The sequence below is a fragment of the Carettochelys insculpta genome, chromosome 1, assembly GCF_033958435.1.
Source record: "Carettochelys insculpta isolate YL-2023 chromosome 1, ASM3395843v1, whole genome shotgun sequence".
Classification (NCBI taxonomy): Eukaryota; Metazoa; Chordata; order Testudines; family Carettochelyidae; genus Carettochelys; species Carettochelys insculpta.
This window is the reverse complement of record NC_134137.1, coordinates 174,031,092-174,086,121: the sequence shown is the minus strand read 5'-3', so window position 1 is coordinate 174,086,121 and position 55,030 is coordinate 174,031,092. Positions and strand designations below refer to the sequence as shown.

Here is a 55,030-nt window from a genome sequence, read left to right as displayed (position 1 = left end):
CCACTGAGATTTGCATTTGGACTACTGCTCTTAAACTTCTCATAGGCTGTGTCTACATGAGCTCCCATATGCAGCACTTCATTATGCAAATCCCCCCTCCCCCCCGCAGCAACTTTGAAGTGCTCGCATGTTGGAATAAAGGGACTTTGAAGTTGCCCAGGCACTTCGAAGAACCGGTGGGTGAGCTGCAGCTACACGTGAGCTGGTACTTTGAAGTTTAACACTTCTAAGTTGTTGCAGGGGAGAATTAGCTTAATAAAGGCCTGCATATGCAGTGCAGCACCCCATTAATAATCTCCCGACACCCTACTTACCATCCTCCCTTCGAAGCGGGGAGCTAGTGTAGACACAGCCATAATGTTCTTGAAATGGGTAAATAGTGAGGTGGCAAAATCTGCAGACGCTACTAAGTTACTCAAAATTGTTAAGTCTAAAGCTGACTGCAAAGAGTTACACAGGGGGGTCTCATGAAACTGAGTGACTGAGCAACACAAGAGCAGATAACAGCAACGAAGGGTCCTGTGGCACCTTATAGACTAACAGAAAAGTTTTGAGCATGAGCTTTCGTGAGCACAGACTCACTTCATCAGATGCCGGTCTTGGAAATCTGCAGGGCCAGGTATAAATAAGCCAGAGCCAGGGTGGGGATAACAAGGTTAGCTCAATCAGCAAGGGTGAGGCTACTACCAGCAGTTGATCTGGATGTGTGAACACCAAGGGAGGGGAAGCTGTTTTTGCATTTAGCCAGCCATTCGCAGTCTTTGTTTAAACCTGAGCTGAGGGCATCGAATTTGCAGCTGAAATGTAGCTCAGAAATTTCTCTTTGGAGTCTGGTCCCGAAATTTCTTTGCTGTAGGATAGCTACTTTTAAGTCTGCTACTGTGTGGCCTGGGAGATTGAAGTGCTCTCCTACGGGTTTTTGTATATTGCCATTTCTGATATCTGATTTGTGTGCCTTTATTCTTTTATGTAGACACTGTCCAGTTTGTCCGATATATATAGCAGAGGGGCATTGTAACCTTGTTATCCCCACCCTTTCTCTGGTTTATTTATACTTGGCCCTGCAGATTTCCAAGACCAGCATCTGATGAAGTCAGTCTGTGCTCACGAAAGCTCATGCTCAAAACTTTTCTGTTAGTCTATAAGGTGCCACAGGACCCTTCGTTGCTGTTACAGATCCAGACTAACACGGCTACCCCTCCGATACAAGAGCAGATGGAAGTCAGTGTTGATAAATGCAAAGTAATACACACGGAAAAATATAATCCAGATTATACATACAAAAATGATGGGTTCTAAAGTAGCTATTACAACTCAAGAGAGATATCTTGGAATCATTGTTGACAGTTTCCTGAAAAAATCTGCTCTAGGTGCAGTGGCAGTCTAAAACTAAAAAGCTAACACATTAGGGGTCATTAGGAAAGGAATTGATAATAAGAAACTATCCTATTGCTTCTCCATAAAGTCCTGCTATGTCCACATCTTGAATATTGCGTGCACGTTTGGTCACCTTTCCTTTAAAAAGATATTGGATTTAGAAAATGTACTCGAAGGGAAACAGAAATGATAGGGGACAAGGAACAGCTTCCAGATGAGAAGAGATGAATAATAGGATTGGAACTTTTCATCTTGGAAAATACATGATTTAAGGGTGGGGCGGGGGATATGTATAGAAGTCTAGAAAATCATGAATGGTGTGGAAAAACAGAATAAATCAATGTTATTCCTTCACTGACATACCACAAGAAGCTCACCCTATGAACTTTATAGGCAGTAGAGTCAAAATAAACAAAACAAGTTATTTCTCTACTGTCAACCTGTGGAACTCTGCTTGGGGATGGTGGAAAGGCCCAAACTATCGCAGGGTTCTGGGGAGAACAAAGTAAGTTCAAGACAAATAGGATCATCCATAGCTACTAGCCAGAACAGGCAGGGAAGGGGTCCCTATTATCTGTTTGCCAGAAGCTGGGAATGGGTGACAGAGGATGGATTACTTGATGATTGCCTCTTCTGTTGACTCCTGCTGAAGCACCTCACATTGCCCACTGTTGCAAGGTAGAATACTGGACTAGACAGATGATTGGTCTGACTCGGTATGGCCATGCTGATGTTCTTATATAGAGCCAAAATGTATCTGTCCCTGCCTGTAACTCACTAGACCCATCTTCCCTTTTAGAGCTGAGTTAGAGCCAGTGGGGCTGTCAGCCACCCTGGGCCCCAGGGCAAAGTGGGAGGGGGCCCTGGCTCTGTGCCCTGGTGTTGGAGTTGAAAGTTTTATTTTCTTTTAAACTTTGAATTTTAAGATTAACAAGGTAGCAGCATAAGGTGGCATATTAACACATGTAACACATTGATTTTGTTGATTAAGTTCTTTAATTGAATATATGTCTCCTGTTTTAGAGTTTAGTGAATTTAGTAAGTAAGAGACAGTTTTGGTATTATGTCTATGTTAATAAGATTACAGGGTGATGTTGAAGGCTGAAGCCTTAACTGTTTGATTTACAACACCTTTGCTCTGCTTTTCTCTGAGAGTCTTTGTAAGAACTGTTTGTGTGTGAAAGTGGTATGTCTGTGTTGAGATAAAGGTGTGAAGGTTATACCCAGAGCCAGATGGCCACAGAAGGAGGGGTGAAGCGTGGGTGAAGACAGACTTCATGGTGTCAGAGAAGGACCATCAGTGCATACCCCAGTCAAGAAGGGATTGGACTGCCAGATTGATGACTCCAAAGCATGGAGCAGGAGCCCCAAAGGACAATTGATTACAGGATGAGCCTTTTGCAGATGTTTTGTTGATTACAGGATGCCCCTTTGCAGATGTTACGAGAACAATTGGTATCAAAAGATAACACCAGTCACAGACTGACACAGCAAACCTCAACGGAGGAAAGGATTATAAAGCAGGGTGCTTTGCCATGGGACTTTGGGTTCGTCTTGCCACCAACTCCAGGATTGAATCACGACCGACAAGGCCCTGCTCCCACTCTGTGATCAGTGTAGCTGGCCACTAGATTGATTCAGGCTCTGGATTAGTAACTATAACATTGTTTGGCGGGACACTCTCTCTCTCTCTCTCTCTCTCTGTGTGTGTGTGCGCATGCACGAAAAGCATATGCTAAAGCATATGCTACTGTTATATTCTCAGTGCAGCATACTGCCTTTTCCCCTATAAAAGATCTCGTGTGCTTTGTTGGAAGCGTAACGCTGGAAGGGGCTAGGCTAAGATAATCAGTCCTTAGTGCTGCAGGGATCATGGCCCTGTCCCCGCTCCCCCCACCATCTCCCCAGAGTCTTGCAGTGCAGTGGAGTAGCACTGCCATGACATTTCAAAGGGGCCCAGAGGTCTGGCCACCACCTCTGCCAACAGCAGCAGCCGCCAGAGCTCCAGAGCCCTTTGAAATGCTGGGCCCTGGGGCAACTGCCCTATTTGTTCTCCCCACTGTCGGTGGACCTGGATAGAGCCCAGGAGTCCTGACCTCTTTTTCTCTCTCTCTCTCTCTCTCTGCAGAATAGGTAAAAAAGTAAGATTATACAGTGAAGCATTTCGAGTTGCACTTAACTCACATTAATGCAAGTTAAGTGCAACTCAAAATCCTGCTCCGTGCGGCCCAGGTTCAACACTCCCTGGCCCCACTCTGGCTCACCCCCAACCCACCCCCGGCCCTGGATCAAGCCCCCCCACCAGCTCACCACCCAAGCACGGCTCCAGCTAAACTCCCCCATGTGTGGCTCTGACTCTCCACCCCTCATGCACGGCCCTAGTTCAAACCCCCCATGTGCAGCTCTGGCTCAACCCCCCTTTACCCAGTGCAAACCTTCCACACGCAGCCCCAGTTCAGATCCCCTGTGGCCCAGCTCACCAGTTGAGCACGGCTTTGGCTCACCACCCCCACGCGTGGCTTTAGCTCCACCCCCTGCCCCCTGAAGCCCTAACCCACCCCAGGCTTAACCCCCCTGCTCCCTTCTCACAGTCCCAGCCCACTGCCAGGCTTAACCCTCCCCAGTTGGCCACCCCCCAGCCCCAGGACTTAACTTTCCAGGAGCTCCTGCTGCTTCCCTGGCTGCAGAACCTGCGTTCCGCTGGGGAAAAAGCTGCCCCCCAGCTTACGTGAAATTTGAGATACGCACGGGTGCATGGAAACAACCCTTGCATAAATCGAGGCACTACAGTATATCAAAATGTTAAAGATAACCAGTGTCCCTTGAGGCAGGAGTGTACAAAGGGGAGATGGGCCTCCTGGGGCGGGGCATGACATTTGTAAAAGGGAGCACAGCACAGATTGGCTGCTGGGTCTCAGACTCATCCATCCCATTAAAAATGTTGAAATCTGTTACTGGTTTCTATGTATGTGTAGTCACATTTATATACCAATTAATCAAGTTTTTACATTCTACAGACTTGTTTTCTTACACATGTAAAAAGGTTTTTTTTTTTCTTCCATATGAATATAACCAAAATTACCATCGGTTTAGATTACATTAGATCAGTGGTTCCCAAACTTTTTGGCATCATGCCTCTCTTTTGATTTTTGAGAAACCCTCTCACCCCCCCACCTCTTCTTTACCACCATCCAACCCCCTTTTAACAAAAAAAATCAATTCGTAATTTAAAATAAACACAAACACTTGATATAAAATGTTATTTGAAATTAAAAATAAGCACAAGTAGTTTTTCCTGGCCCTTGCAGGTGCCTGGTGCAGCCCCAGCTGGTCAGCTGCCTGAGCCCTGGGCCAGCCGCCAGAGCTGCCTGCACCAGCTGCCTGCCCGCCTGAGCCCTGTGCTGCCAGAGCTGCTCATTCAAGCTGGCCGAGCTCTGCACTGCTGGGGACAGCCACCCACCTGCCAGCCCGAGCCTCTGAAGCCCTGCAATGCCGGGGCCAGCCACCCAGGCTCCATGAGCCATCCTGCCCAAACCCTCCCCGTGCCAAAGCCAGGCACCCCCTGTTCCTCACTCACTCCATCCCCCTCCTGCAAGCCAGGTACCCCTAACCCCCATCTAACCCCAGCCTTCTCCTTCCCTTCCCCTCCCCAGCCCACACTCACTCCCCTTTGCAGGATGCAGCTAGCTCCATGTGGATCTTTACCGGCTGCCTGCTTTTTATAGTGGCTGCACTGGGTTGCCCATGTAAAATGGCAGGGGCTGAGAGCCAGAAGCAAAGGCCATCTTTTTCTTTGGGGGGTGGAATTATGGGGGGGCTGGGTCACTTCACCCCACCCCCTGGAATTTCTTCACAGCTCCCCAGGGGGGCATGCCCCCCAGTTTGGGAAACCATGCATTAGATGGATCAGGGGATGAAAAGTGGGGCGCAACATAAAACCCCTACCTTAAGGGACTTGCTACAAGCTGGCAGAATAGGTTAGTATGGTAGAACCCCAAGATATGCACATTCATCATGACCCTGAGGAACAGAAAACACAGATAGAGGGCTAGCAGGCTAACCGTTAACGAAGGGCGTCAGAGAACTGCCCTTGGCTGGCATTAATGGAGTGATGTGCCCACACAGCCATCCCAGAAGAGAAATCTCCGCCCGTGCAAAAGAATGTCCTGTACTCCCAAATTCTTTATCTCCTGTCTTACAAGTGCAAATTTAAGTAAGAATTGCCCTTGTAAAAACTGGCGTCACAAAAGACAGACCAGTACGATCTGGCACCATAGATAAGAAAGAGAATACATGACCCAGGGGGTATAAAGATGGGCCCAGCAGCACTCTGACTCTGAGTGCATTCCAACCAACTACGTGCTGGTCGGGTCAGGTGATTGCCTCCCGAGGTCCGCAACTGGGGACGCCCAACCTCGTATTCGTCTTTCTGCGGAATTGAGTGACCGATCCTGGCTTGGCTACGCTGGTATTGAGAGACGCAAGGAGGGTAAGATATACCCATATTAAGGAGGGTAAGATGTACTCGTATTAAGGTCTCCTTTTGGTGTGCACAGTTAAAGAATTAGAGCTCTATAGATAGATGCTGTTGCATTAAGACGGTGTGGTATTGAATTGTAATGTAACCTGTTAACACCTGTACTCTGCTAGCATATAAGAAGTAGACAATAGCCTTTTGTAACCGCACACTTATAACTGTAGCTTAATAAACTTGTAACTAGTTAAGCTCTAAGCCTGACTGCTGTTACTTCTGTCACTGCAACACAGCCAGCACAACAAAAAGAACTTTAACCGTTTGGTTACCACAGCCTGGCCACAGGTGAGAGTGCTAGGAGCTCCCTGCTCTAGCAGAAAAAGACTCGGGTGTTTAGGACCCTTGGGCATCCGTCAGCCTGGCCCAAGCTGCCCGCTGCCAAGGAGCCCTGCGCTGTAGCAGTTAAAGCCTTGGATGGTAACAAGGGCATAGTTGGTGCCTCACCGCGCATTACCCGGCCACCGGCTAACACCACCTCGAGTTTGCCCGTGCCTCACTAGCCCCTGGAAAGAAGTGGGAGTTGGGGGGAGGGGACAAATGGGGGCCTTTGTCCCAATTTGCTCTTTGCCTTGCACTGAGCACGCTGGGGAGCGCTGCTGAAGCCTGGCCTGTCTGCCCCCGATTTGCTCACTCATTTTCTCCCCCGCCCCCAATCTCACCCTGTATAGGGCAGCTCTTATCCTCCCCACCCCTTTGCGCTTACACCCCCTGCAGCAGGCGGAAGACTGGCGCCTGCAGATTCCGCTTGGCATCGCCTCCGCCCCTCGAAAGCGAAACCGAAAGCGCTGCAAGCGGGGCTGGCACGGAGGCTTCCCCCTTCCTCGCTCCTCAACCCCACCCCCCCCAGGCAGGGCGGCCCCTGGACTACCGCGCGGCGGAGTCCTTGCTGCGCGGGCGCGGGCGCGGGTGTGACTCACCCGCGCCCTTGGGACGCGCCTGCCCGGCCGGGCGCACAGGTGCGGCGAACGCGGGGCGCGGACGGGCTCGCGGCGGACTAGCTCAGGGGCCGGCGGGAGTCCCGGGAAGATGCGGCCGGGCTGCAGCAGTGAGTAGCGCGCCGGCGGGAGCGGGGCAGCAGCAACCCCCCCCCCCCCCCCCCAAACACCTCTTGGCGCCCTGCGGGGCTGGCGGCCGGAGCTCGGCGCTGTGTCCCTGCCCGGGGGACATCAGCTGGGTCGGGGTTTCTCGTTCCCTCCCAGCCCTGCAGCTCCTTGGCACGGGCGAGGCCACCTCTGGGCAGTCCCGGGGCTGGAGCGGGGGTGCCTGGGGCAGAGGGGGATTGTCTTCTCCCTGCCTTGGGCTGGCAGTGGTGGGGGGGGGGAGCACTAGGGTGACTCTGTTTGACCTTTCCAAAAAGAGGACACCCCGGGGAGGGAGTAATCTACCAGCTCAGGTAGCGCTAGTGTACTATACACACGGGAACAGGGTGAGTTGGTAGCCACTGACACAGAGACACTCCCTCTCAGGGGATCCTCTTTTTCACGTCTTACGTATCTGTTAGTCTAGGAGGTGCCACAGGATTCTTGTTGCTTTTTTACGTGGTAAAACCCTGCCCCGTGCCCTCCTCAGCAGTCACCCCGGCCCCTCAGCTTCTATCCTTCTCCCCGCTTTCTGCCTGGGCTGGCCCTATCTCTGCTTCCAGGGTTGCTTAACTAGTCCAGCTGTCCTTTAGCCCCAGCAGTGTTGTGTCAACACTGTGCATACTCACTAAAAAGTCATGTGATGGTATAAAACAGGGAGTGCCATCTGCTCTCTTTAGCATGCCCTGCACCATCCTCTGGCTTACTGCTTTGGGGATCATTGCATAGTGTTTTGTAGGATACCAGTAATTTGCCCAGGGATTTCAGGGAGCTAAGGATCATGTTCCCACCATGCAACTTTCCAGCCCTATAATACTTTCCACATCTCATAATTTTTGCAATTGTTTAAAAAAAAAAAAAAGTCCCCCTGGCCTGTACCTTGTGTCACGGCTGTCTTACTGGCAGACAGGGATCTTGCAGAGCTCAGCACTGTGCTCAGGAGTGTTGCTGATAAGGAACAGATGCTGCTTCTGTCTTTTCACTGCTCTGAGAAATGGCAGAGAGGAAGCAAAGTTCCCTACCAATAATTGTATGTGGAAGAACGTAGGCCCCCTCCGCTCTGCCTTCCAAGAAAAAGCCGGGTTGCAGCTGGCATTTGCAAAGCTGCTCCACAACAATTATAATGTGGAGGCCTCTGAAATGAGCGCTGAGTGGTGGGAATTCATCATAATGCAGACTTGGTTGCGGAACTTCCGTGTGCAAAAGGCCGAATGTCTGGATCTGTGTGCTAAACTCACCTCAGACACACAGCCCAGGGACAGCACAATGAGAGCTCCATTGATAGTGGAGAATAGAGGTGTTAATGGTTAACTGATGGGCTGGAGCAGCTTCCTGCCCAATATAGGCAGGGGGTTGCTCCAGTGCCCCATGCCTACTTAGAGTGGGAGGTCTCCAGCCTCGCAGGAGCAGTCCCCATCTGTAGCAGCGGGGAGAGGGGCTGGGGCTGCTGGACAGGCCATGTACAGTAGCATGCCTGGGACCAGAGCTGTTCTGTGCAGCTGGAGCATCCCTGCCTGTGGCATGCCGGGACCAGGGCTGCTTCAGCCACGCTACCACAGGCAGAGAAAATCCAGCCTGTCTGGAGCAGCCATGGTCCCTGGCATGCCCCAAGTTAATTGGCTAACCATGTAAACCTATCATTTAACCTGTTAACCAAGTAAATGGGATTTTACATCCCTAGCTGAGAAGCAAGTGGGGATCGTGCTTTGGATGCTTGCAACACTAGGTTGCTTTCCATCACTAGGATCCATTTGGACCTGGAAAATTTGCACTGGGGGCAATTAACAACCCTGCACAGCTGGACAACAAATACATGTCACTGCACAGGGCAGTGACTCCTGGTAAAGTACCAAGTAGTGAATGGATTCATGTAAGTGGGGTTACAAAACTTAGGTGGGCATTAGCACACAGACATCCCTCTTCTCCATGAAGCAACTTCACCTCTGAGTGCATCAGCAGAAAAGGATATCTTTTCATGGTTACACAGCCACTAATTTGCTTCACCGATCAGTGTGGGCTAGTCAAGGAACATGCATGACATGTACATATTTAAGAACATGTGATTTTTTCCCCCCATAAAGCTGCAAGAAGGGATGCTTTCCCTAACAGGCAGATCACCACAGGTGATATTGAAATGTCAATATTAATTTTTGCGGGGGAGAGGGACACAGCATACACCTTGCTTCTCTGGCTCATAAAGCAGTACACTGGTCACCCTGGAGATCAAGGGAAAACTACCGTCTTAACAAGTGGAGAATGACTGCGGAGTATGCTTTTAGTAGATTAAAGATGTCCTACCGCAGCTTTCTTCAACAGATTGTATCTGAGGGTATGTCTACACTTAATGGGAGATCAACCTGTTGAGGGTCAATCTTTCAGAGTTCAATTTCGTGCGTCTGGTAAAGACTCACGAAATTGATCTCTCTGGGATCTGCAGTCGACCCCCTGTACTGCTTTTGTGAGGAGTAAGGGAGGTTGATGGGAGAAATGCTCTTGTCAACCTCCCTCAGTGAGGACAGACCTTACACTTGATTGCAGATATGTCAATTCTAACTGTGCAGTTTCCCTTAGCTAGATTTCCTTATCTGCAGTCAGGTGTAAGGTCTAGTGTAGACTAAAAAATATGCTTGTGGTGATATCTGCATATTGTGTAATACATAATGTCTGTGAGGCAAAAGGGTGAAATCTGCCATTACGATGCAGGGGTGAGACAGGCTGACTGCTGAATTTGAACAGCAAGACACAAGAGCCATGCATCTGATGAAGCGGGTCTTTGCCCATGAAAGCTTATGCTCCAAAATATCTGTTAGTCTATCAGGTACTACAGGACTTCTTGTTCTTGAAGATACAGACTAACACGGCTACCTCTCTGAAAAGAGCTATTGGAATAGCCAGCTGCAGAGCATGCAGCTGAAGAAGGCCACAGTCAGTCACAGTGGTCTTGTCTGTTACTCCAAATAAGGCAACCCCCATATCCTTGAAATAGATGATGACTTTATTGTTTATTTGTGGCAATTGGCAGCTATGGGCAGTCTCAACAAGTGGAGTGGGGAAAGGGATTCCTTGTAAGTCTGAACCATTTTGTGTTTGTTAGATTATACGCACAGCAACAGGTGCATGGCTGTGACTGAGCGGCTGGCAGCCTACCTGAAGTAGAGTGACCACATCTCCCTATCCCAAATACAGGACAGGGAGATAAGGGGTGGAGGGGCGGCTCCTCCTGGTTCCACCAAGACATGGAGAGCTGGGAAGCAATGGGAGCTGCCGTTGCTCCTCTCCTCCCAGCTTTCCCAGGAGGCGCAGGGGAACCAGGCCACGCTGATGCATGGTGGGAACTGGGCGGCAGCTGCTCCCCCCATAGATATGGGGCAATTAGCCCCATTGGAAAATAAATTGTGACACCTTCCTGGCACCCAAAATATGGGGCTGCCCCACCAGAAACAGGACAACTGGTCACCTTAGTCTGGAGGGCTAGATGGGCTGTTTAAGCAGGAACCGCCATGGTTGTCAGTGTTGAAAGCTTTTTTCATTGGAGCTGGCTGGTCTGCTTGCCTCAGCCTTCTTTTGTCTTCGTACTTTCGTTCGCATTCTTTGTTTGTGATTCAGCATAAGATACAGTACAGCTTAGCCCAGCACACCTTTCAGTGGTATTTCATGTAGTCTTAACTCAGGCTCACTAGGAAATAGGGCAGAGGTGAAGAGTGCAAGCCTTGTGGTGGGGCATGCCCTTTTACAAATCACAAACAGCAACTTTAGACCAATTATTGTAAAGAAGGATGGTAAAAAATTGAAGGATACAAATAAAAGTTGGAGGGAGGCATAAGTTGTTTGAGCAAGACATAACTCACATATTAGCATTCATGTTAAATGAAGGGCTATTCAGGGACAACTTCCTGTATCATTATCTAATGTGATAATTACACAACATCTCTTCTTTGTTCTTACTATGGGTGGGGCTTTGCTTCTTGCTGTTGACTGTAATGCCAGGTGTATTCTCCAGGTGTATTTGGAAGTATTCTCTCCAAAAAAACAGAACTTCATTATGTACAAAGAAACAGGAAGCAAGTAAACAAATACAAACTTGAAAAATCTTTTTACGAATACTGTGACTTCGAAATCTCAAGTGAAAAGAAGAAGTAGGGCCAACAACACTTAGGCTCGTGTGTCTGAAACCTGCCGCAATCTCAGTGCGTAGACACAGCCTTGTGGCTATCAAATGTACTGTATATGTGTACCTGTTGTTCTCCTTGCTATTCAGAATGGAATGATTGGCATAGTGCCAGGTGGCATGGTGATGAGGTGTGGTGAGCAGTAACTAGTTTTAGATAAAGAGGGGTGTAGGAAGCAGAGCAATGAACATATGCTGGAAAAGTTAACAAGCTTGCCATTATGTAAGTAAAAAGACTGCAATCTATCACTGAGTCCATTGCCTATGAACTAGTTAAGGCTTCTGCTCTGTTATCTCTTTCTTAAGCACAGTTCACTTTGATTTCTTTGCTCTGTCAGCACCCAATCTATTTCAGAATTTGACCAAACCAATAATTTAAAAAATAATAATAAAACTTCCAACAGAGCAATAAGAAACATTTGATTGATGCTCAACTGGGTGGATACGGATGCAGATCATTTGCAGTTTTTTAAAGTTCTAAAATAAATTCTTTTTTCCGTGATTTTGTTTTTTAGTTGTTAACATTTCAACAATTTAGATGCAAAAAGTCGTGTCTCAATCTCTTGCACAAATATAGGCTTTAACCTGGATTTTTAACTTTTATGTTACAGGAGCAACTTTTCACTTTCCTTTTTCTGGCTTGACCTCTGACCTTTGTGTATAAGCTCAGGAACAGAAAAAGTTATCTGAATCATTTTCAGTTTTGACATGGTATTGTTCCATTTCTTTGTTAATTAGATTGGGTCACATTTTCACCAAGACAGCAGTGAACTGTAATCTACTGTGTTTTTCTGGGTTGGTCAACAGAGCTTATGAAAGTGAAATCTTGCCCAGGTTAACAGCTTTGCACTATCAGGAATCATGTTTGCACTCTTGTAGACATTGCTTAAAAGTTGTGGCTTTAGCTTTGAAGCCTGTGAAGGGCTCCTTCCTGAGCCGCAACTGTAAAGCGCTGTCTGCACAACTATTGTGGAGCAGTAGCCCTGCAAGCCCAAGTCTGTGGACTCGGACTGGGAAGCTCATTTCTGCAGCTTCATAGATGTGCCCTCTGAAGCCTCTAAATTGCTTTTGTAATTATAGCCTCATGTGAAAAATGTGCTTTTTTTAAAGGCCTTTTCAAATATATATGCAAATTTCAAATTATTCATGCTGGTGGCAGCTATGGAAAAAGAAACTTTCAAAATTATACCAAATGCCTTGGAGCAACTGGGACATTAAATCCCCCCCTTTTCAGATGATGATTACAGGAAAAGTTTTGAATGCTTTTTAGTGCTGTTACGTATTTCTTTTTTCCTCAGTGAAGCTTAGATACTGTGATGCAGAAACTAAGGATGAGCCCACCTAAAAATCCTAGTGGAGAATAGGAATATAGTGCTGGCCTCACATACATATCCCGCAATGACCAATATAAGTTCTTTGTATTTAGGATTTTAGAGTGGGACAACTGTGACCTGTTCTCTTGCTGTAAACAATCTACCAGAGAAAAAACACCTTTGTGTGAGAGAAGACAAAAATATAATGCCACACAAGTGAATGCCGTGCTGGTGGGGATCAATTTGCTCACATAGGCTACGTCTACACGTGCAGCCAACATCGAAATAGCTTATTTCGATGTTGCGACATCGAAATAGTCTATTTTGATGAATAACGTCTACACGTCCTCCAGGGCTGGCAACGTCGATGTTCAACTTCGACGTTGCTCAGCCCAACATCGAAATAGGCGCAGCGAGGGAACGTCTACACGTCAAAGTAGCACACATCGAAATAGGGATGCGATGCCAGGCACAGCTGCAGACAGGGTCACAGGGCGGACTCAACAGCCAGCCGCTCCCTTAAAGGGCCCCTCCCAGACACAGTTGCACTAAACAACACAAGATACACAGAGCTGACAACTGGTTGCAGACCCTGTGCCTGCAGCATAGATCCCCAGCTGCCGCAGAAGCAGCCAGAAGCCCTGGGCTAAGGGCTGCTGCCCACGGTGACCATAGAGCCCCGCAGGGGCTGGAGAGAGAGTATCTCTCAACCCCGCAGCTGATGGCCGCCATGGAGGACCCAGCAATTTCGACGTTGCGGGACGCGGATCGTCTACACGGTCCCTACTTCGACGTTGAACGTCGAAGTAGGGCGCTATTCCTATCTCCTCATGAGGTTAGCGACTTCGACGTCTCGCCGCCTAACGTCGAAGTTAACTTCGAAATAGCACCCGACGCGTGTAGACGCAACGGGCGCTATTTCGAAGTTGGTGCCGCTACTTCGAAGTAGCGTGCACGTGTAGACGCAGCTATAGTGTGTTACTTTGCAGCGTTCCTGCTGCTTCTCGAGCTAGGCTAGCTCAGAAGGACTACTCGAGCATAGAACACTTGAATTAATTTTTCAGTGTAGCAATCAATAGGAGTGAGTCTCGCAGACGAAATTTGTGTGGAGGAGTATATCAAAGGCTAAAGGCATCAGTTATTTCTTTAAAATGCTCATTTTGTACTTCATCGAAGGTAACACATAAAGGATTGTCACAAGTTTGTTTGTTTTTCAAGTGGAAAACTTTGCTTTTAAGGCTCTCTGCACTAGCCCAGAAGATTGACACGCCCAGGGTCGATCTTCTGGGGTTTGATTTCGCGTGTCTGGTAGGGACTTTTCAGGGGTTGGAAACTGACCTCTCAGGTTGCAGTCAGCCCCTGTTCTCCTCATGAGATACATGACTTCTTCAGTAAGGACAGCCAGGTAAGCTGGTGAAGATACGTCAGTTCTAACGTATCTGCAGTCAGCTTGCTTTGCCTTGTATAGACATAGCCTTAGCTTGTTTATAATAGCATAAACAGTGATTGACCTTTGCCTCTTGCTGGATGCTGAAAATGAACAAAAGACTTCTCTTTCTTGTCTCTCTTCTCTTGAATTAAGCTACTATTGACAAGTTTGATAAGTGTGGATCAAGGGTCTTAACAGAGAAGCAAGGATGGTTTTTATGATCATGAAAATCTGTCACAGAATCACCCAACACGTCAAAGTTCTGTTCTTTCATGTTAACATTGTGTCACTTTTGCTCTGCAAGAGGCAAAAGAAACTGAGTTTGTGAACTTTTGTGAAGTGATCTCAGCTTCCTGCTGAGCAGCTCATAAGTGTTCACATTTTATTTTAGAAAAATCCTTTGGTTTTGTTACTTAAATACATCGTTTGTTTTTCTTATGCTCCCTTGAGCTTTAGGCATCCTGAGTAAGATCAGACATACAATAGAGCTTAGCAATCAGTGAATGGTGAACAGAGCTGGCCAAAATGTATTAAAACTTGACCTAATTTTTCAATGAAATTTTGTATTTTAAATATTAAATTTTGACAAAAATGTAATTTTGACATGTTTTGCAAAACAAAAATTGCATTGTTTTCAACTCTCTTTAATACATAGCTCTTGTCTGCAATACCTAATCGCCTCCATCTCTAGCATAGACCACAAACTGCATAACTCAATTATTAAAGGCCTGTACAAATTGGATGCTAATTAGAAGTGGTCAAATATGTTCCAGCAAAAGTGTTTCTTCCTTATGAAATGCCATTTTGTTGCAACCTAAACTTCCCCAGCAGTGTCTCAATATTGATAAAATCGCATTTTTAAAAATATCAAAATGAAGCATTCTGTGCGGTCAAAATGTCCTGTTTTGACTTCCATGGACTGAGACGCTTCAGTTTTCCACTTTGAAATTTCTTTACCTCTATTATTTATTTTATATGCTAGATCAACATTTCTTAAATTTTTTGGCAACGTCTACACTAGAAGCATTTGTCAACATACATTACTGTCGACACAGAAATCTTGACAGAACCTAAGTCGACAGATTGCTGCTACACAGAACTTGCTCTGTTATTGCCAGGCTGTGCCGCCCTGTGGTGACAGAAAGCAGAATGGCAGCTCTGCAGAGTTACCTGGCAACTGGAAGCCCTCTCTGTCAACAGAAGTGTGTACACTGCACATTAGCTGTGTCTACACCAGGCAATTCTTTCGAAAGAGCATGCCCCAGTTTGAAGCAGCAAGTGGCACGTCTACACACGCAGCGTGCTTTTTTGAACATGAAATCGATGGTAGGCGCCACAGGAATCGAAATCACTCTTTCAAAGAGGAAATAGGAAGAGGTCCCCCTTTCAACGTCTTTTTTCAAAAAAGGACATGTGTAGACGCTCTGCGTCCTGCTTTTTCGAAAGAGTGGGGTCCACCATGGCAGCGATCAGCTGTCAGGCAGAGATGTGCTACCCAGCGCGTGAGGGGCTCTATGGTCTGTGTGTGCAGTGGCTCTTAGAGCTGCACTGACCAGGAAACCCTACTGCAGGAAACTGAGAGGGTGCAGGCAGCACCCATTGCATGTGGTGCCCCTGCACACTTCAGCCAGACCCCCAGTGGCTACTGAAGCAGCATGACCACCAGTCAGCCATGTGAGTAGCCCCAGGGCCCCCCTCTCCGAGCGCACCCAGGGGTCCAGCGGGGGGGGTAGAGTGCACCCCTCCTAGACAGAGCATGAGCTCCGGGACCTGCTGGGGCTCTCGCAGGAGGAGGAGGTGCTCCAGGACACAGGCACGAATGGCAGAATGCAGCTACTTTTGCCCAGCTGGCTGAGGGCCTGAGTACCTGGGGTCACCCTGCCTGCACTGCTGACCAAGTCAGGAGTAAGGTCAAGGAGCTGCAGCAGGGTTACACCCAGGCTTCGGACTCAGCCAGCCGGTCAGGGGCTGCCCCCACTTCATGCCCTTTCTACCAGGAGCTCCAGGGCATCCTGGCCCTTGGGACACCTCCCCACCTGCCATCCTGGACATCTCAGCTGAGAAGCCCTAGCTGGAACCGTTGGCCAGCCCCATAGCACCAGGGCCACAGACAGCCAGCTGCAGCCGGGGACTGGTCCATTGAGGAGGGGGACCTAGTCATAGACCTCCCCTCCTGCACCTCCAGCCGGGCATCAGCCAGATGGCCACCCCCCAACCTTGGCAGTGGACCCTCAGGTACATACCCAACAGAGCACACAACCTGCATGTTGGAGCAGGGGCACCGTACACAACCAGGAGCCCCCCCACACCCCCAGCAGACCCATCCAGACCACAGCCTTTTGGATGGTGGCATGGCCGCGAGTGCCCGTCAGCACCTGCTCCCATGGACAGCGCTGCACCCTGTCCCCGGGGGTGGGGGGGAGTGGACTGCACAAGGGGGCATGCCCACACCTGAGGGACAGGGGATGAGGATCCACCATCCACAGGGGGACCGGGCATGGGCCGTGGGTCAGAGGTAGGTACGCACAGCCTGTTCCTCTCTTCCCTCCTGTTTCCACAGCCACGCCATCTGAGGGCCGGGAGAGCCTCGCCCCATTTGTGGTCCTGGAGAGCCCCCTAGAAGTAAGGTACAGCAGGCAGCCAGAGCCACCCCCAGCACCAGGACAGTCCTGGTCACAGAGGGGCCACAGGCAGCCAGCAGAGGACCCCCTAGCTCGCTGCCTCTGTCTAGCAGCAGATGCAGCTGGCAGAGTGGCGCCTTCGGTGGGGAGGCTGCCTGGAGGCCTGGGGGGACTTTCTTACCACATTCTAGGATGTGGAGGCCATGTATCAATAGCTGCTGGCCTGGCTGCCCCCTCCTGCCACCCCCCACCCCAGCTGCCCCACCTGCTGCCTCACCTGCTTCCCCTCACTCTGTGGCTCCACCCACCAGGCCCCCAGGAGAGGGCTCCATTGGCCCCCAGACCACCAGGCTGAGGCTGATCCCCAGCCCTACCTTCCTGCCCCCTCCCAGCCCCACCGAGGACCCCAGACAAGGTGGGGTTGTGGGTCCTGTGGCTGGCAGGTCAAGGCCCTCCATCCCTGCCCCAGAGTGATGGCCCACTGGGCTGGCCAACTGGGTCCCCCTCCTTCTGTAAATAGTTAGCCCCCTCTGTAAATAGTTGGACGTTATGTTATTCTTAGTACAGATTATCCACACATTTTTCTGGTGCACAATATAGCCCTTTATTTTTCCAAACCACGGCGTGCTATGTGCTCGGGGGTGGGGGGCAGTGGTGGTGTGCGGGACGTGGCAACTTGGGGTGCAGAGGGTTGAGAGGGAGAAGTGTGCATGAGACCTGCCGGGAGTGGCTGGGGCCTTGCTCACTGGGGCCCATGCTCACAGTAATGGCACAGGGCCCCCCGGGCACAGATCCAGTCCTGGTGGGCCTGGCAGCTTGGGGTGGTGGCTAGCTGGGGGTAGACCATGCTGGCCTTGGGTGCCCACCCTTGCACAAAGTCCTCCCTCTTACTCTCCACAATGTTGTGGAGTGTAGCAGGCGTTGACCCCCTGGGAACATTGAGGACACCCACCTTCATGCAGGCGAGGATGCAGTGCCACCACCCCTTCAAGCTGCCAAAGGTTCGTTCAACCACCTGGCAGGCGTGGTTCAGCTGGGTGTTGAAGCACTCCTGGCTGGAGAGGTGGGTGGCTCATATAGGGCTGCATGAGCCAGGGCTGGATCAGATATGCTGTGTCACCTACCAGGCAGAGGGGCACTGTGGTGTCCCCCAATGGGATCTCCTTCTGGTGGGGGTGTAGAGCCCTGCCTCCAGCCAGTGACACAGGCCTAAGTTGCAGAAAACCTACATGTCATCCATGCAGCCTGGCCAGCTCACATGCACGTCCTGGAACCGGCCTGGGCTGTCCACCATGGCCTGTAGGACCACCCAGTGGTAGTCCTTCCTGTTTATGAATTGTCCTCTGCTGTGCCCTGGGGCATGGATGAGCATATGGGTCCCATGAAGGGCCCTGAAGCAATTCGAGAACCCCACTGCGGCAAAGCCCACGTCCAGGTCCCTGATGCAGATGACCCTCTGGTGGAGCATGGCATTGAGTGTGCGCACCATCTGCAAGGGGAAGGACATAGGCACCTGTGAGGGTGTGCAGGGCATGCCAGGCCCACCCCAGGCCCATCCCAGACCTCCACCTTCCTGAGGGTTGCATGTCCTGGCCTCTTTCCCTCCATCACGACAGCCCAACTGTGGCCTGGCCCACACCAAATTCATGTCCCCCAGAGCAGTAGCTGTCTGGAGTGGCCAGCTTCCAGACAGCTATTGTGACCCACCTCTCCGTGGGGATGGCGCACTGCATCCAGGTGTCCTGGTGTCTCAGAGCTGGGGACAGCCATTGCCACAGCTCCAGAAAGGTCTGCCACCACATCCAGAAATTCCGGAGCCACCGGTCATCATCCCACTGCCCCATGACCAGTTGCTCCCACCATTCTGAGCTGGCAGGGTAGCTTCAGAGCCAACAGAGGACCCCATGGTCTGGAACATCCCCTTCTGTGCCTGGGAGTCCCCCTGACAGGAGCTGCAGGGTGGCCACTCTGCTGGCAGTGGCCAGCAGGCTGTTGAGCTGCTGCTGCTCCATGGCTCTCTCTGCAGGCACTGTGTCTGCAGGGCTTGTGGCAGCTCCACAGGCCTTGTGCTGTGCAAGCCGAAATTGTTGGTGGGGGGGCTTTAAAGGAGTGACTTGCTGCAGCCCCAGAAGGGCTTGGCCACCCTGCAACCGCATCTGCAGCATTACCTGGCCCTTTCTTTCAAAAGAGGATGTTGGTGCAAGTAGATGGTCTTTCGACCGCCTGGACGTCCCCTTTTGATATGGTGGGTGGCCCTTTCGAAGGCGCTCATTGACGGTGCCAGCCCCAGCCCATGTGTAGATACAATTTAGATATTGGCATAGACAGTACACTTATTAAGTTTGCCAATGATACCAAGCTAGGAGAGGCTGCAATTGCTTCGGAGGGTAGGGTCAAAATTCAAAATGATCTGGACAAATTGGAGAAATGGTCTGAAGTAAACAGGATGAAGTTTAATAAGGACAAATGCAAAGTGCTCCACTTTGGAAGGAACAATCAGTTTCACACATACAGAATGGGAAGCAACTGTCTAGGAAGGAGTATGGCAGAAAGGGATCTAGGGGTCATAGTGGACCACAAGTTAAATATGAGTCAACAGTGTGATGCTGTTGCAAAAAAAGCAAACATGATTCTGGGATGCATTAACAGGTGTGTTGTGAACAAGGCACAAGAAGTCATTCTTCTGCTCTACTTTGCGCTGATTAAGCCTCAGTTGGAGTATTGTGTCCAGTTTTGGGCACCACATTTCAAAAAAGATGTGGAGAAATTGGAAAGGGTCCAGAAAAGAGCAACAAGAATGATCAAAGGTCTAGAGAATGTGACCTATGAAGAAAGGCTGAAAGAATTGGGCTTGTTTAGTTTGGAAAAAAGAAGATTAAGGGGGGACATGATAGCGGTTTTCAAGTATCTAAAAGGGAGTCATAAGGAGGAGGGAGAAAACTTGTTCTTCTTGGCCTCTGAGGAGAGAGCAAGAGGCAATGGACTTAAACTGCAGCAAGGGAAGTTTAGGTTGGACATTAGGAAAACGTTCCTAACTGTCAGGGTGGTCAAACAGTGGAATAAATTGCCTAGGCAGGTTGTGGAATCTCCATCTCTGGAGATATTTAAGAACAGGTTAGATAAATGTCTATCAGGGATGGCCTAGACAGTACTTGGTCCTGCCATGAGGGCAGGGGGCAGGACTCGATGACCTCTCAAGGTCCCTTCCAGTCCTAGCATTCTATGATTCTATGATTTTATGACACTCTCCTTCAAAAGGGTATCTTTCGATTACTCTCTTTCAAAAGGCACTCTTTTGAAAGAGTGCTCTAGTGCAGGCGTAGCTGTTATTTTCGAGGGATGACACTGTTGAGGCAAATGCAGAGTTCTGTGTAGACTCTGTTGATGGAACATTTTGTGTGTGCAGACGCTTCCTGAGTTATGTTGACAGAAGTCCCCTTCTGTCAACAAAACTCTCTAGTGTAGACACAGCCTTTGAGCCCGTGTAACACCAAGCAATGTTTTTATGCAGAACACCTATGCACATTTTCTTCCAAGAAATTGTCAGGTGTGGGTTTTTTTTCCTAACAGCAGCATATACATCAAAAAGTCAAAAATGAAGTAATTTAATCAGGTCTCATAACAGAAAGTATATGCCATCAGTGTATTTTTCCAGACACTCACAGCACAGAGTTTAAGAAACACTGTTCTGAATTATAATATAGAAAGTCAAAGTGGATACAAATTATTTTGATTTTATTGAAGTGTAATATTTCCTAAAATTGTTTTTTACTTTTGCAAATTTTGTTTAGTGGGAAACCTAGAAATTTCCACAAAGCAAATCAGAAGGAAAAAATTCAGCATTTCAGAATTTGATGTGAAATGCCAATGGTGGTTCCTGAACAGCCCTAATGTTAATGTTTTTTTAACAGCACTTAAATATGTTGACTTGTATCTGTTTAGGCTTGGTCTGCACTAGGATGTTAAGTCAAACTTAGCTGACTTAGGTTGAATTTCTAAGCATTCAATCCACGCTGCAGGTCCATTCTGCTGACTTTAAAGGCTCCTAAGGTCGGCTTTAGTTCATCTACTTTTCATGAGAAATAATGCCACAATTGACCTTGTATGATCAACTTTAGGGTATTGCACACAGAGCTTTGTGAAATTCAATGTTCTTGGTCTCCTGGAGATGTCCTACATTGCTCCAGGTATGCTGGAAAGGGCCCAGGAAAGCTTGAATTTCATTTCATGTTTCACCTGCCTGGCAAGCGGTGCAAGCCGTACTCCTTGGTAGCACACCTCAACAGCTTATCTGGCCGTGAATTCTCAGCATCACAGATGAGCTTCTGCAAGGAGTGTTAGGAGAGCCAGAACCTTACTGCTGTGGGGGCAGGGGGATGAAGCTATGCTGGCAGAACTACAAAGCAGCAAAGGAAATGTAGACATCTATGCCAAGATGTCACAGAGCACAGTGAAAAAGGAATGCACCATGGGGAGCAGGCAGTGCCGCATGAAAATCAAGGTGCTCAGGCAGGTGTACCAGAAGACACAGGAAGCAAACGGATGTTCTGGGTCATTGCCACAAGCGTACTGCTTCTATGAGAAGATGCATGGGATTTGGGGGGGTGGGGGAGCAACCACTGTCCCCACACTGTGGGTACCTCCCAAGAGATTCCTCAGGGAGCCTCTGACAACATCAGGGAAGACATGGAGGATGAGGAAGAGAAGGAAGAGGCAATGGTCAGTGGGCGAATGGAGCAGCTGATCTCACTGGCAGTCAGGAACTTTTTTTAACTTTGGATCTCATCCCCTCCTCCCAGGACGTTACGTAGCCAGATCCTCATGGCGGGGAGGGCGTTTCTGGTGAGTTCTCATTTTTAATCATGCTACAAGTGGATTAAGACAATTGGGTCTGATCTGTGGTGGGCACTGTACCTGGACCCTCCCCCAGAACTGCTTGTTAACATGCCTGGGGTTAGAGCGGCAGTCCTCCCTGCACATCTCCATAAAGGTCTCAGGTGGGCACTCTTTACTCCTTCTCATGAGGTTTTTGGGGAGGCCTGCCTTATTCCAACGACTGCGATAGGACACCTTTCCATGCCTAGACACCAGTAAGTAATCTGGCATCATTGCAGCACAGAGCATTGCAGCATACTGACCAGCCTTCCATCCACATTCAGTCAGCATCCATTCCTTATCAATGTGTGCTATTCTAAAGAGACTGATACCTTGCATTCCAACCTAGAGGAAGGAGCATTAAGTTATGATAGCACAAGCTGCTCCACCACATCTAGACCACCCCGCTCCCTTCCCTTCCCTTTCTTTCCCTTTCCTGGGCTCCTGGGGGAAGGGAACTTGCACTGTCCCAGCCAAGCAGCGGGAAACTACATGGCAACTGTGAAAGCCACACAGCCCTGATAGCACAAGCTTCACTGCCATGCCGGCCTCCCACCTCCCTTCCCTTCCCCAGGCTCCTCAGGGAAGGGAAACTCTCAATGACCCAGCAAAGCAGGAAGGGGAAGCACCTGGTGACTGCAACTGCCACAGCTCTGAAAGCCACCATTCCCCCACCCCATCCCTACTTGCATTGTGCACAGCTGCAGAAACTGCTTTTGTAATCACAGTTTTGAAAGCATGGCCCATGGAGGAGATGCTGAGGCTGATAAACGGAGCTCCTGAGGTGTCTGGTAGAGGATCACAGAGCCCTACTGCAGCCCATGATGAACCACATGCCCCCTCATCATGTTCTCCACCCTCTCACCTATTGGCGCCTCAGAATGCAGGGAGGGGGAATCAACTGTTTGCATTCCACTGCCAGGGCCATTTCTCAGAGCAGAAGGTTGACATTCCCCTACCTGGGACAGGAAAATTCCTCTTGCCCTCACTTACCCACCTCCGAAGCCCCAGACCATGAGTTCCTTTACATTTTATCCCTGAAATAAAAATGATTAAGCTCTCAAAAACAGTGTCTTTATTGTTTGTGTTTAGGTTACACAGGGTGTAGGGTGGGGGGGTTAGGTTTTACAGGCCAGCACACATCATAGAGGAGGCACCTCCGAAACAGCAAAAGACATAAAGCTAACAAGAAGTCCTGTGGCACCTTATAGACTAACAGCTATTTTGGAGCATAAGCTTTTGTGAGCAAAGGCCCACTTTGTCAGATGCATCCGATGAACATAAAACTGTTTTTCAAAGCTTCCCTGATTAGCAGTGGCCCTCACCATGCTTTCCTTATTGCCGTGGTGTGTGTCTGCTCATAATTTGTGGCCAGGTGCTGTGCCTTGGCCCCCCAGTGTGGCATGAAATTCTCACCCTTACTTTCACATAAGTTATGGAGCACACAGCAGGCTGCCACCACAAGGGGAATGTTGCTTTCTTTGATGTCTGAGTCTGGAGGCTCTTGAGCCTGGCTTTTAAACATCCAAATACACATTCTACTACCATTCTGCACTTGCTCAGCCTATACTTGAACTGTTCCTTACTGTGGTCCAGGCTGCCTGCATATGGCTCCATAACCAAAGGAGCAAGGAGTAAGCTGGATCTCCCAGGATGACTCTGGGTGTTATCCTGCAGTCACAAATCCGGGGTGGGGAGCTGATCGTACAACCCCCTTGTCAGCTTGCTCCCATGTCAGCTTGTGCTCTCTTGTCAGTTTAGTTCTCAGAACAGTCAGTACCATCCATTCCTGGCTCCTAGGCCACCTCCTACCTCCCGAGCCAGTTGATACTAACTCCTGTGGAGTGATGATGGCAAGAAGAAACCCTCTTATAGCTTTGCACCCATACTTCTATGTTTCAGTCCATAGTTCTTGTCCTGTTCTTCTGTCTCAACATTTTGTACAACCATGATTCATCACCACTGTCCCTGAATGCACTGTCACCCAGCTGCAGTTAGGGAACGCATGGTGGATGCTGTATGACCATGAGTTATCAACTAACAGCAGATGGGACTTTAATCTTCTCTTGATGGGGCCTCTTTCTCTTTCTTTGGTGGGTTCTTCTGCAGGGATCACTTCCTATTATTCTCCGGCCATCAAGGTGCTGCTGGTTGTCCAGACAGGCTGGCGCCAGGCACTGATTCTATTGCACACCCGCATTCACACTTTCCTCACTCAAAGGAAGGAAAGCTCACTCCAGAGAAAGCAATTTCGTTTATAAAGGTGCAGCCAGGATTTCTTACAGACTTATGGTATCTACAAACAATTTCTTACTAACTTATCTTCGACCTAGCTGTGGCTACAAAACAAAGCTCACATAAAGTTACAGGACTTAAAACCAGTGATGACTGAAAGTTACAGCACTTACATCTTAATTTTAATGGACAAAGCAAAGGCTTCGGATAACATTTGGCATCTGCTTGTTTCCAATGGTAATTTTCTGGTCTGTGAAGAAAGTTCCATTCTGCAACTTTCTGAACAGACCAGAGTTCCTAAAGATTTGTGTCACGCCCCTTTCCCAACCATCCCGCGTTGATGTTAGTGAAACAATCCTTGTGATCCACCAGCCTGTGCAAAATCATAGAGACGTACCCTTTGCAGTTTATGTACTCTGTGGCAAGTTGGTCTGGTGTCAAGATAAGGATTTGCATTTCATCTGTCACCCAGCTGCAGTTAGAGATCCCATGGTGGCAAATCAATCAACTGTGTCCTGCACGTTTCCCAGAGTCATCATCCCTTGTAGTTGAAAGAGTATTGATTGCCTTGGCTACCTGGATCACAGCAACCACTACTGTAGATTTACCCACTGTGAGTTGATTACCCGCTGACCGGAAGCTTCCACACAGCAATTGTCACACACTTCTGAACTGTCAGAGCAGGTCTCATTTTGGTATCGCTGTGCTTCAGGGCATGGGGAATGGGATTCACAAAGTTCCATGAAAGTGGCCTTCCATATGCGGAAGTTTTGTAGCCACTGCTGATCATCCCATACCTGCATAACAATGTGGTCCTGACAGTCTGAGCTTGTTTCATGGCACCAGAGCTGGTGCTCCACTTTGTATAAAGCATCAGTTGCAGCCGGCATCTCCCTGTTTTTCCTCTCCAGTGTTTCACATTCGTGTATGTCTATATCCTCCTTAGAGTCTTCATCACTCTGATAGCTGCTTAGGCTCTGCACATACCACAGCATAATGGATGAGGCGCTCACAATACTCACTGCAAGAGTTTGATGCTAAACAGGGTCCATGGTCACTAACCTTGTAGTGGTGTCTGCACAGATGCACAGTGAAAAAAGGGGCGCAAAAACATTTTTTGCCATTGCTTTCCAAAGGGAGAGGCAGAGATGAGTGCACTGTGGGAGGCTGATGGCACACACCTGGAACCACCCATGTCACTTTTTTGTCCCATCAGACACTAGGCGCTCAACCCACAATGCAAGGGGGCAGCACTGTGAATTCTGTCCCCCCCCACTCTGAAGCACAGCGGTACCAAAATGAGACCTGCTCTGGAAGTTCAGAAGTGTGTGTCAATTGCTGTGTGGAAGCTTCCGGTCAGTGGGTAATCAGTGGCACAGATACCCATAGTGCATTGCTGACAAAGTCAAAGCTGCCCCCCCGCCCCCATGGAGACACACTCCATTGATGTCCTGTGCCAGTGTGGACACACACCCTTGACTTTACAAAATTGGATACCAAAAAATCAAATGGAACAAATTCTTCCTAATCTCCTAGGGCTCGTCTACACTAGCCCCTCCTTTGAAGGGGGCATATAAACGAGCCCGAACGGAAAATAGCAATGAGGTGCTGCACTTCATAGGCAGCACCTCATTAACCTAATTCTCTCCCTGAGAATTTTAAAGCTGCAAACTTCAAAGCACCGGCAAGCTATGTAGCTGCGGGCACTTCACCTCATTTTTATTCTCCACTCAGGCCCATTTACATGTCCCCTTTGGAGGAGGGGGCTAATGTAGACAAGCCCTAGTGCAGGCATACCCTTAAACTCAATCCATCCCTCCCTCCAGTATAGATGGGGCTAACATGCTAAGATTTTGCTAATGCAGAGGAAATTTATAATCTTGTTGCGGAATTTGGTTTGGGAGCCATCCATGTATTCCAAAGTAGTTCTTTAAGGCACACAATGTGTATACTCACCATGTGAGACACTTGGGTCATTTTAGGGTGAAAGATGTAATACAAATGTGATATTTTATTAATTTGATGGTAAAGTGAATGACATTTCTTTCCAGTTCCATGAATAAATTCTTATCCCCGAAGAAGGGGTTGCCAAGTGTCTGGTACAATGTGGCTCTGTATTTATCAGCTTCACTCTCAAAAACATTGCAAACATACACCTGTCTCCTAGTCCATATAATAATATCTATAGCTCCTACAATAGCGGTGACTCATGGTTATGGTCACTCCATGTCTCTGTGAAGGCTCGGGCCTCCAGATGTGTGCAAATCTAATTTCACAACTCCACCTTCAATCTGCATCCCAACTCCCATTTACCTGTCTGCCTATTCAGGCCTACCTTAGTCTCCTCCTGTGTTTCAAAGAAGATACGGAGAACTGCTTGTGAAGTATCTGTAGGGTGGGGTTTTAAGTAGTTACCCATTACCACAGGATCTGGGTGAAATCAATCTGAAGTAGATGGCAACAGAAATGTCCATAGTGGAGTTCAAGAAATCTCGTGCGTATCAGCTTTTCCAAGTCAAATGGATAGAGTGGGTTTTTTGTTTGTTTTTCAAGATTTCTTTCTTGTAGGTGTAGAAAGGGTTGTCACTGTTGAATGCCACACTCCCTCTTGTCTGCAGCACCACCGAAGTTCTGGAATGTCTGAGTATCAGGACTGAATTCCACCTTCTCAATTTAGTGTATTTGTATAGCCGGACCCTAGGAGATGCTGTATGTTTTTAGTAGCATTTTGTCGACTACTTTCATATTTAATAATGGGTTTGTTCTTTCTTATCAGACCTTGTGAAATTATCAGGACTTATTTTTGCATCAGTTTGTGCTTGGTATTTGGGATACCTGTTTGCAGATGTTGTACCTGAGGATTCACTAGCATCAGCTATTGAAAATATTCAGAGCATTGGAGAGAAACCAGTACTTAAGGGTATGTAATCCCGTGACCATTTTCGGCTAATGTGCAGCATAGTATAAGAGAAGTAGTCTTTGTAATTTAACATGCCATTGGGTTGTTAGTTAATGAATGATTGGTTATGTACTGTATAATAAATAGGGCTGTCAGTTAATAGTAGTTAACTCAGAAAAGTGTTAAAATTAATCGTGATCAATAGAAGTTTTAATCATGCTTAATAGAATATCAATTGAAATGTATTAAATATTTTGGATGGTTTCTACATTTTGGATGGTTTCTACATATCAATTTCAATTACAACACAATACAAAGTGTACAATACTCACTTTATATTATTTTAATACAAATATTTGCACTGGAAAAATTATAAAACAAATAATTTTCGGTTTACCTCATACAACTACTGGACTGCAACTTACAAATGTAGGTTTGCTTTTGTTACATAACTGCACTCAAAAACAAAATTATGTAAAACACTGGAGCCTACAAGTCTCCTCAGTCCTACTTTTTGTTCACCGAGTACTATGGTAAACAAGTCTGGATACATTTACAAGAGATAATACTGCCCACTTCTTATTTACACTGTCACCTAAAAATGAGAACAGGCATTCCCAGGGCAGTTTTGTAGCCAGCATTTCAAGGTATTTACTATCAGATAGGCTAAACAATCATATGACCTTTCATGCTTTGACCACCATTCAAGGGACATGCTTACTTGTTGATCACGCTCATTTAAAATGTGTTAATAAAATTCGTGACTCAAGGCCTTTGGGGAAACTATCCTGCCCTGTTTTACAGCTTTCGCTGCAGATTTGACAAAACATAATGACGGTAACAATGAGAAATTTCCAAAGATAGCTGAAGCATTCAACTCTAGGTTTCAGAAACCAAGGTGCTGTCCAGGGTGGAGAAGTGGAGCATGCTTTCAGAAGTCTTAAAAGAGCAACACTCTGATGTGGAAACTACAGAACCCAAACCACCAAAATAATCAACCTTCTCCTGGTGACATGTGACTCAGATCACGAAAATGCACTTGCATTGCTCACTACTACTTTGGATCATTATCAAGCAGAACCTGTCCTCAGCATGCACTCAGGTCTTCTGGAATGGTGGTTGATGCATGATTGGCTACATGATACTTTAGTGCAGTGGTTCTTAACCTGGAGTGCATGCACCCCCTGCAGGTGTGTGATGCCCTTTCTGGGGCTGCAAGACAAGCCAGATTGTTCTAGAAGGTAAATCATTGAAAACACAAATTAAGCCCAGGCACATAAGTACAATTACTTTGTTTCATCAGACCTATGTATTTATTAACATTATCCATTTTGCATATATTTAACATACATTTAAGAGTGTATAGCCTCCCCCATCTCCAGTTTTGATTTTTGATAAGGGTGTGTGAGAACGTATTTTGAGAACCAAAGAAGTGCAGGCTGCAGTAAAGGTTAAGAACCACTGCTTTAGTGCATCAGCCATGAAAATATCTCAGGATGCCAGTTGCAACGGTGCCTGTGCACACCTGTTCTCACTTTCAGGTGACATTGTGAACAAGGAGGGAGCAGCATTATCTCCTGCAAATAGTAACCAAACTTGTTTGTCTGAGCAATTGCCTAAGCTTATAATATTCCAGAACACCAGTCACAATATCATCTCAGAGCACCCCTGCACCTATTGTCAGCCATCATATTTCTGTTTGCTCTCTACCCTCACTTAGGAAGCAGGCACCAATTTCAACCCCCAGAGGATCTTCAAATCTGGGGTACTTTTGATATACTGTTTGTTGATTGGCAGGGTTTGCCTTTGTAGGTACTTGATTGACCTTGCTCTGATATACTGAAGTCATCTGACCATTTTGATATATGAATGGTGCTTACGTGGTGCCCAAACAAAGCACCATGTAAAGATTGGAAACAAAGGATAGGAATAAATGGTCAGTTTTCAGAATGGAGACAGCTAGATAGCAGTGTCCCCCAGGGGTCTGTGCTGGGACCAGTCCTATTCAACATATTCATAAATGATCTGGAAAAAGGGATACACAGTGAGGTATCAAAATTTGCAGATGCCACAAAACTACTCCAAATAGTTAGGCCTCAAGCAGACTGTGAAGAGCTACAAAAGGATCTTAATAAATTGGGTGATTGGGCAACAAAATGGCAGATGAAATTCAATGTTGATAAATGCAAAGTAATGCTCTTTGGAAAATATAATCCCAGGCATACATATAAAATGAGGGGCCTGGCTTAGGTGTTACCATTCAAGAAAAAGATCTTGGAGTCATTGTGGATAGTTCTCTGAAGACATCCACTCCGTGTGCAGCAGCAGTCAAAAAAGCTAAGAAAATGTTGGGAATCATTAAGGAAGGAATAGATAACAAGACAGAAAATGTCGTATTACCTTTATATAAATCCATGGTACATCCACATCTGGAATACTGTGTACAGATGTGGTCGCCCCATCTCAAAAAAGATATATTGTAATTGGAAAAGGTTCAGAAAATGATTAGGGGTATGGAGCGTCTGCCATATGAGGAGAGATTAATGAGACTGGGACTTTTTAGTTTGGAACAAAGATGATTAAGGGCGGGGGTATATGGCAGAGGAACAAAAAATCATGACTGGTGTGGAGAAAATAGATAAGTAATTGTTGTTTACTCCTTCTCACAACACAAGAACTAGGGGGTCACTAAATGAAATTAATAGGCAGCAGGTTTAAAACAAACAATAGGAAATATTTTTTCACACAGCGCACAGTTAAGCTGTGGAACTCCTTGCTGGATAATGTTGCGAAGACCAAGACTATAGCAGAATTTAAAAAAGAGCTAGATAAATTCATGGGGGATAGGTCGATCAGTGCCTATTAGCCAGGATGGGCATGGACTGCGTCCCTAGCCTCTGTTTGCGAGAGGCTGGAAATGGGCGACGGAATTGATCACTTGATGATTACCTGTTCTGTTCATTCCCTCTGGGGCACCTGGCATTGGCCACTGTCGGAAGACAGGATGCTGGGCTTGATGGACTTACGGTCTGACCCAGTGTGGCTGTTCTTATGTTCTTAAAGCATGTTCTGCTTTCTTATTCACTGCAGCCCCACCTCCCAAAAGACAGAAATGTGATCACTGGTCTCCGTGTTCACCTGGGCAGTATGCTTATCGATTACTCAGTGGCGGCGGCAAAGAAAAGATGGCCAAGATTTGTTTTGAAGATGAGCTGTAAGTACTAGTCTACGTTGAGTAGGACAAATGGAGTAGTTAGGGGCGTTTTGCTTTTGGTTCCATGACAGACGTAACTGATAGGAAAGAGAAATGTTTTTGAATTAACGCAAACTACATAACACAAGAACATCAATCTTGCAGTGTTCCCCTTTCAGTGCTGTTTGCTGTGCTATGTGCCTTAAGTTCACCAAGCAAGAAACCAGCATTTCAGCTCACCTCTAGTTTAAACCCTCCTGTTCACCCTTCCCCTTCTGCTAGATCATACCTGAGTGGTCAAACCTTGACTATCCCCAGTTTGTTTATTTTTAATAGTGTGTGTGGTGGTGAAACACACACACATACACGCACACAAGATAGTCCATCTCCAGCAAGTTTTCAGTTTTAAAGCACAGATGTGATTCTAGGACAGACATGCAGCAAACGAAGAACACTTGGAAATCTAGAGGTGGGACTCATTTAGAGCAATGATGTAGCCAGGATGGGACAATGGGGCGGGCTTCCACTTTGGGTGAGTGAGTGAGCGAGCAATGATGAGGTCATGGAGAAGGCAGGATTGATCACGGCTGCCTCCAACCACCCACTCTAGATGGTCTTGTGGGGGGCAATGAACACTTTGGCCAGGGCCACAGCTGCATAACCGGGGAGTGGGGTAAGGAGATAGCCCTGCTCCTCCAAACCAAATGGCACCAGGCTGGGGCGTGTGGCTTGCTCCACTCCACCCATCCACCTGCCCAGTGGAGTCAGAGTGTGAGGGCTTTGGGGCAGGTGTTCCCTGGCTGGAATGTTTGTCGTCTGTAGCAGGGCAAGCTCTTGACCCTGTTCCTCAACTGGCATGCTGGACGGATTAGGGTAAGCCGCAATGCCCCAGTCCTGCGCCCTGGGTGAAATGCTGGGCAGATGGAGCAGGGCAAGGCCTCAATTCTGCTCCCCAGCTGGAGAATGGGGTGGGTAGGGCAAGCAGTGGGGCCAGAGGAGAGCTTGGTCTTGGGGTCAGGCCTTGGTGCTATGTGGCGGGGGGGACTTCAGCCCATCCAGGGCTATGCCCCTAATTTGGAGTTTGTGGGTTTTAATGATTATAAACTTTTTTTAAAAATCCTCTGAAATACTGTCAATTCTGATCCATAAATTCACTCCCTTCAGGGATAGCTCATTGGTTTCTTCATCATTGGGTCCACATGCTGGTTCTACTGATGTCAATGCCAAAATTTTCACTGAGACAGAAGTTTGACTCTGTGTCCTTATTTCTGTGCTACTGATATCTCCCTTAATTTTTAATTTCTCTCTTCTGCCCATGTGATTGGCTTCATTGCGTCAGCTCTTGGATACTTCATAACTTTAACCCCTGCATAATTCTGTTCCCTCTGTGTGGTGAACACTCCCTTTTTATTAAGCCTGTAACAAACACTAAACCGCAGCCAATTTTCTCTCTGTTCTATTGCATCTTTCTGGACTCCTTTACTAGATGTATTCTGAAAACATACTTATTTTTCTTCGTGCTTTAGATTTTTTCCTTTTAGGCCATTTTGTCATTTTGTTTTCTCTGTGCTTGTGTCACTAAAATAGTCCTTCTGCTCTGGCTCTCTAACATTTTTCTCAACCTTGTATCTTTGTTCCTGTCAGCTACTTTGAGCCAAGATTTTCAAAAGTGAGTAATAAATGTAGGTGTTTCAGGTGCACAACTTGAAACACTGTAATAGGTCCTAATTTTCAAAGATTGGATTCCCAGTGCTTTCTGAAAATCAGGTATATCAAGCTAGGCACTCTAAAACTGAGGCACTTAAAATCACTGCCCACTTTTGAAAGTTATGGGGTGGAGCTGTTGTGAAGATACACTGGTCTGTTCTATGAATCGTCATGGAATGGTTCCATAAAACTATTTTTTCTCTTCAGCAGTGTTTTACTCTGCTTGTGCTGCATGTGTCTACAGTTTTGCACTAGACCTAGTGTGTGTTCTTTGGAGGAAACTTCCTAGACTTTTAAGACGTGGCTCTGTTGCTTTCAGCAGACACCAGAGTTAAAGGATTAACCTAAAAACAAGAATACAAGGAATGTCTTTGCATAGGTAAATATCACTGCTTTTCTTGGAAGTATAAATCCTTACTGACACCCTATTTATTTCATTTTCAGGCTCATAAGTGAACAGAAGGGTAATGTTGGAAGAGGTATAAATATTGCCATTGTGAATTGTAAGTAAGAGAAGGACGGTATGGGGATAGTGGTAGTTTGCTTATGGATTGCATCTCAGACATGCAAAGTCATTATTCTTAATGTACTAACTATCTTTTCTGTATATTTTGGGACTACCATTTCCTTCCGATCGGACACTTAAGAAAGTAGTGAAGGGGTAAGCAAAATATGCCCTGTGGGCCAGATGTGGCTCACCAAACATTCAGCCCTGGCCCATCATGATACTCTGAGCTGCCAGTGTCCTGCAGTCCTCAGGTCCCTGAGGCAGGCTTCTTGCCTGCCATGGCCCCGTATGCTGCTCAAAGCTGCCACCTGCTGGGGGCAGTTTGTGTCTCTGCAGCATGAGCTTCTGGGTGGGGGTCTCTGCACTTTGCCCCTGCTCCAGCCCAATCCTCACAGCCCAATCCAACACACATGGAGAGCAGCCCAAGCTCATTACAAACAGAGCCTAAATTAAGAATTTAAGCTAGCGATTTAGCACCTGTGTGTAGAGCACTGAACTGGGACTCAGGAGACCAGGCCGACTCAGAACTAAACTGAGCCCAGATCTGGAGAAACCGGAGAAATGGTCTCAGGTAAATAGGATGAAATTCAATAAGGACAAATACAAAGTACTCCATGTCGGAAGGAACAATCAGTTGCACACATATAACATGGGAAGTGACTGCCTAGGAAGGAGTACTGCAGAGAGGGAACCAGGGATCATGATGTGGACCACAAGCTAAACACGAGTCAACAACGTGACACTGTTGCGAAAAAAGAAAACATCATTCTGGGAAGTATCAAAAGGAGTGTTGTAACAAGACATGAAAATTAATTCTTCCAGTCTGCTCCACAGAGGACGTAAAGTTATGTTTGCAGAATTAAAGAGCTGGAAGGAATCGCAAGATGTCGTCCCTCTGCAAGATTTCAGGAAAAATGTGGACAATTTTGAAGGAAGTCCAGAGAATAGTAACAAAAATTATTTTAAAGGTCTGGAAAATGTGACCTATGATGGAAGATTGAAAGACCTGGGTTTGTTTAATCTGGAAAAGAAAAAGCTGAGAGGGGACATAACAGTTTAAGTATCTAAAAGTTTGTTGTAAGGAGGAGGGAGAAAAATTATTCTTAACTTCTGAGACAGGACAAGAAGCAGTGGTCTTAAACTGCACTCAGGTGGGATATTAGAAAAAACTTCCTAATGGTCAGGGCGGTTAAGCACTGGAATAAATTGTCTAGGGAGTTTGTGGAATTTCTGTCATGGGAGATACTTAAGAGCAGCTTAGACTATCACCTGTCAGGGATGGTCTAGATCAGTGATGTCCAATAGGAGTTCAAAAATTGCCACACCTGTTGTTGTCATCTTACCCTTTTCACCACATTCGCCCCACCCCACCCTCTAAAGAAATGCCCAGCTCCTCCCCCAGAGCCAAACAGGGGTCAGTAACCTTTCTGAGGCAAAACAAAAAGCAGTCAAGTAGCACTTTAAAGACTAGCAAAATGGTTTATTAGGTGAGCTTTCATGGGACAGACCCACTTCTTCAGACCATAGCCAGACCAGACCAGACTCAATATTTAAGACACAGAGAACCAAAAACAGTAAACAGCTTACTTTTTGTTTTGATAGTGTATAGACTAGCACGGCTCCCTCTCTGTTACTTTCTGAGGCAGAGTGCCTGCCTCCCGCCCCCCGTTCCCTGCATCCCCTATTACCGATGAGGGCTGAACGGCAGGCGGTCAGGCTCCGGCCCCACGCTCTGGCGGGGACCCTACAGCAGGGGATCGGGCTCCAGCCCTGCACACCAGCAGGGGCCTCATGGCATGGGTCAGGCTCCAGCCCCAGCCCTGTGCTCTGGTGGAGGCCCTGCGGCAGGGGTTCAGGCTCCAGCCCTGTGCTCCGGAGGGTCCCGCAGCAGGGGATAAGATTCCAGCCCAAGCCCTGTGCTCCAAGAGCCCCATTCACCACAATGCAGTCTCCTATTTGCCATATGTGGTGTATGGAGACCATATTGGACACCACAGGTCTAGATGGTGTATGGCCCTGCCGTGAGTGAGTGCAGGGGATGACCTCTCGAGGTTCCCTACAGTTCTACAAGTCTGTAAACATAATAATAGGCTGTCAAGTGTTTTGAACTCCTGTCTGTCCTTCCCACTTATGGGTGTAAAGGTACTTGCAGTCTGGAGGAAACCACAGCCTTCTCCATGACAGTAGTAGAGTGCTGCATTCATCTCTTCCTCACCTTCCATAGCAGCAGTTTTATCAGACAGATAACGTCCCAGTTTTATCAGACAGGTTCAGGTTCATCTTAGATTAACAACAAAAAGCAAAACTTGGAAAAAAATGTTAGAATAACGGGGAAACAAAAAAAAAGTGTTAAATTTTCAGTGGATAAAAATGGGCAACCGTGAAAAGTTGTCCAAGACACCCTTGATTTTAAAGAAGAGACAGTAGAATTACTTTGTCACATAAATTTCTGAGTTCTCTACTTACCAGGATGAAGTATGGTATGTTTTCTAGCTGCCCCTCCTGTGGGGAATAGGAGCTCAAGAGTCTGAACAACAAACAAGCTCAGATGCAGTATGGTGTTTGCTTTTACTCTGAAATATTGCAACATTTAAAAAAAAAAAAAAAGTTGTGTTCTGCTCTCCACACACGCACACGCTTGAAAATAAATGGATACACAAAGTGCCCAGTTGTGAACATTGGTTTGGTTCCCAGACCATTTATGCCAGCAGAGAGCTGGTTCAAAATTTTCATTTCCTTCTTGTGACCAAAGTATCTTATATTTTTACTTACTGCTTTATGTATGTATACATAAAGGGTTTAGTGGCCACAGCACACAACCAACTGAACATGAGTTCCCAGTGTGATGCTAAGGTGATTGTGGTCCTTGAACATATAAGCACAGGAATATCAGATATGAGTAAAGAGGTGTTTGTTACCTCTGCACATGCCTTTATTGAGACTGTTTTGGGAATAATGGCCATTTCTGCACTAGCCAAAAACTTCGAAATGGCCATGCAAATGGCCATTTCAAAGTTTACTAATGAAGCGCTGAAATACATATTCAGCACCTCATTAGCATGCGGGCAGCCGCAGCACTTCGAAATTGACGTGGCTCGCCGCCACGTGGCTCGTCCAGACGGGGCTCCTTTTTGAAAGAACCTCAGCTACTTCAAAGTCCCCTTATTCCTAATGTGTATTTCAGCTCTTCATTAGTAAACTTCGAAATGGCCATTTGCATTTTTGCATTTGCATGGCCATTTCGAAGTTTTTGGCTAGTGTAGACGTAGCCATTATGTCTGGTTCCGGGGTTGACTCTTCAAGAAAATGTCGAAAAATTGGAAAGGGTGCAGAAGAGAGAAATACGAACGATTTGTGAGACTACAGAAGTTGAATCTAATTAGAATATCCAAGAAAAGATTAAGAACGCGGTGTCCAATACACTGTCCATACACCACGTGGTGAACTGGACAGCGCGGTGTGGCGAAGTGGCTCAAGGTGGGACAAGCACGTGGGAGCAGAGGCGGCTCCTCCTGCAGCTCATTTGGGGTGGCGCGGCGCAGCTCGGCGCAGCTCGGGGCGGGTGGCGCGGCGCAGCTCGGGGCAGCAGGGCTTGGTGTGACTTGCAGCTGCACGACTCCAGTGAGTCACCAGCAGTTTGCGTGGGGGTGGGGTATGGTGCCTAGCTGGGGTGAGGGGAGGGTGCCTGGCTCAGGGGGCAGCACCTGACTGGGGGAGGGGGGCACCTGGCTGTGGGGGGGACAGTGGCAGTTGCTGAATTTTGTTTTGGACACCACTGGCTTAAGAGGTGACTTGATTGTAATCTACAAGTACCTATGTGAGAAAGAGAGCTCTGTAGACCGTAGACAGCAACTTACTTTAGTAAAGACCTAATTAGATCCACTGACTGGAAACTAGATAAATTCAAACTAAAAATACTGTGCAGATTTGAAACGTTCAGGGGAATTAATAGTTGGAACAACTTACATACTATTATAGTGAATTCTGCAGGAGTCTTTACATCAAAACAAAATCTAATTCTGAAGACTATTCTACAATTTAGACATGATTTTGATGATGAAATTGTTAGGTGAGGGCCTGTGTTATGCAGGAGATCACACCAAATAATCATTGTGGTCCTATCTGGCCTTAAATCTGTGGAAATACTGTATAATTTCCCCACCTTGCACTGAGAGAGAGTTTCTGGCTACACAGATATTCTCTCGTATTCTTTAATTATCTTTCTTCCTTTATCCACCTGGTCAGAAAAGTGACCATATTTAATTTTGCAATATAATGCAAGAAATCTGCAAATTTTCTAATTTATGCAACCTCTGCCATACATGCTGTAGCCAACATTTTCTTCTGTAGCGTCACTCTAGTATGTTATTTCAGATGCTACTCTGAATGAACAGTTTTTGTTGTTAAGGAAGAAAACAGTTATAAACCAAGATTAACAACACACAGAAAAAAGCGGTGTTCCACATACAAGCACAAATTCAGCACCCTCAGTTTGGTGTCATCTCTTGTCTCTGCTCAGGTCTGGAGTGTTATTTCCCCACTCCTGTAATCTGTCTCCAGAATTGGGGAAAATAAACTTTTACAGAGTCCAAATACCCTTCCCTTCCCCATTATCCTGCCAAGGATGAGAGTCATAATGAGTCGTAAAGGGGGAAGCCATGGCTAGATCTTCCTGCTAAATGGGAGATACAGTGCTCCTGAAGAAAAGCACCCTCCCCTGCAAGGTGTCTTATGGCACCTATCAATGCCTGACTCCTTTTAGCATCTGAAAGCAGAATATGAACATTGATTACTATTTTTGCAGTTTTCCTACTAGAAAAAAGATGTTTCATGAATGTGTCGAGGAATTTTGCCATCTTGAGAATTACCTCCCATTTTACATTATTTCACAAACTCAAGAATAGGCACATTTTTTGAACAATAAAATTAGTTACAAGTGTGGACCAAATTTTTTTCAAATGACCAGTGAGTCTGGGACTCTAACTGGGGCCACAATAAAGAGCCAGATTTTCCAGGAAGTGCTAAACACACATCCGATGTAAATTAGATCTATTGAAATTGTCTCAAGTTGTGCATCCAAAATCAACAGATGCTTGAAGACCTTAGCTGTTGCTCCCAACTCTAGTTAGGAAGTAGTATATGCGAGTACCAAAGTTCATAATGCAGTTCACTCAGGGTGTGTCTACATGGGCACAAATCTTGGAAATGGCCATTTCGAAGATTACTAATGAGGCGCTGAATTGAATATTCAGCGCCTCATTAGCATTAGGACACTTCCGGCTGCGGTGCTTCGAAAGCACACGGCTCAGCGTGGCTACACAGGGGTCCTTTTCGAAAGGTGCGGGGTCCTTTCGAAAAGGAGTCCCGTGGAGCCGCGTCGAGCCGCATGCTTTCAAAGCACCGCGGCGGGAAGCATCCTAATGCTAATGACGTGCTGAATATTCAATTCAGCGCCTCATTAGTAATCTTCAAAATATGGCTATTTTGAAGCTATGTGCCTGTGTAGACACAGCCTCATTCTTTTAAATGTAAACTAAAAAAGGAAAGCCAATTCTATTACAAGAAAGAATATGTGCAGAAATATTTTCAATCATGCGACAATGCAGCAGCTTTGAAGTAGTTCAGTGGCAGGATGCGCGTAGTAGATCACTTCGGTGTACCATGGGTGGTGTGGGTGCATGTGTGTGTGTACACATACTCATGCGCGCACAAGATTAATGTTCTGAATTTGGAAGGAAATTTGGAGCTTATGAAATCTTGAAACCATAGTAATATAAAATAATAGAAGCACTTATTGTTGGTTGTAACCAGCTTATTTACAGTCTCATTTCATATCCCCTTCTTTCTAGAAGCATTAAAGAGTGAATAATCTGGTAACCAAGTAGCTGCTAAAATTTCTGTCATTTACTCCATCAACTGCCTTTCCCCCTCTCTCCTCCCCGGCTCCCACCCAGCCGCTCTGCATTTAAAAGGCTACGCTGGCACACAGACAGGCTCAGCTTCTGTCTTTGTTGTGGTAATCAGGCTCTTTCCTTTCCCAGAGGGGGGAAGAAATACACACACATCTCACAGAGCTGGAAGGGACCTCAGGAGGTCATTGAGTCCAGGCCCCTGCTCTCTCTGCAGGACCAATCACCAATCCCCACAGCAAACACAGAAGTAACAGAGAGGGAGCTGTGCTAGTCTATATACTATCAAAACAAAAAAGCAGTACAGTAGCACTTTAAAGACTAACAAAATAATTTATTAGGTGAGCTTGCGTGGGACAGACCCACTTCTTCAGACCATAGAAGCTGAGCCCATCTGTGTTCCACCTCAGCCTTTTAAATGCAGAGAGGCAGCAGGGAAAACTGCCTGATCCCAGCTCAAGCAGGCATAGAGGCTGAGCCAGCCACTCCCCTATTTACTTAGTGGAGGGGAGGGGAGAGCGGGGTGGAGACAGGCTGCAAGTAACTGGTAGCAATAGCAGGATTCTCTTACTTCCTTACTTCCTTCCCCATGTTTAAAACATATTATTTCTGTATTGCAGATGAAACTGGCAAAGTTGCAGCTACACAGTTTTTTGACATGTGGGAAGGAGGTAAGAGTAAAAGCACTACCAAATAACTGTGGTGCAGGGTCTCTTGTAAACACTCTTTCCTACAGAAGAAGTTTGCATTAAATTTTTTTCAAATTAAAAATTTGACAGTTGCTGACAGTCTCCAAGACTGATCATCAATGAATGTAAAGCAGGTTGCAAAATAGATTTCTCTCTGCTCTTGTGGATTACATCACAGCGTAATACTTAAGAAACTATTAGTTAATACTTACATTATATCTAGATTGCTGTGATGTATGCATATGTGCCTATGTGATTCACACCTTTTGAAGATAAACCTGTCCTGCTTACACTCCAAACAGGTTTTAATATTGTCTTTGGGTAACTATGCTATTGCAAGTTCCTATCCAGGACTTCTTCTAAAAATCTAAATGTCTTCCTTTTCTCAAGATGTTTCCAAATATGCCTACACTGATTTTGAGGTTGTGGAAATGGGGCTGCAATCTTCAGTGTCAAGCTGGAGTTTGGTGCCCAAAACCCTTTGTGGGGAGAGAGGAGGAGAAAGCCATAACATAGGCTTCAGTCTGAGCTCCGAGACCCCATTTTGAGTGGTCTCAGACTAATTTCTGTGTGTGTTTTTATTGGAATGTGAACGCATCCTGTTAATGCCTTTTGTCTACATTGTGTTCGTACAGTATTGACGACCTCTTTTCTCAGTCAGTTAGTATTACTATAGACTATTTCCTGGTATTTCTAGTCCTCTCTGTTGGTCATTGGAGAAAACCTTGAATTTATTTTTGCTTTTTTGCTTTTCTTTCAGGCTTTATTCTGTTTTAGCTTGTATATCATTGGACTGCAGCGTGCACTCCCACCCATCGGACTCCCACCTTTTTAAATGTAGCTGGAACTAAATGTACACATTCACGCGCGTGCGCGCACACACGCACGCACACGCACGCACACACACATGCATATTCTCCCTCTCTCACTCTAGGATGGCTGTAGAATGGTTTTTCGTACTTTTAATAATCAAGATAACCAATCTTAAGTACAGGGCAAACCTGAGGACCATAATTCTGTCAGCTCTTTGAGCCTGTCCCTGCAAACATTTAAGGACATGTGGAGCTTTCCATACAAAGATAGTTCCATCAGCTTCAGTGGGACTCCGCATGTGAGCACAATTATGTAGAGCGTGTGTGCTGTAAGTTTCTCAAGGTTGGTGTCATGCCCTCTATAGGATCAGTAGAGCATACTTCAGGGTGCTTTGAGAACAACGAAGTTGTACTCGTTCAGTGCCCGGTTTGACCTGCCTTCTATTTTCAAGAAATTGAATGTAGTTGTCTTCTATGGAGTGTAACGGGAAGCATCAGCCAGCTCATGAGGTAGCTAGAGAGTACTAGACTGTCATGCTACTGAGGACGGTCGCAGTGCCCTAAAAAGGAGGGGAGGGGGCTGAACCATGATTTGTTTATACATTTCAACCATTCTACAGCCATCCAGGGAGCAAAAGCACTGAATGTCCAGAATGTGTGTAATGATGTCTGTCTAGAGATTTTAGAAAGAGCAGTCTCAGTAGGAGATCAGACTAGATGATCATGATGGTCCGTTCTGACCTTCAGGTCTGTGAGTCCAGTCTGTCTCCTCATACTTACTTCAGAGTAGTGCTGATCATTCTGTACACTCGCTGTCTTCACTGGGTGTTGAGGACACTCAGTATCTTTCAGGACCGGTTGGAAATTAACCAGCTAGGTAAAAATAAGTAACTTACTTGCTTTGTGTTTTTGGAGAGGGAAAGTTGAAATGCAGCAGTAAGCTGCGGGTAAGGTATATTATGCTTTGGCACGGGGGGGTAATGAACAATCATTTGTTGTATCAACAGAGTTCTCTGGACCCATGACTGCTTTCATTAAAAATGCACCTCAAAAGTCACTCCTCTTGATGGTGACCCACGATGATGGAAGCACCAGGTAAGCAAGGAAGTGCATATCATCCCAGGTCTAGAATAACAAGTAGCTTGCAGCTTGGTCTGGCAACCTCAGAAGTGAAAATTGTTACAGACTGAACTATGATCAACTTGAATCACTTATCACCTTCTCTGACATTTAATGCTGTCCCATTCAACACTTCCCCATGTAACACAGCTTGAACCATTCAAAGATGCTCAGATTATACTAAATTTGTTCAAACAATTTAATGTACACAAGAGATAGGATCCTTCCTAATATATAATTCTTCCTCTGCTCCATCTGCAAATTTATAGGCTGTGTCTACACTAGAGAGTTTTATTTACAGAAGGGGCCCTCTGTCAACATAACTGAGGGAGCATCCACACACATAAAGCGTTCCATCCCCAGATTCTCAACAGAACTCTGCATTTGCCTCAACAGCGTTATCCCTCAAAAATCTGAGGCATAAAACATGAAGTGTAGACACTTCTGTTGACAGAGAGGGCTTCTGGTTACCCGACAGCCTTGTTTGCACAGCTGCCATTCTGCTTTCTGTCACCAGAGGGCAGCGCAGTCTGGCAGTTCTCTGTCAACAGAGCAAGTTGTGTGTTGCAGCAAAGTGGAGAGGTTCTGTTGAGATTCCTCTGTTGACCATAATGTCTGTCAAAAGATGCTTCTAGTGTAGACATAGCCATATTCTTTTATTAACATCAGTGGAGTTGCATAGGTGAAGTGAGGGTAGAATTTGGTTCCGTTAATTTTTTGGCACGTTACTGGAAAATTCTCCACTTTAAGATATAGGAAGGCTTTAAAGTTATTCGTTAAGTTGAAATCATAACTTCCAACATAAAAATATCAACCGACTATATCCTTCTGTATTCTTTCTAAAGTTCTAAATTTCAAAGTCTGCAATGTTTATTTTTTTAACCTTTTCTGCTAGATTAAAGGAAGATGCCAAAAACGCAATAGCAGAACTTGGCAGTAAAGAGATACGGAACCTGAGGTTCAGGTCAAGCTGGGTCTTTCTAGCTGCCAAAGGTTTCAAACTACCAGATAATATTGAAACAGAAAAGGTAAGGTTTATTTTGTTGTTGTCTGTCTGTTGTGTTTTTTAAAACTCTAATTTTTATAAACCCTCCACGAACTTGTGTTGTGACTTCTTTCTGAAAACAAATTTCCAAAAGTGACTAGTGATTTAGGATGTCTCAGTTTGTGAAAGTTGAACTGGGAGACACTTCTAAGCAGGCCTGAATTCCAGAGAGTAGGTGCTTAGTCCTTTCTGAAGATTGGGATCCTTTAAGAGTCTCAAAATTCACACACAGGCAGGGAGCTGTCCAAAATCACAAGTCATTTTTGAAAATCAGCCTCCTCAGATTTGAGGATAACTTAACATGAGTCATTTCTATATGAGACCTTCCCCCATGCTAGTGGTATTTTCATTTATGTGCTCCATGCTGTCATCTTTCTATGATGCAAGGAGAGGGGAAGAAGTTAGTATTTTGGGCCCAGCTCAGTTTCCACAGATTGCTCAAACTGTTCTGTTATCTGAAGATATAGGGAGGTATTCTGAGTTTCACATCTCTTCCAGAAGGTTATTGGGTGTACTTACTGAGACAGATTACTTATAAGAAGTACTTCAGCATCATTGTCCTGCATTGTGAGGTGTTATAGACATTCAGGAGTTCGGGTTATAGCATTCTGAGGAATTATTTATATAAGAGATAATGGAGCGAGGATATGCCACTTTATGATAAGTAAAATGTCCAGTGTATCTGACCACTTCCTAGCCCTTGCTCCTGTACCTTTTCTCTCTTGCTACACAGGGAAACATGAAGTTTTCCCAAACTAGTGATGACAGTCAATAAATGATAACATGAAGTTTTGTTTTGTTTTGCTTTAACCAGATCAATCATTCGAACAATAGCAAGAACAGATATAATGGCTGGCCAGCTGAAATCCAGATAGAAGGTTGTATCCCATCAAACCTGACCTGATTTGATCTGACAAGTTGCTAATAAAGTCATATAAACTATTTTTATGTGGTTGCAGTCATAAAACTACTAAGAATCTAAAAATCTGCTGTAAACTAATAAAGTCATACATAATATTTTAACCAGTTGTCTGTCAGAGGTTGTATTATGCAATTGGTCTGAAAGCAAACAGACGGTTTCAATGACAAGTGCAGATAAACTGATCTGTAATTATGATGTAAAATAGCTCTGCCAGGATTAGCAAAATGGAACTTTACTCTCACTGTGAATGACAAGTCTTAATTTTTTTAGAACGCTTTCTGCTCTAGACTTCAGGAGGAAACAGGCTATAAGAGCAAATTGTAGTTCTTCTGTCTGAATCCTTCGCAGTGAAATGGATTTCTCTGATGTTGTGTATTCATTCTTCTTTATCTTCTAAGAAAAGTTTGAATTGCCATTGCTCTTCATGCCCTTGCGTACTGATAATTAATCTAATCTAGCAATCTCCAGAGAATGACTTACAAGAATTCCGTGTCCATGATCTACACCCTTAAATTTCATGGGTTGGCTTTGCCTCCCCACTTTTAATTTACTTTGCACTTTTTTTTCACACTAACTTCATATAAAACTCATGGAACTTGCACGCTAGATGCCCAGTTTCACTATTTACTCCCTGTTGTGTCTGCTGCTTCTCTTCCATTTCCTTTGTTTGGTTGTTGCCTGTTTAGACTCTGAGTTCCGCAGGTCAGGCATATTATTATATTTGTAAACCACCTAGTAGACTTCTGGCATTACAAACACCTTAGTAAATTCAGATCAAGTCCTTTGTAGCACCTGCTGAGTTTGGCCTCTTTCCTATTGTGACAGGTTTCTTTCAAGTACCTAAAAGGGTGTTGCAAGGAGGAGGGACAAAAAATATTCTCCTTAACCTCTGAGGGTAGGACAAGAGCACGAGAGGTTTTTGTTGGACATTAGGAAAATATTCCTGTCAGCGTGGTTAATCACTGGAATAAATTGCCTCTGGTTAGGGTGACCATCTGTCTTGTTTTGGCTGGGACAGACCCGTACTTCAGGTGCCAGGAAGGCATCCCAAAGGGACTAATTGTCCCGTATTTATGCTCCTGCTGAGCTGCCCTTGCCCCAGGTCAGTGCAGCTGCAGCTGATGACTGAAGAGCATGTGGCGCACATACTCACCAACCAGTTGTGCAGGCAGCAGCAGGAGAGGGAGCCAGCAGGGGCTGTGCCATAGGTTAGTGAGGCAGGGTGTCTAGTGGGACCTGATTCCCCGGGCAGCTGCCACTCCAGCCAAGGAGACCCTCCCACTCGCCCCCACCTCAAGGTAGGGCTGCAGCCCCGTTCTGGTTCCCGGCGGCTTGGGTAGAAGCTGGGAGCCTCACCAGCGAGGCTGCAGCCCCATTCCCAGAGGCATGGGGCAGCCAGGGAGATCCCCCATGGGGCAGCAGTCCTGTTCCTGGCACCCGGCGGCATGGATCATCTAGAAACCCTCCCCTCCTTCCGCAGGGCAACCACCGCTGCAACCAGGGAGCCCTGTTCTGGTGCCCCCTGGCATGGAGCATCCAGGGAGCTGCACTAGCTTGGCAGCCGCTCCTGGGCAGCTGCTTCCCTGTCCCAGGGTGTCCCGTATTTGGCCTAGGGAGATATGATCACTCTCACTCTGGGGACTGTGGAATCTCCATCACTGGAGATATTTAAGAGCAGGTTAGATAGACGTCTGTCATGTGGTCTAAATGGTGCCTGGTCCTGCTATGAGTGCAGGGAACTGGATTCAATGACCTCTCAAGATTCCTTCCAGTTCTAGTGTGTTGTGATTCCCCAGGGGTACTACTGAGCTTCTCCAGCCTCTGACTCGGAAGCCTGGCCTTCCTCTTACTCTGTACTGCTGTGATAAGCTGCCAAGCCTTCCCCAGGCCGCCGTCTGCACCTTCACCAGCACAAAAGCATGAGTAGGGAACACTTGCAGCTCCGGTTACGTGCCTGCTGTTTGACCAGTCCCTGTATGGGGAGACTACAGCAAGGACAATAACTGGCTTGTTTGGCTTGGGCCACTCGGGGGATGTAAACCCAAGGTTGTGCCAGCTTGCACTGCACGGGGAGATGTCTGGCGTAAGCTCATAAAATTTGCCCCTTCCCTCAGTGTGAAGAGGCAGGTGCAACAGCCTCTTGCACCTGAACTGTGATTTCCGCACATTGGTTTAGGTAAAGCACAAACAAGTTTGTTAGCTACAACAGCTAGACGTTAAGTGATTAGAAGGGATAGAAACCAGATCCAAGCAAACTACCTAGCGAATAAATGCAAATGGCAAGTAAGCTTGAACAGATGGGATATTAACTCCACGTTAACTCCCTGTTCTTTCCCCAAGCGATGATGCAGATACAGATGTCTGCAGATTCTTAAGGAGCAAGCTGCACTTGCTTGTAAGTTGGAATCCACAAGTCCTTCACTCACAGACTAAAAATCCCTTTAGCCTGGGGCCAGCACTTCCTACCATTCCTCTTTTTGTGGGTGAGGAACCAAGAACACCAGACAATGTCATTCCCTGCCTTTGTATTGCTTTTGCATGGGGTGGGAATACTTGGTTTCAAAGTCTGGTCTCCAAACCAGTCTGTGGAAGAGTACTGGCAATCCCAAGATGGAGTCTAGAGACATGGCACATCACATGTCTTTGCAGGGTCATCTCAGCCATTGCTTGGAGGCTGTTCTCAGGAAGACACCCCAAATGGGAGAAACATTTCTCCTGAGGCCTGTCGTTTTTTCCTAATGGCCCATTGCCCTCTCTATAGGCCCTTCCCCATCCAGCTATCTAGAATGAAAGCATCTTGTGTAGTGGGCCTCACCCAGGTGTAACTACATTTTGGATGTAGTCAATATTCATTACTTCAGATACAAAAAAAAATGCATGCCTGAAAACGGGATAATCGTATTCAGCAAATCATAACCTTTTCAGTTACATCCCACATGCCCCTTCTTGCATAAAATACATTATTATCATGTCACTGTAAATAGTACAGGTGCAGCGCCATGCCTCTAAGCTGTGTAATGAAGTTTTTATCTGGCTATAACAAGGCTGGCTCCACCTGTAAGGCAGATGATTGGCTGACAGTAGTGGTCTGCTTAGGGCATGTCTATGCTGCAGTTAAAAACTCACAGCTGGCCTGTGTCAGCTGGCTTGGACTGGTGGGGCTCAGAATAAAGGCCTGTTTAATTTGGGGTTGTCCCCACTTTGGTGAGCATGGCCCCTTTATGCCTCTGTCCTGTGGAAGATGTGCTGTTTTGGTGGAGGATAGGGAGGAGCAAAGAGAGGGAGCACAAAGGGATGTGTGGTTGTCTGGTGCTCCAGCCAGTAGGACTGCAGCAAGCACGCCCTCGTGGAGTGATGCGACGAAGAACCTGCTGGAAGCCTCGGAGAGATTGAGTGGCTGACCAGGAACCACCCAGAACAGGAGCCAGTGGAAGCAACATGCTGGAGAGGAATTGCTGGGAAGAACAAAAGGGATCTGAACCCAGTGTCACTGCTGCCCAGAGCAGTGTGCAGCTGTAAGTACTGGGGCTTGTGACCTGACATTGGGAACCAGGAGGGAGGCTGTAGTTAGCCCCATGGGGAGGTTGTTCCTCTGTGAGGCTTTGCAGGGAGTGGCAGAAGAGGGCTCCGGAGGGGTTTGTGGCGGAAAGTTTTCTATTGCCAAAGAAAACCAGGAGCACCCAAGATTCACCATTGGACTGGAACTTGGCTCAGGAATCCTGAGCTCCATGTGCAGCTGCCATATCACCAGGCCTGGGGGGCTTTGTGTTCAATGTAACCCTGACTCACCTCCTTTCCAGCCTTCCCTCTGTAAGTAAATATTTCTCCATTTGCCCTTTCTATAGTCATTGTACTCAGTGGTTTGAGCATTGGCCTGCTAACCCAGGGTTGTGAGTTCATTCCTTGAGGGGGCCGTTTAGGGATCTTGGGTAAAATAGGGAGAGAGGAAGAAAAAGTGGGGGATGGTGCTTGGTCCTGCCAAGAGGGCAGGGGACTGGACTCGATGACCTTCAGAGGTCCCTTCCAGTTCTATGAGATGTGTGTGTACTCTTCCAGCATGTGTGTGTGTGTGTGTGTGTTCACTGGGGGAGGGGGTGAGGAAGAAGGAATGTGGAACAAATGGCCTGTGCATTCCTGCATGTGCCTTTTCTTGGCCAGAGCTGCCTACGGTGCAGACTCCGTCTCGGCCATGAGGGCACTAAAGTTACACAACATAGATGTTTGAGCCTGGGTCTGGGAGCCAGCAAGGCCCAAGTGTCCCCAAGTCCAAACGTCTACACCGAAATGGGACAGCCCCCTTTGCCTGGGTCACCTGAGCCGAAACAAACTGGCAGTCATGTAGCACTTTAAAGACTAACCAAATGATTTATTAGGTGGTGGGCTTTTGCTGCCCCATGGAAGCTCATCACCTAATAAATCATTTGGTTAGTCTTTAAAGTGCTACATGACTGCTGGTTTGTTTTGTTAGAATACAGACTAACACAGCCACCTCTCTGTTACTGTATAAGCCAGCCATGTGTGTTTCACTGGAATCATGCCTTTAGCAGCGAATGTCTCTTCAGGGCTATTTCTTAAGCACATGGGATGATGACATTCTTCTGCTGTACTCTGTGCTGATTAGGCCTTCGATTGGAGTATTGTGTCCGGTTTTGCGCACCACATTTCAGGAAAGATTTGGAGAAGGTCCAGAGAAGAGGAATAAGAATGATTAAGGGTCTAGAGAACATGAGCTGTGAAGGAAGACTGAAAGCACTGGGCTTGTTTAGTTTAGAAAAGAGAAGACAAAGTACCTAAAAGAGGGTTACAAGGAGAAGGAAGGAAAATAGGTCTTCTTGGCCTCTGAGGATAGGACAAGAGGCAATGGGTTTAAACTGCAGCAAGAGGTTTACATCTTCCGGTCAGGGTGGTCAAACAGTGGAATAAATTGCCTAGGGAGGGTGTGGAATCTCCATCGCTGGAGATACTTAAGAGCAGGTTAGACAGACAGACGGTGCTTGGTTCTGCCATGAGGGCAGGGGATGGGCTTGATGGCCTCCAAGGTCCCTTCCAGTTCTAGTGTTCTATGATTCTGTGTACCGAGAGAGTGGGCAATCAACCAGAACTGCTCTCGTCTTTACCGTGAGCATGTGGTGGACGCTGTTTTCTGAAGTTATGAAGACACAACAGCTGTCGCTAACGTTCTGGAGGTTTGGCGAGCGTGCAACGTGCAGTGCTCTGTGTCGCTTTGCAAGTGCAAAGTAGCCAGAAAGTCAAGGTAGCAGCTACTGCAGCAACCTGGCAGCTCTTTGCCCCTCTATTCCTCTCAGCCCTCAGGCAGGGGGCGTGACTTTTGTGGTATGGTGTTGCTGGCTACCAGAATGATGCCTTAGTGCAGTGATCACTGAATATACCTTGTGCTGCCCGGAGCCAGCATGAGGACCATGGCTACGATAAGGGAACCAAGTCTGGGGCTATAGTTGGGGGACAAGGTGCAGGACCGTCAGACGGCAGCCCCTGTCAGGTACTGAGCTGGATGATGCCTCCTCCCTGCCACCTTTGGGGGCTGGCCCCGGCCCTGGGTGCACCACACTGACTGGGAACCTCTGCCTTAGAGAGAGAGAGGCGTTTAGGCATGAATTTCCACAAATCCTCCACCTGTAAACGGCACCAAGTACAGGTTGGATGCATGGCAGAATTAAGCCAGGCTGACTCGTTCCAGCTTGCATCCTGTGGAAGCAGGCTAAAGCAAATCCCATAAGCCTGGGTTGGTGTAGGTATAGAGTTTATGTAACCTTGCGTAAAGACTGCCAGCAGGTTTTCAGCCTTTACTAATGGATAATGCTCGTGTTTAGAAGAACAATAGAAACTCTGCTGCATCTGGCCCTCAGGACAATATCACTGGATTGGGATGGGGAAGAGAGGAAAAAAAATATATAGACATTACCAAGAGGCGTGTAAAACAAGAAAACCCGAGGAACAGCCCAGAGTCAGGAATACAGGCGATTCACTTGTCCTCCTGTCAAAGGAGATCTTGAGAGTTGTCTTTCTTCTTTCCAGAGCTAGAAGACAGTAGGAACTCACTCATTTCTACTCTCACATGCAGTGGCATTCTCTTCTCCTTTTAGCAAAGAGCTCCTCACTGAGTGCTGTAGAGTTTTTTATCAAATGCACAAAAGAACCTTTACTGTTATGTGGCATTTGTGCTTCTGTGGTGGTGGAGCCCTCTGTGGCTGGAGGGTGTATGAAGACCTGCATGTGGAGTCCTGTGGAACAACAAAAAATCCCTTCGCTCATCTAAAGATTATTTTAAGTTGCAAGGTGGGGCACAGGTTTTTGTTTGAGTTTAACTTAAATACGACTGGAGGTAACAGAGAGGAAGCTGCTTTAGGCTGTGTTCAGTCAAAACAAAGCAGCAGAAATGTAGCTTTTCAAAGACTAACAAAATGATTTATTCGGTGATGAGCTTTCGTGGGACAGACCCACTTCGTCTGAAGAGCTGGGTCTGTCCCACAAAAGCACATCACCGAATAAATCGTTTTGTTTGTCTTTAAAGTGCTACGTTTTTGCTGCTTTGTTCCAACTGGAGGTGTTTAATGTAGTGCTTCAAACACTGCCAGGTGTTATTTACCTTAGCTTATGCACAGTAGAACTTGTACACATCAGACTAATGATGGGAAGTTACTGAATTACCAGGTAAGTGAAAACACTTTAAAACAAATGCATCATAAAATGTATTTTCATCTACCAAGTATATTCTAGGTTTAAATCTTTAACTACATAAATGCCTTAAGAGGTAATGTAATCTTATTTCTTTTTTTTTTTTGCCAGTTGCATTACTGCAGATCAGAGTCAAGTATTAAGCTGACCATTCTAAATAGTAACTCATTTTTAATTTCATCCTTTTATTTAAAAACTCATTGTCCAGGTGACTTGGTTTACTATGTTTAAAAGCAAAACGGCAAACCAACGGGCAGAAAAATATTTCCATGTTGGGGGGTTTTATAGTGATTTTCTCTCAAGCATCTGTAAATGTACATGCAGCCCTGACTGGGGGCCTATGTTGGATAGAAATAGAAAAGCACACCTGCTAGAGAAATACTGTAGTTTTACTTATAGCTAGTGAACAAGTAGTTTTATCTACAGCGTGCTCCATCTTCTTTCTTGCACTTTACTAGTGTCATGCGGTAGTTTGCTCTTTAATTAGCGTTAGTTTAGAGCAGGGCTAGGCAATACAGTAAACCCTTGATTTAACAGGCCCCAATTTAATGGACTTCAGAAATAACGGATGCTGTCTACCAGCCCCTCGCCCAAATAAGTGCTGACAACTTTCCAGAGCTGCTGGAGCTGCTGCAGCCACTGGGGCTGGAGGAGCCATTGTTGTGGCTGAGGCCACAAGAACAGCTGGGCCTGGAGGAGCTGCCAGGGCCACCGCAGCAGCTGAGGCCGCCGGGGATAGAGGAGCCACTGGCGTGGCCGAGGCCACAGGAGCCGTAGGTGCGGGGGCTGCAGCGGGACGCGGGAGCTCTTCTTCCCCAGCCGTGCACATAGGGCATGTTGGTGCTCGCCTGCCGCTGCTTGCAAATGGTGCTGAGCAGTAGCCACGGTGTCGGAGGCTGCTGCCTGCTGGCAGGCTCACTCTGCCTTTGCGCGGGCGGCTTGGTGCCAATGGCTGTGGGAGCTGCAGCACTGAGCGCACTGAGAGCTGCAGGAGGTGGGAGGAGCCAGGCCGGCGTGCAACTCCTCTCCTGGTAATTGGGAGAGGGAGATGGAGGTGAGAGGGGAAGCATGGGGAAGGGAAGACGGGCAGAGGATAGGCGTGAGCAATGGGTCGGGAAGGTCAGTGCATCATCCTACAGTAGAACCATTCGGCTATAACGGACTTTCAGCATTAACGGACACCCCTTCCCCCCATTAGTCGGTTAAACTGAGAGTTTACGGTGATTTTCGACGGTGGGGACATGCCGAGCTTTTGTTAGATGGTCAAGGGCCACACTTTTCTATAGAGGGGAGGGGAGGTAGTGGATGAGGGTTGGGTGCTTGGGGTAGGGGACTGGGGTGCAGGATTGGCTGTGGGGTCTGAGAGGGCGTTTGGGTAAAGGAGGGGGCTGTGATCTGGGGCAGGAGCTTAGGAGGCAGGTCCTGGGAGGGGGTCTGGGTTTGGGGGAGGGGGTCTGGGTTTGGGAGAGAGGGTCTGGGACGGAATTGTGACCTGGGATGGAAAAAGGCCAGTGGGAGCTGAGAGATTTTGCAAGGGGGCATGGCCAGCATGCAAAGCTTCCCCCTCTTACCCTCAGCTGTAGAGCAGAGAGCCACATGAAGCAGGAAGCGGCTTAAAGGAGTATGGGGTTGCTCTTCACTAGCTGGTGGCTATGTGCCTGAGGGCCCCAGTGGGGCAGTCCATGGGCCAGAGCCAGTGGCTTGGAGGCCCAGATCTGGCCCATGGGCCTTATCTTGCCCATCCCTAGTTTAGAGAGATAACTGATTATTTTAGAATCGACATTCAACAAGCTTCCTTCAACCATGGAACTGCTTCCATTTGTTTTTAACTTACGGCTATGTGTTGCATGTCTGTAAAGTGTCTGTCATTTATTCCTTTAAAAACACAGTATATGGTTTTGTAAAACAGGCCAATGTTTGAAGCCACAGGACCGATGTTTAATTTTTGTGTAGGTAGGTGGCACTTACAATGAGTATGCTTTGTTGTCTTGGTGAGCACCGCCATCTCACCCAGGCAGGAAGTGGCAAGGTTTGGCTCTGGGTCATCTAGGAGATGCCCTTGTTTTCTGGGAGCCAGGGGCCATGGTTTTGTAGAAATGTTGATGGTGCTGGGAATGCCCAGAGCCTGCACCTCTCCCCAGCCCAGCCTCCCCCTAGCCCTACATCTGCTACCTAAGCCTTTGGGAGGGGCAGATTGTGTGGTGGAGGGCGCCTAGGGGCAGAAAGTGAGGGTTGGGCTCTGGGAAGGAATGTGGGTCTGGGGGGGGTGCACGCTCTGGGAGGGAGTCTGGGGACTGGTGCAGGCTCTGGGCAGGGGTGGGATAAGGGGTGAATCCTGGGAAGGAGTTTGGGGAAGGGGGGGTCAGGGGGCAGGGAGGGGGAGCAATGCAAGCTGTGGAACAGGGTGGGGTGCTTACCTGAGGTACCCTTCTCTGTTAATGGTGCCTAGTCAGGGAGGGTGGGCAGGGAGTCACTCTGTGCTGCTGCCCATAGACACTCACCCGGCAGCTCCCATTAGCCTCAGGGGTGGGGCACAGAGACAGTTTCGCTCCCCACCCCCCACACCCACAGACCACAAGGATGTGCCAGCAGCTGTACAGAGCAAGCAGGCAGGAAGCTGCTCTGCCTCTGCTTGTGGTAGTGGTGAGAGCCCTTGGGCTGTTCTAAATCACTCAGAGGGAGCAGGCCAGCTGGGGGGACACACCAGAGAGGGGGATCCCTGGGGGCAGCAGGCCAGGCTGAACTTTGCTGGAGCAGGTCCCCTGGGCTAGGGATATTCCTGGAGCATAGGTACCATGGGCCTTATAGCTCACCACCCCTGCTAGGAGTAATATAGAACTTGCTCCTGGTCAGAGACAGCCAGGCTGAGCCCTCATAAGGCCCTGGTTCAGGCAAATATCGAATCACCTATTTACGTGCTTGGTGTTGGACTTTGGGCCTAGCTAACTGGTAGTGTTCACGTAGTGTATTGTTTTATGAATGTTTACAAAGCTGTAATAAAATGCATTGTGCAGTTGAGTGACTTGTCCTCATTGATATAGCTGGTAAAGAGATGATCAGGCCAACTAGGGTGGTGGTCCTTAAACGATATTGTGTGAACAACTGCAGAAGTACCATGAGCATTTGGAAAAATAATTCAAAGTATATATTTTCTGATATTAAAACCAGATACAATTACTTCTTTGTTGCTAGGATACCTGATTAAATTACTCCATTTGCTTTTGCTGGATATATTGCTGTTTGGATTGGTTTGTTTGTTTTTGGTCTGACAACAATTTCTTCTTTTTTTTGGGGGGGGGGGGGGGGCGGGGGTGGAAAAAATTTTCAGAGGTGTTCCACATAAAAATATTATTGTTTAGTGTTCCATGGTCTCCAATAGCTTAAGAAACACTGCAGTAGATCAGTGGTTCTGAGCTAGATATGTGTACCCCGGGGGTATACAGAGGTCTTCCAGGGGCACATCAACTCATCTAGGCCTTTGCCTCGCTTTACAACAGGCTGCATAAAAAGCACTAATGAAGTCCGTACAAACCTAAAATTTTGTACAGGCAAAGATGCGTTTATACTGTTTTATCTACTGTACGTGGAAAGGTAAGTACAGAATCACTATTCCAGTTGATTTTGTATTAATATGGTAAAAATGAGAAAGCAAATAATTTTTTCTGTAGTAGTGTGCCATGACGCTTATGTCTGGTTTTGAAAGCATGTAGTGGAGTGAAATTCAGGGTTATGCAAGACAAATCAGACCCTGAAAAGTGCAGTAATCAGGAAAAAGTTGAGAGCATCTGTTGTAGATCTATGGCTTGTACTGTACCTACCTGAGTTATATGAGACATGATGTTCTTGCTAGCTGATACCAGACACGCTACTAGAGATAATGGGCCTGATCCATAGCTGTTATAAATCAAGATAGCTTCACTGGCTTCAGTGAAGCAGTACAGATTTACACCAGGGAGTATCAGCGCTCCACAAGTGATATCTATACTTCAGCAGTACCCCCCGCCCCCAATCTCCTTTCATGTGCTATATTGCCTGCAGAGCTGCAGAGGCAGCATCCTGACCACACATTCGGGGTTCTCCTGTGGCTACAAATAAAGGCATTAAGGCAACACCCAGGTAAATCATGCCATGAGGAACCCCTCTCCGCTGGATTTTTGTGCTTCGTGGAGCAAGTCGTGCTGTTTAGGGAGTCATTTCAACCAAAGGCTTGCAGTTCTCTCCAGGGCCCTGCAGCACATGGGTGTGAAATGCCTCCGTTGTCCTCTCACTCCACAGTGAAAATCTTGTCTTGCTTGGGCCTCCTTCCCCTTCAAGCATAAGAAGCCGTAGAGTTAGTAAATCATGGCCATTTAAGTAGATTTTAGGACCTGTCCTAACAGTGTATCCCCTTTGATCGTCCCAGTGATGTAGAGAGAGATGGTACAAAGGACCCATTAAAAATTGAATCTGTGATTTCCTATTTTTGTGGTGTGTAAGAGAATAAAATGTATTTCACACTCTTGACTTGGCTATTAATATTTTTTGTATGTTTATCGATCCTATTGGCAGGATCTTCTGATGGAGAGATATCAAAACAATTTGTCAGAACTGGTGGCACGTGAAACAATATGAACATTGATGAATAACAATCTCTGGGTTATGAACTTAAACTCACATATCTGATGCTACTAATCTCAAAGTAGGAAGTTTTATGGCACTATTAGAAAAAATACAGGCAAGGGAAAATGTTTAGTAACCAAAGGGCATAACCTTATGCTCTTACTTGGAAATTATACAGTCTTTGCTTAGATCACCCTGTGGTTGCAGCATGGTCATACCTTATGACATGAGTGGTCTCCTGTGCCCCTAAAGAGTCTCATGGACTACTGGTAAGGTGAGTGAGACTGCCTATGCACTTTAAATTAGACAATTAGGACCTAGGTCAAATATTAGACATAATGTTCAGCATCTTCAATCAAAGAAATTAACACTCATTTTTAGTTTTTAATATTCTGCGGGGGGGGAGCTGCCTCATGCTGCTTTCATTATGTACAGTGAATGCAAACTGTAAATCACTTCTGTCGCATACATTTGCTGTTGATTTAGGCTACGTCCACTTTACCTCAGATGATTGACCTGCTCAGGGTGCCATTCTGCACAGGCCTGAAACAATGCTTTCCGGGGTCTACATCAATCGTGTAACTCCTTGCGCGCTGCGAGGATTGAAGAAGGTCAGTGGGAGGCACACTCCCATCGACCTTCTTCCGTGAAGACAGCCACAGAAGTCGAAGGCTGAAAAGTCGATTTTAGCGACACAATTAGCGTACCTAAACTTGTATATCAGCCATCGACTGCTATGTCTAGTGTGGACATAGCCTTAGCCCACTACTGGCTAATTCTGTGGCACCTTATAGACATTTTGGAGCTTAAGCTTTTGTGGGCAAAGACCCACTTCATCTTTGGTCTTTGCCCACATCGTGGTCTTTGCCTACGAAAACTTGTGCTCCAAAATGTCTGTTAGTTTATAACAGAGGTTCCCAAACTTTTGATTTTTGAGAAACCCTCACACCCGTCCACCTCTTTTTTACCATGGACCAGCCACTCCAGCCATCTGTGAGCCACCTGCCTGGGTCCTTCCCCTCCCTGAAAGCCAGGCACCACCAGCCCCTCATCTAACCCATCCTCCCACAACCCACACTAACTAACCTTTGCAGGAGGCAGCTAGCTCCATGGGGGCTTTTGCTGGCTGCCTGGTTTTTATAGCAGCTGCGCTGGGTCACCCGCGTGAAATGGCAGAGGCTGAGAACCGGAGGCAAAGGCTGGCTCTTTCTTAGGGTGGGGGGAATGAGGAATGATGGGGGGGCTGGGTTGCCTCATGCCCCCCCGGGAATTTCTTCATGCCCCCCCAAAGGAGTATGTCC

At 46.8% G+C, this 55,030-nt stretch overlaps 1 protein-coding gene across 1 annotated transcript; it reads left to right on the top strand.

Moving 5' to 3' along the window:
* The first annotated feature begins 6,787 nt into the window (after positions 1-6,787).
* On the top strand, positions 6,788-42,529 carry FAM3B (FAM3 metabolism regulating signaling molecule B). The gene is made up of 8 exons (XM_074983417.1): positions 6,788-6,956; positions 26,408-26,551; positions 29,621-29,744; positions 31,875-31,933; positions 38,468-38,518; positions 40,356-40,443; positions 41,363-41,495; positions 42,327-42,529. Exons 1-8 carry the CDS (start codon positions 6,938-6,940, stop codon positions 42,414-42,416), a joined length of 708 nt encoding a protein of 235 aa, XP_074839518.1. The 5' UTR covers positions 6,788-6,937; the 3' UTR covers positions 42,417-42,529.
* Positions 42,530-55,030: the final 12,501 nt, after the last annotated feature.

Coding starts and splice junctions, on each gene's coding strand:
- FAM3B (XM_074983417.1), top strand. Junction 31,934..38,467: donor AAATATTGCCATTGTGAATT/GTAAGTAAGAGA, acceptor TCTGTATTGCAG/ATGAAACTGGCAAAGTTGCA. Junction 38,519..40,355: donor TTTTGACATGTGGGAAGGAG/GTAAGAGTAAAA, acceptor TTGTATCAACAG/AGTTCTCTGGACCCATGACT.